The sequence below is a fragment of the Martes martes genome, assembly GCF_963455335.1.
Source record: "Martes martes genome assembly, chromosome: 1".
NCBI classification, from domain to species: domain Eukaryota; kingdom Metazoa; phylum Chordata; class Mammalia; order Carnivora; family Mustelidae; genus Martes; species Martes martes.
The window spans coordinates 25,357,739-25,429,827 of record NC_137888.1 but is presented as its reverse complement, the minus strand read 5'-3'; the positions used below and the strand labels follow the sequence as shown (position 1 = coordinate 25,429,827).

Sequence of the window (72,089 nt, the reverse complement as noted above, 5' to 3'; positions counted from 1 at the left end):
GCCCTTTATCTCCCAAGTTTTGTGCCAGCCTTAGGGGTGGCAAGGGTTGAAAAAGCTCAGAGAAACAGGTTTGATGGGAGACCGACACTCTCAGCCTCCCAGGGAAATGCCGTTCACCCTCCTGCCCCCCATAGTCTTCACACAATTGGGGCAAAGAATGATTTTTGTCTATTTTGTGGCATTGCTCTGTCTTTTTCATTCCCCATCACCTCCCCTCACAAAATTTGAACTCTATGAGCCAAAGATGTTGCTACCCATACTCAGCAGTTTCAGGACAGCTGAGAAGGTTGAGATAATTTGGGTTTGATTCTCTCCCCTGCACCCCCTGCCTATTTATCCATGGATTTAAAAGCAAAATCCTAACAGTTACCGAAACAGGGTTTACTCGGTAACTGTCACAACTGCTAGGGCACCAGTGTTCCCTCAGCGTCCCTTCCCTGCCATCACCCCCCTCCACCGGCTGTGTGGAAACTTTCTTTTAAATATTGCTTCTACTGCTAACCTAAAGACAAAAAAAAAGATGAAGTATGATGACAAATTTTTTTTTTTATGACAAATTTCTAAGAAATGTTTCACAATTCGCTCACTCAGTAAGGTAGAGTCGGCCGTTCACTTGCCAAACACAAACCGTCGTCCTCAGCAGAATTCGCTTTTGTTTTTCTCCCTGTAATTTACTGCCTGGTTAGGGCTTAATAACACAATATACTCTAGTTCACTGCCCCCATAAAACCTGCAGGCGGAGAAGCAGCTACAGTCGGATACGTCCCCATTCCGGGTGAAGAAATGAAATCCCGAAGTTTAATTCTGGTGGCAGCAGAGCTGTGAAATGGTAAGACAAATCACGTTCAGCAGACGTTTTTGCTGAGATCAGATCGCTAGACACTGGAGCACTACAACCCCCGCCCCCCCCCGCCCCGGGGGGCCCTCTCTCATTCTGCAGGCTCCACTGCTCTCACTTGGTTGCATTTCTTTTTTTTTTTTTTTTTAAAGATTTTATTTATTTATTGGATAGACAGAGATCACAAGTAGGCAGAGAGGAGAGGCAGGTAGAGAGAGAGGAGGAAGCAGGCTCCCTACCGAGAGGCAGGCTGAGAGAGAGGGGGAAGCAGGCTCCCTGCCGAGCAGAGAGCCCGATGTGGGGCTCGATCCCGGGACCGTGGGATCATGACCTGAGTTGAAGGCAGAGGCTTAACCCACTGAGCCACCCAGGCGCCCCTACTTGGTTGCATTTCTGAACGGTGATTTGTGTGGATCCTTAGTCTCAAGTGATGCAATGTCGTAAGTGATGACGGAGCCGGGTGTCGCTTCCAGAGCTTCTCCACATGGAGAACGCGCTTGCATACCACAGGGGCTGAATCTAGGGCGGTTTCAACGTGGTCTTTCTATTCTTTAAGAGAAGCACTTTTCACCTCGTGGGTGTTAAAGGGAACGCGGAATGTGATGGGTGGGTGCAGATCGTTGAATTATAGGAGGTGCCTGTGTACGTGTCTGTTACAAAATGGGAGTTTTTATGACCTCGGGATAGATTGATGAGTAGGCATTTGAATGCTGGCTAGAGAAGCAGCACCTTTTATTAGTTGTCACCCAGTTTTTAAACTTAGAGATTGTCTATGATCTGGTCCATTAAATTAATATCACATTAATATTGTATCGCATGAATTAATATCACAATATAATTGAATGTATAATATCTTCTTTCATAGATACTCTTTAGCATGAGGGCTGTTTGCAAGGCAAACTTGCTCGTGCTTAAAAACCCAAACAAATGGGAAGAATAATAACAGGGGAGAAGAGCAGTAGTACATTTTGTACACAGATGCTAGAATTACTAGATGTTGGAGATCACAGCTGAGCCCAGACCCTGTTAGCCAGAATGCCTGGTCTCAAATGCCAGCCTCACCACTTACAACCTCATGAAGTGGTCAACTCAATCTTGTGCCTCAGTTTCCCATCCATAAAGCAATAGTATTCACCCCTTGGTTTTTTGTTTGTTTGTTTGTTTGTATTTTAAGATTTTATTTATTTATTTGAAAAAGAGCACAGAGGAAAAGGGAAGCAGACCCCCTCTGAGCAGGGAGCCCAATGTGGGGCTCAATCCCAGGACCCTGGGATCATGACCTGAGCCAAAAGCAGATACTTAACTGACTGAGCCATCCGGATACCCCAGGACCCACCCATCTCTTAGGTTTGTTAGGAGGACTAATTTAATGTTGTAAACCATTAGAGCAACTTGTGACTCATGTGTTTGTAGTTTCATCATTATTTGCTATTAGCATTTATCCCAAGTTCCTCCTGTCAAATATCTTGCCTTCTAGTTTAGTGCTCTTCTTTTATACTACTGCTAACTAGAAAAGAATCTAAGTTGTAGGTTCAAGTGTGCTACATCATGCTAGTAAACACAGAAACTGGAGGGTGTGTGTGTGTGTTGTAATACATCTGTACTTCCTTTTTTTAAAGATTTTATTTACTTGAGAGAGGGAGAGCATGAGAAGGCGGAGGGGCAGTGGGAGGAGACTCCCTGCTGAGCAGGGAGCCGCATGTGGGACTCGATCCTAGGACTCCACGGTCATGACCTGAGCCAAACGCAGTCATTTAACCAACTTAGCCACCTTGGCGCCCAGCAGTCTGTACTTCCAATCATGATACAGCAGGGTATTTCAAAGAAATGTTTCTGTCTCCTTCCATGGCAGCAGGCCATCTAGAATATTGTAGGAGCTTCCTAAGTGATGTGTTCTTCGCCGTCACTCTCACTGGCCTCCCCTCGAGTGACCTTTCATACAAACATGGAGTCTCATTTGAGTTTGAAGGTCATTAGCGTTGTACTTAGCAGTTGAAAAACCTTCTTAAAGAAACACCTTGGCCGGAGAGCTTGTTCCACGCTCTGTTTGCACAAGTCATCTGAGTGGGACATGGGAATTGGCAACTCGTTAGTAGTCACAGTGGTTGCAAAACCAGGAACATGCCTCCAAAAACCATAGATTTTTGTAAATGATACCAGGTTTTCATTACTGACCACAGTCAGCATTGGATTTACTGTTTTAGTCCTCAAGACTCTTGCTCTTTTCTGAAAACAATAAAGTGCTTTTACCTTAAGGGCAAAATGTAACTGTGTGACAGGCGCTTGTCCCCAGGCAAGTGACTCATTGCAGATGTACTGACAAGCTATCCTTCAGTGTGATAGTTGATCAGTCAACTGGATGTGGAACTGCAGGAAATTTGCAGTGTTAGGAAATTAGATAAGCAAGATTATCTCTAAAATAAACCTCCGCTCATTAAAATTACCACTGCCGCCAAAGTTACTGACTACCAAAATCTGGAAAGAGCATATTCATAGATTCAGTGCAGTCCCTCAGCATTAATTTAATGATCATTTATTACCAGTCTCTGTGCAGGAGTTGAGGGTACAAAGACAAGGAGATACTGTCCTTGCCCTTCAGGCATTTTTTAGTCTTTGGCTGAAACGGATCCTAAATAAAGGCTTTCCAAAGTAGAGCCATAAGCAAAGTGTTAAGAGAGCACAGGAATTTGAAGAAATCTTTTCAGAAGATTAGACACTTTAAATGGGTCTCAAAAGGTAAAAATAATTTCTGGAGAGAGAACGGGGGCAGGACATTCCAGAAACAGCCAGAGAGCTTATATAGAGGCAGAGAGGAGGGGTTGTATGGGATGTGCTTGGGGACTTAGCTGGAGGGAACATTTCATTGAAAAGTGTAGTTAGAAATAAAGTTAGTCAAAGTAATTGGGTCCAAAGGTACAGAGTTTTGGATACCTTCCTGGTGGGTTTAAACCTCACCCTGAGGCAACATATCACACATTTTAAAGTATGAATGTGACTTGGTAAATGTCTCCGAAAGCTGACTTGGGAGATGGTCTGGCCTATGGATAAGGATGGGAAGAGGCTGGGCCTCGGGGAAGAATGTTGGTCAGCTCAGGTCCTACAACAAAAACCACATAGTCGGTGGTTAAACGATAACTATTTTTTTCTCACAGCTCTGGAGGCTGAGAAAGCCAAGATCAAGACAGAGGGTGATTTGGTTCCTGGTGAGGGCTCTTCTCCTGGCTTGCAGATGTCTGCTTTCTTCCTATGTCTTCACAAGGTTGAGGGGGCTGAAGGAGGAAGGGGGTGTCTGTGTTGCGGGAGAGAACATTCTGGTCTCTCTTCTTCTTAGGAGGACACTACTCCCATTGTGCGCCCCCTCCCTCATAACCTCACCTAAACCTAGTTACCCCTCAAAAGCCCCACTTCCTAACACCATCACATTGGGGGTTAAAGTCTTCAACACATGAGTTCTGGAGGCACACAAATATTGAGGGCATAACAGAGTTAGAAGGCCCCTTAATAACCAAGACTTTAAATAGTAGGGTTAGAATTAAGGTTGAGATAGTTACTGGTGGCAAGAGGTAGCTCCTAAACAATGTTAATAGACCTTAGATTGTAAGGGCCTATTTAGCCAGAGTGATTTCATCTCGGTTAAACAGTGATTTTGTTGTTTATGCAGTAAAACTTAAACTAACGGTGACCCCCTCCTCCACTCCCCCCCATGGGAAGTTGCTTAAAAGCAAGTCTGGGAAACCAGTAAAATATGGTCTACCAGTCCCTGATAACAGAGCCCAAATACAAGGCGGGTCCGGTCAGGTGGAGATAACAGAGCCAGAATGCAGGGATGAGTTGGGCCAGATGGAGACATCCAATCAGTGGACCACGCATACTGTCTCCCTAGCTACCAAGGAGTGTGGGCCCCACCTTTTGGGCGCCAGTTCTGACCAAGGTGATAAGCTAGTTCAAATAGTTACTATGGGGTGAATTGTAATTCAATTGGCCACCCATGTGTGACCTAGCACTACGGTGCAGCTTTCTCTGTGTGTTGCAATCTCACTGGCCACCTGTGTGTGGCCAGGCTCAACCACATGGCCTTTGCTCTATAAAAGCTAGTTTGTGAGGCTGGGAGTCTCTCGCTGTCTCTGTAAGAGGCAGTCCCGCATGGTCGGTTTGATGCTCGATGCTTGGCGCGAAATAAAGCTTTGCTTGACCTTTGCTTTGTATCAGTCTCGGTCCTTTGATCATGGACCTAACAAGATGACAGATTAAATGTGAGGGGGGATAGAACTAAGGTTTAGAGTCAAGGGTTAAAACTGCCTGTGTAATGATTAAATTCATAGGCCTAAGACTGAAACTACCCAAGTTCACTCTAACTGTGTGATGTGGGGCTTGGTTCTTAAATTCTCTGCACCTCATCTGTAGAGTGGGGATAATAATTATACCTGCCTCTTACAGAAATTTTCCATAAGATGTAGAAAGCACAGAGAACGACGCTTGCTCTTCAGGAAGACGCTACATGTCAGATAGTATTTTATGACCTACAATAATACATAGTAGTATTCACTTCATTTTTGAATTGATTCTTCCAGATTGGTAACATTTGAAACCCTAAGGGTCAGGATTTGTTTTGAGAGAGCCATTCTATGATTTTTTTCTTTGTAAAAATCTTGTCATTTATTTTTGGGTCAAAGCGCTTCATTATCATGGAATACCCTTAATTCATAAAATTTATTATTTATTTTTCTAGCTTTCCATGAATCAGACCAAAGGATAACAGCCAAGAATTGGAGAATATATTCCCAATTTGATATTTTTATCAGTCTTACACATATATCATTAAAAAAAAATCAAACTGCATGTTCTGATGGAAAATAGCAGTCTGCGCCTCTTCCAACCCCACCTTCACCCTCACTCCCCAGCCTCGCTTTGATTAACTTGATGGGGTAGAGCTGTAGAGTTACTCTTTTCTACTTTGTAAATCATAATTATTCATGGGGAGGTGTTTTGAGATTATGTAACTCTTCCATTTCTCCTGACAAACTCAACTGATTAACTTTTAAAAATCAGTGTGGATACCTATTTTCCCATTTTATTCAATTGATTCACAAATTGTTTTGATATTAATTGGTCTCAGATGTAGCTGATGGGGTCCCTTTAATGGGGCTTCTATGTTTTTTTGACATGTGCACATCAGTTTTTGAGCACTTTTCTACTTTTTGGAACAAAAGGACTCATCATGTTCTTTTCCTGCCCTAGCCCTAAAGTCAATCATTTCCCCCAAGGGACCTGATTCAGTAGAGAATAATCGGTGATATTTGTTGCTTTTGTCCAGGCTTAGTGTCCCAACCCTTTCAGTGGACAAGCATGTATATGTGTGGTTATACCCGTTTGCACCCGTATTCCTCTATCTCCCTACCTATCACCCACCTTGAAAGTTATGAGTTTACTCTATTATCTTCAATTCCAATGAAGCCCACAGAGTTCAGTCTAGAATTTCCCCTTTCCAATTTGTAACTCTTCAGGAAGGAGAGACCAGGTTTCCACTATCCTTAATATATCAGTCTCTGTGTTTGTAACCATCTCTCCCTCTTCTTCCTCCAGATGCCCTCTTTATTTTTATTTATTTTTATTTTTATTATTTTTTTAAAGATTTTATTTATGTATTTGACAGACAGAGATCACAAGTAGGCAGAGAGGCAGGCAGAGAGAGAGGAAGGGTAGCAGGCTCCCTGCTTTGCAGAGAGCCTGATGCGGGGCTCGATCCCAGGACCCCGGGATCATGACCTGAGCCGAAGGCAGAGGCTTTAACCCACTGACCCACCCAGGTGCCCCAGATGCCCTCTTTAACCCACAGAGGCTCTGACAACCCACAGCCAAACCTTTATCTCCCCTGATGCCCTCATGGGTGCTCTCCTTATCTCGCAGGTGGTCCGTCAGCCTGCATCAGGAGGCCCCACCTCCAGCTCTAACACCCCACACCAGCAGGCCCCCCTCCCACCCTCCCACCTCACTTAGTTGTCTCATCTGGTAGTTCTTATACTGAATTGTTCCAGAAGGAAGGGGGCAGAAGCAACACAAACTTCCTGAGTTTTCTTAGGGCATTTCACTCGTGCTATTTCTAGCATCTCCAGGAATGAGATTTCACCTAAATTGATCAGAACAGTCCAGCACACCCAGATGTGTGGCCAACCGCGGCCTGCCTTCAGACACCAACCAGTTCTTGCTTCGCAGTCATCTCTCTTTTTCTTCCTGTCCATTAGCACAACAGGACACCAGGCAGCGTGTAATTGGGTAGGGCCTCCTTCTACTTCTAATGAACATCAAGTTAGTGGTAATGATCAAGAAGAGGGTGACTTACCTCACAGTTTCAGATCTTGTTCTAAAGTTTCTTTGTATCTAACTAGGTTTCCATTTCCAATTCACTTATTTATGGGATTGGAATTTGGCTTAATGAGCTCTGCTTGTCCAACTACCTTAGCTTAGCCTTCTTCTCATTGATCCTAGGGTGTGATTCAGAAACACATCATCTCTGCAAAACAGATTAATATAATATATATGGAATATGGGGCATTTGGATTGTAGACATGCTACTATCATTTCCTTCTGTTGTCAGAGGAAATTCCACCCATGTCGTGCACAGTCCCTTGAACATACAGTTATAGTAATATATGACTTTAACACTTGTTAAAGTTCTTCTGTTTTGAAGAACCAGTTAGGAGCAATGGGGCATATGCTTTCCTCCTCCCCCCCCCCCCCCCCAGGTAATAGCAATGGGTATTTCTAAGCCTTCATTTTTCCTCGGAATAAATCTTGCGGAAACTGGCTTTTGATGTAAGGAAGGCACTTGCTGTCTTCAGGTTCTGCTAGGAACTGTTCCTGGAGCCTATCCTGGTTACCTTCCAGAATGAGGACATCTAGGATACTCTCTGGATTCACTAGCATTTGTCCTGGTTCAGACAAAACCTTGCTTTACTTAGTGGGGAAAACTTGCTCTATTTTTTTCCTTTTCCCTGTGTTTTCCTCTCCTGGTTTTTTCTGTGGTCCATGAGAGTGTGAATAAATATCCTACAGAAATATCCTTGACAGAGATCTTATGTGATAGAAATAAAAAGTAAGAACTGAGCTATAGGTGGTATTTCACAGGAACTCTGGAAATGGTATCAGGAGATTTGGGATTTGGTCCTTGCCTCTGAGGCTAATAAGCTCTGTAGAATGGAATTTTCTTAAGTGAAGGAGGTGAGACTAGATTAGCAGTTTCTTGTAGCGCTTCGTAAGATACCCTGGGCTGTAGTCACTCGAGCGGACCTATAGGGGTGGTGCAGGTGACAGTTTGGGGGAACCAGCAGGATTGTCACGGAGAAGGATGTGAAGGGAGCTTGGCTCCAAGAATCTCCTTTGTCTTCAATGTAGAGAACAGCAGCAACAGCTCTATGTTCATATATGTTACATCTTATGTTCTTAAAGGATCTTTTTGTTTTGAAGGACTCTCCTGCAATAAAATGAAATGAAATCAAATCAAAGCTGTGACACTCTTGAAGGCCCCTTTAGCTCCGCATGTTTAGTGGTTTCCCATGATATTTATGTATCTTGCAGCCTGGGTTTCTTCGTTCTCTGAGATGAGGCCAGTCTGGGTTGATCCTACACCCAAATTCCCTCCATACTTTGATAAAAAGCAGGGTAGCCCAGCAGGATGTGAACTTCTGTTTGCTGGTGCTTTGTTCACACAGGTGTGAAGATAAAAAGAGAGGGAGACAGCAAAGGAAATGTGGTTTTTCGTGTCAGTCCCTTGACTCCCCCTGCATTTTCTTTTCTGTTAAGAGAAACTCCCTCAATCTCTCAGAAGGGCAGTGGAGGTACCCAAGGCCTCCACTTTTTTTTTTTTTTTTTTCCTGGTGCTTTTCTGAGAAGCAGTGTGGCAGCAACTTAGCAGGGGGCCCAGACACTGCATTTTCTAGTCTCAGAGCTATCTGATTAGGACAGAAAGGAAGAAACTCCCCACAGTGAGATAGCCAAAAACTAGTTATTTACCCTGTTAGTTCTGGGGAGCACTAGGGCTCTTCTACCCCATGCCCCCCCCCCAGGACTAAGTAAATTTGTTTCAAGAATATTTGCTTTGGGGTGATTGTGGTTGAGATTTGGTGGTATTTCTCCGAAATAAAATAAATCTCAAAAGAATTATTTGTTTGGTGGATGTAGGAGAGAGCAAAGATACTAAGAGATGTACCAACCAACATTCAACATTCTAAAACCTTCAATAATTTGCCTAAAATTATTGGTTATTGCATCTACTAGAGGTTATATATATATCTTTTACTTTTTGTAGAACACTCAGTTTTCAAATTTAAGACCAACACCGGATTAAGAGGAAACATATCGGTAGATAACCGTCTTTGTTACTCAAAAGCTTTTTTAAGAAATAATGAAAAGTTGGGGCACCTGGGTGGCTCAGTGGGTTAAGGCCTCTGCCTTCGGCTCAGGTCATGATCCCGGGGTCCTGGGATCGAGCCCCTCATCGGGCTCTCTACTCCATGGAGAGCCTGCTTTCTCCTCTCTCTCTCTGCCTGCCTCTCTGCCTACTTGTGATCTCTGTCTGTCAAATAAATAAATAAAATCTTTAAAAAAAAAAAAAAGAAATAATGAAAAGTTGTTCCTCTAAGCCCTCCTAGAACACATGGACACATTCAGAATAGTAGAAGAGCCTACTGAGTACAGTTCCTTCTCTAGTGATCATAACCTAAGCTGAATGTTTTGGAGTAGTGTGGCTTATTGGCATCTGCCTGGATAAGGTAATGTCAGATCCATGGTTTTCAGACTTATCAAATGCAGTGAGTATTGGAATAAAATAAAAAATAGTGACAAAATGTGATGGTTGAATTTATGTGTTAACTGGACTAGGCTATGGTGTGGTGCAGGTGACAGTTTGGGGGAACCAGCAGGATAGTCACAGTTAACACCAGTCTAGGTGTTGCTGTGAAAGGATTTTTTTGATATGGTTAATACTTAAATCGGTAGACTTTGAATAAAACAGATTACACTCCATAGTGTAGGTGGGTCTCATCCAATCAGTTGAAGTCCTTGAAAGAAAAGAATGAGGTTCGCTGAAGGGGAGAGGATTCTGCCTCCAGATTGCTTTTGGGTTCAAGACTGCAACATTAACTCTTTCTGGAATTTCTAGCTTGCCCTGCAAATTTTAGACTTGCCAGCACCCACAACTGTGTGAGCAAATTCCCTAAAATCAATCTCCTTTTCTGTGTGTGTGTACATATATATACACATATATACATATTCATACAAATATGAATATATACATATATATATTAAACACACTGGTTCTGTTTTTCTGGAGAACACTAAGTTAATCACTTACATAAGATTGTGATTTTAACTTTTTACCTACTAAAGACTTAAATAAAAATAAAACCCTACCATCTACTGTGGCTATCACTTTTTGAAGGAAAGAACAATTAATTTTCTACTCCTGTAATAAGAAAGATATAATCTCAGGATACATGGCAGTTCTGCTGATGGAATAAATGATATTCTACTACACAGATTATCACACTGCTTGACATTTTCATTTTCTGTGCACAGGTGCGAATGTCCGAGCCACGTCTCAGGAGGTGAGCTGCAGGTGATCCAACTTCTCATTGTGTGGCAGAATCATCCCACCCTTACTCCTAAGAGAAATACTTTTCCCAGATATAAGATTGTGGGAGAGTAATAAAGTGTAGGACTTAGTCTTTTTTGTTTGTTTGTTTTCCTTTCTCCAGACATTACATAGACAATCGTATAGCTGTTTATGAGCCAGGTTAATTCTGCCATCTTTTCTCTTTTGTCACAGATGACCATAGAAATATCTTGCTGCAAAAACACCTCACAATTTCTTCTTGAATGAAACCACACTTCCTTTATGTTCTTTTCAGCTTAGTTCTGCTGTTCACGCCAGGGGCGGGGGAGATTTTCCATGACAGCCTTCATAAAGTTTATGATCCTTTTAGGGTATGGGCTGGCAGTTCCCCTAAAGAGCACCACGTTCAATGCCACTCTTCACAGCTGAGAGCACAGACGCTAAGAGAAGAGAGGTAGAGCGGTGCCCAGCAGTGACAGAGGAGGGTTAAAACCCAAGTTCTCCAGAATGGATAAGGAAGATGTGGTCCATATACACTATGGAGAATTATGCCTCCATCAGAAAGGATGAATACCCAACTTTTGTAGCAACATGGACGGGACTGGAAGAGATTATGCTGAGTGAAATAAGTCAAGCAGAGAGAGTCAGTTATCATATGGTTTCACTTATTTGTGGAGCATAACAAATAACATGGAGGACAAGGGGAGATGGAGAGGAGAAGGGAGTTGAGGGAAATTGGAAGGGGAGGTGAACCATGAGAGACTATGGACTCTGAAAAACAACCTGAGGGTTTTGAAGGGGCGGGGGGTGGGAGGGTGGGGGAACCAGGTGGTGGGTATTGGGGAGGGCACGTATTGCATGGAGCACTGGGTGTGGTGCAAAAACAATGAATACTTTTACGCTGAAAAGAAATAAAAAACAAAAAACAAAAAAACCCCAAGTTCTCCAACGCAGTGTGGCAATGGCCTTCCTCTTTAGAACTTCCTCTTCTGCCTCCATCACTTCCCATTCTGTTACCTCTTTCCCTTAGAAGTGCCCTCCTCTTTTAACATTGCCTTCTCTTTTCTTCAAAGTTGCAGATCTGAAACTCTGTGTACCTGCGCCTTGGCTTTCTTTCACATTCTGTATACCGACTCACTTCTTATAAACTGCCTTTTATGTGGGTTAGACACGTCCCACTTCCCTCTGCTGACGCTTGATAACCAACTGACCTAGAAGGTCTTGGCCTTCACAAGAGTCTTAGTCTGTTCTTCGAATGAAAAGAATTGCTTGAAAAGCTTGCTTGAGTTAAAGCTCCAGAATTGACTTTTTCCCGCTACACACTATCTGTAGTAGCTCTTCGAATTTCTCATTTTTCCCGTGTTTGAAATTTTATCTCTTGAATAAGGTTTTTGTGAATTTCCTTTTTGAGCCACAAATTTATCTGAGTTTCAGATTCGATTTTCAGTAGCGTTTTCAGTTTAGTTTACTCCAATTGCAAAAACAGTCCTACTCTATATATTTACAGCAACAAAATCTGAATGCAAATGGAGAAACTCAATCAACCGCAAGTCATGGACCACAATCTCTCTCTCTCCTGACAGGCAAGCCTGTCTCTTGGAGCCAGGACCTCTCTCACTTCTCAGAAAGCAGCTATTTAGCATTTTACCACTTTTGAGTCTCTGACCCCACCATCTTTTCCTTTTCTCTCAAAGAAAATTGAATCAACCAGGTAGAGGCTTTCTCACCTTACTCTCCAAAGAATCTCCCTCAAACACCTTCATCTGTAGTTTTGCCTTCTCTCCAATGTGAAAGCCTGAGATGATCCTAAACTTCTTCAAAGACAAACCATTCTAGATGTGCTACCGTGTTCTGCCTCTTCCTACTTTACTGCTTTTATGATGACTACTTCTCCATCTGTAGCCTCTCCACTAGATCTGTCTTCTCAGTATTTACTCATGATCAAGTACTTTTCAACTTAAAAAACATAACCTTGGATCCACATCCTGACTTCAACTTCATTTATGGTTAAAATTCTTAGAGATCACAGCCAGGTCCACTATGTTACCTCTTTACCCACACTTTAATTCATTGTGATCTTTTGCTCCGATAGGTCTGTTAAAACTGTTCTCATTGAATTTTTGGTTGCTAAATCCAGTGGACATTTTTCAGTCCTTATTAACTTAACCATGGACTGGAATCCTTTTCAGTTGACCAAGAAAGTCTTGTTGGCTTTTGTATCCCTTGGCCCAAAGCCTACAGGGCTTGTGAAAGTTCCTGGCACATAACAAAGTCTCAATCTGATGAAAAAATTAAAATCAAAATAGGCAGGAGCCAAATGGTGAAGGCTTTTAACACTAAGCTCTGAGGATTAATTTTCATTTTATTGGCAGTGGTCATCTAGAAAAGTATGAGCAGGGAAGTAATATTATCACATCTTTTGGAAAGTAAACTCTGGGGCAATGGATGATTGGTGTTTGCAAAGTGCCATGTAGACCAGCAGCATCAGCATCACCTGGGAATTTGTCAGTTAAAAATTCATAGGTCCCACCTCTGACCTATTGATTCAGAAACTTTGGTGGTGCAGCCAAGTGACATATGTCCCATGAAATTCAGAAGAACCAGTGTTATAGAAAAGAAACAGAGACAGAACAAGTGTGAGTTACCAAAGGCCTGAAATAGTCATGGAGGTGTTGGGAAGAGTGGGATACATGGAGAAATGTAGTCAACCACTGGATGAAGGCCTTAAGCATTTTTTGGCTAACTACTGGTTTACTTCTAGAGGACATGCAATCCTAGTGCTGCCTCTGAGATCTCATTTGCACATTCGTTCAACAGATGCTTACTGGGCTGAAGGTCATTTAGTATTATCAGGGAGCACACAGGGAAAGCCCTGAGCTAAAGTTATGATCTTCACTGTTTATATTAAATCATCTGTTCCAAGATCCTGGTAGATAAAAACCATGAGCACTTTCAGTAATTAGTGGAGAACGGTGAGAAGTTCTCCAATGTCACCCCAAGTGTGAACAACAAACACGTTTAACAGGAAAATGGATATCCTCATTCCCAAAAGTTTACTTTCTTTTCAGAATTCCCCCATCATTTTCAGTTGACCCAACAGGCAGACCAGGTGGTCCTGAGGGCTTTCAGCAGTTCACTTTTAGAAACCAACTGTGTTAAGATCTCAGAGCAAGAGGGCATTGGACAGGGGTGCCTGGATGGCTCAGTGGGTTAAAGCCTCTGGGCTCAGGTCATGATCTCAGGGTCCTGGGATCAAGCCCCGTGGTGCTCTCTCTGCTCAGCAGGGAGCCTGCTTCCCTTCCTCTCTCTCTGCCTACTTGTGATCTGTCAAATGAATAAATAAAATCTTTAAAAAAAAAAAAAGGGCATTGCACATGGACCCAGTGGATGAAGTGAGGAGTAACTGACTTCTCAGTTACAAGCCAGGGAAAGCAACTAGTTGACTTAGGTGGAAAAGGAATTTATTCAATGGGCAGAGATCACCCAGAAGGCTTGGAAACTAGCGGGAAGAAAACATCCAAGATTCATGGGCAGATTTACACAGAGCAATGGCTACTCAATACTAGGTGCCAGGAGCTTACCTGCTGCCCTCACTGGATATTGGATACCGGGTGTTTCTCCAATTGATGGACACTGCTGTTCTCAAGATGGATCCTCTCCTACCCAGACTCTCTGCTCTGCCAATCAGGGTAAGGTGTCTCAGATGCAAGAGAGGTTGGGATTAAGTTTTTGCTTCTAGAGGTGAAGGTGGTTTGTGCCATTTACTTTTATTTTTTTGGTTTGTGCCATTTGAACAACGGAATGGAATTCAGATGCAGAGCACACACACACACACACACACAAAAAGAGAGAGAGAAAAAAAACCACTAACACAAACTTGCATGTCATGTGTAATTTAAGATAGTAGTGATCTAAGATATCATCTGTATCAGAAACCAGAAAATCTGTAAAACCTTTTACAGTAACTCAGAATACCAATATATGTGATATGAAAAGGACATTATTCTGCCTGCTGCTCTCCCTCCCTTCTATCCAACACATGCACACTTACTTGCTAGGCTCTAAGATACCTGCAAAGAATTCCAGGCCCTATAATGACATTTAAAAAATGAGGGAGAACAAATCATTTTATAAGAATTCCCATGAAGGCTTAGAAAGTGGGCAGGAAAAAAGGTGATAAAGGAGCAGTAGGCTTGCATTTTACCTACTATTTGCTCTAGCTTGGTGAATTCAGGCTTAGAAAAGTGAAGTGACCAACTTCCCTTAACATCACAAAGTAGTTAAAGCTAGACAGGAGAACAATGTCATTTGTGGTCTGGTGCTCTTTCCAGGACGTTCTCCAAACCAGACTCAATTGGTCTTCATTGCCTCCTCTGGAAAACAAAGTGGTGTGACTTAGACCGTTAGACATTCAAAAGAGCTTCAAGGATGGTTCTTGTTCTCTTAGCAACCCATTAAATGTTCCAGTTCTTCATCATCCCTTGTTTTGTATTCTGCCTCTGATCTTTTGTATAACTGTCCTTGTTTCCTAATTTTAAGCTAACCAAAAGGATATACCTTATTTTAAAAATCATTTGTGGGGAATAATAGTTAATTGTAAATAGAGTCATGATGCTAACCATAAGTGACCTTGAATACTTTAATTTCTAATTTTCTTTTCACAGCCAATTTAAACGTATTTGCAACAGCTTTATTCATATTAGCCCCAAACAGGAAATAACTCAAATGTCCATCACAGGTGAATGGATAAACAAATTATAATACATTCATACAATAAAAGAACACTAGTCAGAAAAAAAAAAAATAAAAGAAGTCACAACTAACTAGTGATCTGAGTTACTATGCAAGAATTTCAAAGCATCCAGTTGAGTGAAAAAAGCCAGAGGCAAGTGACTATAGTACATCCTCTGTGATAACATTTATGTGAAGTCCTGAAGCAGCCAAATGCAAGTTATGGGGCTAGATATCAGAACAGTGGAAGGGAAACAGGGAATGCTGACACTAGCAAGGGGCGCAAAGGTTGACGGTTCTCCAGTTACATATATTTGTTAAAACTCAAACACCACACATAAAATCTGTGTATTTATTGTATGGAAAGTACACTCCAATTTAAAAAGTTGCCCAGACATCTAACAAGCCACAGGAATCTTACTTCCTGTTTCTGGGCTCTTGGGACAGAGGCAATAGTTAACTATCAAAAAGAGATTTTCACAAAGCATTAAGATAAACTGTTAGAAAATGATGGTTAAGTAGATGCCCTAAGCCTGCAAAACCAGACCCTTCTTATAGGTCAACAATTTAAGAAGAAAAAAGTACATTTAAAAATATACCCTGAAGCTAACCGATAACAAAATATTATTTTATTGTTGCAAAATTAAAAAAGTAGACAAGCATATGTAGTTACAGTTCCAAGGCAGAACAATACAAATATATAAATTATTGCAGTTTTAAAAGAAAAAAATACAAGGTAATGTCTAAAACGCTTTTAAACGGACTTGTTTTTCACCACTACAGTTTCATTTTCTTTTCCCAAAGACCCTAACACAATTCTGTAAAGTAAATTTCTAACAACAAAGAGAGACCAGGTTCAATGGCCACAGTATAGGTTACTCAGATTTAAAACAGGGTTAACACACGCATACAAACTATAAAAGTAGGGATGATGGCACTTAACAGAAATCGCTATGGAACATTTTCTAAATTGCCACTTTTGGAGGCAGCAGAATGGAAATAAATACATGTTTGAAGAAAAACACATTTACTAAAATTCCCTTTGAGAGGTGTGCAGTTGAGGGGAAGTCCAACTAACACTTTTTGGGAGGGGGCGAGGGCTCAATATTCATCTTCATGATTTTTTGGTTTTCCTTTGGTAAGCTTAAAATTGTGTACCAATTCAATATTGCCAAAACACATTAATAATTTGGGTTCTTTTTAAACTAACAAGAATAGGGAATGTATATGTTACAAACTACGTGCTAAAAAAAAAATCTTAGTGCTAGAGAACTGCTACGATTGCTTCATAGCAAGGTAACCAAGTTGCTGAAGGGGTGAGACTAAATTATAGCAAGAGCAATTAGGAAGGGATGAAGTGAAGGCAAACACTGATGTGTCGGACAAGACCTCGTTATTCCGCAGTATAGAACCCTCCTCCGACACCCCTTTGCTTGTGCCAGAGCCCTAGTACCTTATTATTCTGCTAAATAAACTCTTTCCCACCCTACCAGAAAACTTAATGTGCCAAGAATAACCTGTTGAAGGTTTTATCTCTTACTGATTCTCACCACAAATTTCCTCAAATAATTATTTCCACCAACCTTACGTTAAAAATGCAATTAAACACTGAAATGATAATTAATTGCCCTTGCTTTATAGTTGCATATGAACAACAGATCTTTAAAAAGTTGGTAGGGTACTAAGCTTTTTATTAAGTACTTAAAAATACTCAGATATCTTACTTTAGCATAAGCAATATCCCAGGAAAGCAGGAAAAAAACACTATAAGAACTTTACATTGTACCATTTGAAAATTTTCATGTCACAACCTAATTTTATGGTCACCAACTGAACCTCCTTCTAAGCTACACAAATAATTTATTCTTTAAAAGTTCTTAAGTTTAGAGCATATACATTTTGAATTGTATTTTATAATATTTAATAACACAAGCAGATTTCTTCTAAAACAAAATAAAACCCAAGCTGGTAAACATTAACACAAACACAAATAGATCCTCAAAATTAATTTAAAAAAACTTAGCAAAAATTGACAAGCTTCAACTGTGTAAACACCAAGGTAAAATATATATCAACAAGAAAAGCACTTTAAATCATTTTCAGTGGTAAAGAATGTGATCAGATGAAAAACCCAAGAAATCTCAAGATGCCTGTAGAGATGCCAACAAAATAGAAGACAATTTGATTACATTTTTGAAATCACTTTCCAACATGAACTTGTTATTTTAAAAAATAATTCTCAAGTGTATACAAAAATGGGCACTTTGTGGTGAAATGAGCATAAAACTTGAAGAACTAAGAACATTTCTTTGCTCCAACATCTAAGGAACTACATGATAGAACAAAACACCACTAATCTGCTCTCTGCATCACCTGTTACTGGGTCCTAAGTGCATGCCTTATTTTTTTCCTTAACAAAAAAAAAAAAAGAAAAAAGAAAGAAAAAAAAGACCAATTTGGATATTAAATGCTTTGATCAAAGGATGATAATCTCAAATTAAAATAGATTTTTAACTTAATTAAAAGTCTGAACAAATTTGAAAACTTTAATCTTGGAAGTGAATAGTCTCGCATGATCAAAATTGCTTTTGACTTCAAGTTGATTTTTTTAAACTCAATTTGTCTAATTATGAAATCTAACATGAAAAAACATTAGTCTTATTTCACTCTTCTTAATCATATAAGCTCTGAAAATGTTAGTAACAGCTGATTGGCAATCTTCTTCCTTTTGTTGTTTTTGAACCTGATGGTATATACGAGATTTTCTTCTAAACTTCCTCAAAAATACTAACAACTGCACTGAAGAATAGCCAAGTATGGTAACTAATATTTGTAGAATTTCATGTTCTCTCAAGGTAGAACTTAACTCTGTCCCTTATTTTTATTTTTGCATATACAATAATTGCATATTCAATCAAGAAAACTAGGGGCGCCTGGGTGGCTCAATGGATTAAGCCTCTGCCTTCAGCTCAGGGTCCTGGGATCAAGCCCTGCATCGGGCTCTCTGCTCAGCAGGGAGACTGCTTTCTCCTTTTTCTCTGACTGCCTCTCTGCCTACTTGTGATCTCTCTCTCTCTGTGTCAAATAAATAAATAAAATCTTAAAAAAAAAAGAAAACTAATCTAGGAATCAGTTTACCAAATATGTGGATAAGCTGCTGTACAAAATCCTTCAAGAAAAAATTCTTTTACTACCATATTCATCCAAATAAAGTACTAATGTGAGTACCAGCACCACGGATTTTTTTTTTTTTTTTTTAACAGCACCTTTCCTTTGAAGAGCTTAGGTAGAAATATCTAAATGGAATAAACCCGAATCTCCAATTAAGACCATAAGTACATGCACAATCCCACCCAATTGTTCCAAACTCAATTAGTAAAGCTACATATTTGCCAGAAACAAAGCAAACGCTTTTCTTTGGATTAACACTGTTGCATTTAGGACTGCACTATATGGCTCATACTCCGGAAATACGCTACTACTGGTATCAAATGCAACACATCCCAAACTTTTACGACTGTCCCTAAGTGATATAAGTAGAAGCACAAATGTGTGCAAGCACACTGGCTTGTAACATTCTTGATGAATTATGCCAAATAAGAGTAAAGTCAAATTAAAAAATGTGACCTAACAACTAAGCACTTAATTTACTGGCATCATCAGGAAATGTCTTTATTCAATTTGTAAATTTATAAAGATTTTGATATTGCACACATTCAGTTTAAAGCTTATCAAAACTAAGGCAATGTATCCCCACTCCCTGGATTTTAAATTCATTTTGGATGACTCAAAGAATCGAGAAAAATTGAAAACATTTTTCAAAAGCTCCAAAAACAGTTACATCATACTTAAAACAAAGCAAAATCAACTGCGATATCAATTAATACTCTGAGGCAAATTTAACACATCTTAGCATTACAAAAAGTTGTTTTCTACTAGATTGAGGAGTTTCTTTGCTTAGTCAAATACTGTTTGTGTTCAAGACTAAAATCTGACCCAAGCCAGGGCAGACTGCCAGATTTAAGACAGAAGTCATTCGTATCTTTATGCATGAAGCTGCCAAGCTAATGGGCTTTTCTGCAGATTCTTTCAAGCAAAAATCTTATCTCATAAATACATTCTAAGCACCAACTAAAAACAGAATTTAGAGCCCATTTTAATTCTGCCCTGGTTATAGCTTTTACTACATAATACATTGTTAAAAAAACATATCTAGCTGTTTGAGATGACCAACTAGTTCAGAATTCTTTGGAAACATCACAGGCAACTTACAAGAATATCCTTTCGAAATGGGCTTTTTTTTTTTGAATCAGTTTTATTTTTCTGTGTCAAGCAGTCTTCTCTTCTCCTTTAAATTCTAAAGTTTAGAAAAAAATACCTCACAATGTTTTCTTTGGGCACTAATTTCAGTGAGAATTTGGACAGTTTAAGGATTCTTGAACTGTATCTGCAGTGGCAAACAGAAGAATTTGAAGCTTTTTACAAAGATAGGACAACAATCTTGTAGCACATTCAATTTGACAGATACTACATTTGACTTGGAAGTGAGGCTTGACTTACTCTGTCCAAATTCTAACACATCAAAGTCATTAGAATGGAAATAATAATGAAGTAGAAGACGCTTTTACTTCTATGGAGACAAGGTGACATATGAAAACTAGATTAGCATTTTCTTTCTTAACTAACTCAGAACTGCTTTTATTAGAAAAAAATAACGTCCTTTTTTTTTCTTGGATACTTGCTTTAAAAAGTTATTAATTTCTCTTTCATAAGATTTATCAGAAGTCAAAACAATTCAACTAGATAGATTTCTACTCCAAAATACATTTATCTTTGGAAAACAAGATAATAGTAAAAAGAGTGTATTAAGAGAATAAAATGCAGTGATATGAAATATGCATGAACATATTCACACAGGAAAGTGTAAATATAATATACGGTGGCATCCAAATACACATTTATAAAGAGAATGGAAAGTTACCTAAAATAGCATTTTTATATATAAAATTTTCATATTAAAATATTGCTCATAATAAATAAGAAGTGTATTATGAATTCCATTGCCCTCTTAAAATTATCTTTAGTAGTTCAGACTAAGGAATTTTTAAAAAATTTTCTATTGTTTTGATAGGTGAATTACATTAAAATATGTTTAAGAAAATCACACTGTAACAGTGGTCAATGTGGTAAATTAAGCAGGGCCATTTAGTAATTATGGGAAGAAAGATTCCCAAAACGAACCATAATGATTAATCCTAGAAGACTAAGAGTGAAATGATCTGCTTTATTTGACAAAGATGTTAAATACTGCCTTCAGCTTTGCAAATTTAATGACCATAAAAAAATGGACTGTAACTTTCTTCAACGTCTTCAAAGTTAGCATGCCTGGCAGACCAATAAATGGTAGGGGCATGAGGGCAAAGGAAGTAAGTGTAAGTTTAGTTCAGTTGTTTATGGGTAGGTGTGACTTCATTCCTGTTCGCCCCACTTGCAGACACGGTAACTTGGAATAGTTCTTGAGAAGCTGTTCGATGGCAACGTGGCGGACATGGAGCTCTGAGGCCAAAGAATCTTTTTCTTGAACTTGATGTGTCAACTCTTCAAAAACTTCTGTAAAGATTTAAAAGGTAGTTGAATACATAAATGGGTTCAATTAGTATCTACTATGGCTTATGGATAGGAAGTGCCTATTCATACCCAGGTCTGGAAACCCCTCTAAGAGGCTTTGGAATTAGACTACCTTCATTTCTGAATTCTTGTTCCTATGCTTTTATGAGTCTCAGGCAAGTAACTTAAACCACATTTTCATTTCCTCTTCTGTATAACCTCGATATTAACAGTAAGCACCTCACAGGGCTACTGTGAGAAGTAAATGAGATCACACCTATAAAGTTCTTTCCATAGAATAAACACTTGATAAATAGAAACTGTTACAACTATTTACTATTATTAATTTACTATTATTATTGTGACACTGGCTGTGAAGTTAAGGAAGGAAGGTTATGTAATCCTTAATCTGTTATTAATTGAATGTGTGATCTCTGTAAGCACCTTAATGTCTCTGAAGTGGTTTTCTCACCAAAATGGGAATCAAATATTTAAAAAAAAAAAAAAAGGGAAACAATTGGGGAATTTGAACATTAACTGTTGTTAGTGTTAGCATACTATTTGATTACTAGCTGTTTTTTTCTTTTTTTTAGGGGTGATAATGAGATTACTTTTAAAAAAAAGTTATGTTTTAGAGAAAATCCTGAAGTATTTGTGGAGAAACAATATGTTGTCTGGAACCTGTTTCAGAATAATCCATGCTGGGGGTGGGAGCGGGGCAAAGGAATGGGGTGCAAGTAGAGATGACAGAAAATTAGCTATGCTTTTGATAATAGCTGAAGCTGTTAAAGATGGGTCAAGGGGTTCACTATACCATTCTCACTACTTCTGTGTTTGAAATTGTTTATAATTTGAAAACCTCCACGAAACAGGGCTAATACAACCCGGCAGAACTTAGGGTCAAGGGGTTCACTATACCATCCTCACTACTTCTGTGTTTGAAATTGTTTATAATTTGAAAACCTCCACGAAACAGGGCTAATACAACCCGGCGGAACTTAGGGAGTGCATGCATATGGTGCTGGCACAATAAACTGTTAAGAATGGCAGAGGTTCAGCTCAAAGGTAGAGGTCTCCAGGTCTCCATTTTTACTGAAACAAGAAAAACTTAAGTCCTCTTGATTTCACGAAGAAGTTGTTTTCTTATTCTTTTTGCTCTGGAAACTCCAATAGGTTCTAATCCCATTTCCAAATTTAAATGCAGATAAAGCTAATAGTGTCTTGTCACGGGATTTTCTGTATCAACATTTTCACAAGCATAAAACATTAACACGGATTCTTTACCCTGTATTTCCTGTCGGAGCTTTGCTTTCAGTTGCTTTACCTCACCAAGACTCATCGAGTTCACTGAAACATGAAAATATGTTAATTATTACCACAGTAACATGGGGAAATAAAACGTCTACATCACTAATATAATAGTTTATTTTTAAAAAAAACATTTGCACTTGGGGCACCTGGGTGGCTCAGTGGGTTAAAGCCTCTGCCTTCGGCTCGGGTCATGATCCCAGGGTCCTGGGATCGAGCCCCGCATCGGGCTCTCTGTGAAGCAGCGAGCCTGCTTCCCTTCCTCTTTCTCTGCCTGCCTCTCTGCCTACTTATGATCTCTGTCTGTCAAATAAATAAATAAAATCTTTAAAAAAAAAAAAAAACAACAAAAAAAAACATTTGCACTTATCTGCCACTACAATATTCACTGGTACTTTAGTAGGAGCCATTCATGAACTCCTGAAGTATGGAGAACATTTTCAACCCACAGTAAGAAACATTTTACGTCACTCCCAATATGCCTCCACCACCTGAATCAAAAGTTATGCCAGAGAATACTTCGTATTATATCCATTGGATTCTGTTATTTCCCTTTGTTTCAGTTTTTAAAAAGTGCTAGAAGTCACTACTCCTCAAGTTGATTATACTTAAGCACTACATAGTTCATGACGCACAGCTGGAAAAACACAAAAGTACCACGGAAATAGTTTGAAAAACTGAATTGTCTACCTTGTTATGTAACCTTAGGTAATTCATATGTAGAATCGAGAAATTGCATAAAAATATACCCAAAGTCCTGTCAAGCTCTAAAATCCCTTGACTTAGAGTCAAAAAAATTATCTCTGAGCCAAGCTTTGGGGCGCCTGGGTGGCTCAGACGTTAAGTGTTTGCCTTTGGCTCAGACCATGATCCCAGGGTACTGGTATCGAGCCCTGCGTTGGGATCCCTGCTCAGCAGAGAGCCTGCTTCCTCCTCTCCCACTCCCCCTACTAGTGTTCTCTCACTGTCAAATAAATAAATCTTAAAAAAAAAAAAAAAATTGTCTCAGCTTCTGTGAGTTTTTGCAGAAATAAATACAAACTGAAAGGCTCACTTTTCCCAACTTTAAAATAAGTGCACACACTACCTTTGTCCTTTAGTGAAATGTCAGATTGTGGCTTTTGAAATGCCACCCCCAGTCAGTTAATATTGTAGGGATGAGCAATGGAGACAGTGTGTGTAAGCCAATGCTTGAAGATGTACTTGTAAAACTACAGGAACTCTGAACTTCCTTCTGTTTGTCAATTGCATTTAATTTAATAAATTTAAAATGGCAAAAGATATGAAGGACTGTAGAATTTGAATGCTTTATGACATAATAAGGAGTATTTCAGAGAACTGATGAAGAATCTAAGACATCTCATTTTTGGGGGAATAGATGAGGAAAGGGCAGACGGAGAGAGAGAGAATCTTCTTGGGGGGCAGATGGGGTGGAGAGACAGACTCTTAAGCAGACTCCACGCCCAGCACAGGCCCAACACAGGGTTTCATCTCACAACCCTGAGATCATGACCTGAGCCGAAATCAAAAGTCAGACGCCTAACCGACTGAGGCAACCAGGTGCCCAAGACACCTCATTTTTGCTAGGGTGATCCTGTCATTTAATTAAGCTATAAAAATCTGTAATTCTACAGCCAAATTCTTGAAATACCACATGTATAAAAATGTAAAAAGAAAATAAAGTCACCAAAACTGCAATCATTACCTTTCTCCCCATTTTACTTACATTCCTCTCTGCTGTACCGTGGATGTTGGGTCCGGACATCAGTCTCCGAATTAGAGATTATCTCTTCTTTTTTCTGTGCCTGGTTGTGACTGTGAGGCCACAATACACTGTTGTGGCATAGACTGGCACCCGAATCTTGCAACACTGCAAGCCCAAAGTCTGTACTTGCCCTCTGCTCCAATATTCTTTGTGAACAGTTCAAGAGCCCGCCTGTACTTCCATCTATCCACTTTGCAGAATACTTTGGGACTTGGGAGTCAAACTGTGGGAGTAACTTCTTATCTGGCTTATGCCTGAAATTTAACAAGTGATGCTGGGGATTTTTAGAACATTCAGAATCAGAATCCAGATCCTTATTTTGTGCATACTGTACAATCCAGTTTATCTTCTTACTCAAAATGGTTTTAACTTCTTCATAAGTACTTTTTGAAAGTTTAGATCGAGGACAATCCTGGTTTGCAATCAAATGGTATTTTTCAAAGCAGTCTTTATGGCCCCTTAATGATTTGGTGTGCAGGAGATTTGATTTTGGTACTCCTATAGAAAAACAAAGAAATAGAAGACTTAACATTTTGTTTAAAAGTTGCAATAAGATTATACAAAAATCTTAGTAAAATACAGACGTCAGTTTGTGGTAGTTTGTATATTAAAGGAAAAATGCTAAAGAATATTGTTAATAATATAAAACATGGTCTAATAATTTCTTTTCCAATTGAACTATATATTTAGTAAAACTAAATTCTTATAAATAATAAAGGCCTTTCTAAGGATGTTGGTCCAGAGGTATGCTATTGCATAGAATTATAAAAAAGTACTACCAAGCCATCAATTTACATTTACAAAATGCTGGTCTTTACAGTATGGTGCTTTGTTCACTACTTCTCCTCCAAGTACACACTTGTAAAAATTTCTATTGTAAGGCTCTATAAGAGAAATGTGTGACAATTTTTTCCCAATAAACACACAATCATGTTCTTAGTTATGTTTCACTGGATACACCAGAATCAGAAAAATACACACTAATGAAAGCCTCAAAAAGTCAATGAACTGGTTAGATTATTTTTTTAAGAAAATGAAAGCATCTAAAATGTCTTCACATTTCTGTTTTAGCTTACTAAAACTTTATCAAGATAATTTTACCTTTTAGAAGAAACACATTATACACAATTATTTTTCATACAGCAGTAAAGTCAATCCACTAAGATACAATAACCAGTATAATTCTTTAACTCACAAATGTTTATTATATACCGTAAGTAGCAGAAATAGTCTTATTACACTTTTCTTTCTCGCACCATTTAAAAAAAAGATTTATCTTATTTATTTATTTTAGAGAGAGAGAGAGAGGGAACGTTGAGTGTGGAGAGGGTTAGTGGGAGAGGGACAGGCAGACTGCACTGAGCATAGAACCCAATGCAGGGCTCAATCTCATGACCCTGAGATCACGACCTGAACCAAAATCAAGAGTCAGATGCCAACTGACTGAGCCACCCAGGCACCCTTCTACCTCCCAAGTTTTAAATAGAGCTTAAGTAGGTCATTTCAATTGTTTTTTTTAGATACAGGTTATTGAATACATTTCAAATAACACAATACATTTCTTAACACAGAATATACTCATACATTTTCACAAATTCAAACTGTATTATTAAAGTCAAACAGCAGTGCTTTTATACTGACGGTGAATAAGGGATGGGGAGCTGAAATTTAACACCTGCCAGAATTAACCAGTGTAAATCTGTTTAGTGTTGACAACAGGGTTAAGTAGAGAGCCACTCAGGTGCTAGGTTAAAAAAAAAGAAAAAAGGTTTTAGCTGACTCCTCAGTAATTTTTTTAATTACATTCTGCATTCATCCTTTGCTTTAAAAATTGAAGCTGTAACAACTTTATTAACTGAACTCCAAACTCTGGGCCTAATAGTAAGACAATGAAGTATTTGCACTTTAATGGTATTAAGCCAGGTATAAAAGTGCTTGTATTAATTTATTCTAAAATGCTGTACATCAGCCAACGGTGGGACCTGCTGAGTTTGCCAAAACCAGTGCAAATGGGCTACTGGTTCCTCCATAAGCAAGCTATGTGAGTGCACCTCCTGAGCAGTGATAATGTAATAAGCATATGGGAAATTCAAATATCTCAGACTTGTGTCTTCCACTGAGCACAAAAACTTAACTTAAACTGACTTTCATACCCATTTCATTTACGCCTTTGCTACTTGTATTGCAGTTGTGTGTGTGGGTATGTTTCTTTTTTTTAACCAGTTATTGTCTGATTAGGTCAAATTTCCAGCAAAATTAAGATATTTAAGTGCAAACTCTCAAAGCTCTATTTGATAACATAGTGTACACTCTTGAGATTGCTGTACATTAACACAAAAAGGAAATTTACTTATTGGCTTATTAGAATAAAAACATTAAAGTTTTATTATATATGTTTAAGACCAAAAGTAAGATAAAAAGTAGGTAGTACAAATTATAGACCAAATTAATAGCTCCACTCTGCTATTTGATTCTAATACTACTACTCTGGATAAACAAACAGCAGGTAGGCAGAGAGAACCTGAACTTGCTTATTTTACTAATTGGAAGATTGATTAAAGAGCTGCCTTACTCTGCAGCTTCCCTTCAGTCTCACTGCCAACATATGGCCATAGCCAATTTCTGAAACAGTCAACTGTCTCGTTAGCCCAAGGCCACAGCTTAATCCATGGAGCAATGATTTAGATGAATCTAATAAACATAGTACGTTATAGGTTTCTCCTTCTGTCTAATATGAAAGGAAATTCTTTGGCAAATAAAATGGGTTCTAAATTATGCTACAGAAATTACTTTTTTGCTGTTACTTTTGTGGGCTTTTGGTATTTATGTAGAAACTTCAAAAACTTATTGATAAAAAAAAAATTATACGAAATGATGAATTTTGTGATATACCCAGCACTTTAACAGCAGGTCAGTAGATGTCTATTTGAAGAATAAGGTGGGCTTTTGAAGTTAAAGATTTTTCTTATCCAATGTTCCCTCTTAGTAATTTGTGGAATACAACTTTTCTATTTTTTTTTTAAGATTTTATTTATTTATTTGAGGGAGAGAGAATGAGACCAGGCCAGCATGAGAGGGGGAAGGTCAGAGGGAGAAGCAGACCCCCTGCTGAGCTGGGGGTCTGATGAGGGACTCGATCCCAGGACTCTAGGATCATGACCTGAGCCGAAGGCAGTTGCTCAACCAAATGAGCCACCCAGGTGCATGGAATATAACTTTTCTTTCTTTAAAAATAATTTTTCTTTTAATTTTTACTTAAATTCCCCCAATGAATGCTAGGAACCCAGATAAGAATACGATTATATGCATATAAATAATCTTTTGAGATAAAGAGCAAATCAGAGAACTACAATATTCAATTTGCTGTGCAAATACATAAATGTAACATAAATGTCAGATTCTTTGAGATACTCACAAGAAAAAGTCACCTACAAAAGACATGAAAACAAGTGGTTCCTCAAACAAACGCTGCCTCAAACAAATGTCTTTTTCCCCCACTCTCGGTACCCAAACCCCAAATCCATTTTTCCTCCTCAGTCCGGTACCACAGACTGCTCAAGGAAGAAACCTACGGTCCTTGACAGCTCCTCCCCTTACCCATCCCAAATGTTTTGCCGTCCATTTCGATGGCTTTTCTTCTGCCGTAAAATCTAGCAGTACAGCACCCCAACTTGCTTCACCCACAGATCACCCCTCCCATGACACTGTCAGGTCACCCCCATCTCCTGTCCAGTTCTTATTCCAAGAAGCTTCTTTTAATCAATATACCCAGGTTGGTTGATAGGACTAGATTTTGCAGGTGCCTCTTCTCCAGCTGGAAGTTCTGTGACAAAGGGGACCATATCTGTTTTACATGCATCCTCGGCATCATGCCTAGCACATGGTAAGTACTCAAGAAAAAGTCATTAAACAAATAAGGGAAAATTTAAATTATATTAAAAAACAAACAAACAAAACTTACTACCAATTATCATTCAAAGTCTACACAATGAACTTTTGCCCATCCAAGGAAAGGGAGCCAGGCTGTGCAGTTTTGCCAGGGTACTCAGAGGTTAATGAAAGAGAGGCTTCTTCCAGTGAAGTTACTCCTACATTGAGTTTAATGGGCCATTAGTCTGAAGAACTCATGAGTGGCGCTAATTAAGAGATGGCAATCTTGTGGCATCATTCAATCTGACAGGCAAAATCATGAACTTCTCCGTTGTATAATTTTAATAGAATTTACACACAGTGAATATATAAGGTGGCTGTTTTATGCCGACTGTAGCTCAATACCTTTAATTTTGTTAAACTCTCTAACAATTTAAAACCCGAGTTTTAAGGTTCAATTTGAAAGTGTTTGTTTTATAAACATGGCTTAAAATATCCCACACAGTAGCAGAGTTAACAAAAAATTCAAAAATATAATATAAAAAGTAAAAGTATAACACATTATACTTTTACATTATACTAAATATAAAAAGTAAAAGTATAATACATTATACATATATAATACATTGACTACTTCGTATATTTGAACAGATAGATTACTTTTTAGTCTAGCAAAGAATGCTGAGTAGTACACTTAATTTGTATCCGTGATATACGTGCCATTTTATAAACTCTTGAAGCGATTTTGTTTTTTTCCACTTCATCAGTTCGAATTATTGTAAGCGAAACAACCATTGCTATTATCAGAGATCCCAATGAGTCTGCCTACTGACTTTTCAATTTTAATTGCATTTACAAGTGTAAACAGCTCTGAGCACTAATTTGTTCCCTTAGCAGCTTCTGAGAGGGAATGAATCTAAATACAATTAAATGAGTTGATATTTTTGAGGAGCTGAGTTATATGGAGTTTCCAAACCAGGTCAACAAAAATTGCATTACAACTCCCTTACTAATAAAGAAGTTCAAGGCCAATGTAATTGACATCCTAACTATTATGAAAACTTCTTTAAAACATACTTCAAAAATGTCCTTGTAATTTTTTTTGTCATGGTCATTATTATTAGAGAACCAAGACTTTAATTGGCAACCATAATTGCTTTTTATTAAAGTACTAGTTTCCTTTGGATAGAGGCCAGTTAGAAATTTATATAGGCAGTATATTTCTATATGAACAGTGGTCTTTTAAAAAGTTAAGCTGTTTCTATTCAATAGCTTTCTTTTTTATCTTTTCCCACTTTCAGCTCTGATTTTGTTTTACCATTCTCACATACTTTGAAAACTCTCCCACTAACCCATCTGGCATGCTATCCTCATTTCTATTCTTTAAATTTACTTTTAAGAAAATTTGGTTAAACCCACAGAAGTGCAAAAACCACTCAAATATCCAATTTTTTTTTTTTTTGTCTACCTACCACCGTGGCCCTCTTAAAACAAGGATATCTCCATGCTTATATTTAATCTGCCTTTTGTAGTAACATATTTTTCCCCCGAGTCAGATGATACTCTAAATGGTGCTACAAAATAGGCGCAAACCCCAAACACTTATCAAGTCCTATTACATGTCCCATCACCCTTGGATTTTACCCCCAGCCTCTGGAAGACCTCTCATTTGTGATTTGGTGGTAATGAGGTAGGCTAAGCAATCTTTTCTTAATGTCCACCAGCTGGTCCTGTCAAAGAGCATGCTTCTCAGCCAACTACACTGATGTTACGTGGCTTTATGCTTCACACATTCTTGAATCTTATCATCTGGCTGCCTTATTTGTGCTTACTCTCTGTCAATTAGACTTCATTTTGAATCTGATTACTTATTTCATTTCCCAATCAAAGGAATGGCTGCCTCCACTTTGGTGCTCCCCAGGCACAGCGTGTCTAATACAACCGGTAGTTGGATGTAAAGCAGTAATACACGGCAGGAGCAGACTGGACAGCCTGAAGGGAGGATCCATGAGTTACTTCAGACATAAAACAGAATTACAGAACTGGCAGTATTGGTTTTCCAAACTGTGGGTTTGTGTGTTCTTTCTTAATATTTAAATAAGGCAAGAAAATGGAGTTAGGAATTTGAGTTCCAGGCTGTTAACATGCTGTGAAGAAATTTTAAACACACTGCCTTCCAACATGACCAACATTTGTGCAACATTTCATGCAGTTCCGCTTCAAAATCTTTTATATGGACGCTCACATTTTGCCCAGTTTAAAGAATTTTACGAGTTAAGGTGTTTTTATTTGATGATCTTCTCTTGGTTGCTAAGACAGCAAGGACAAGCAAGAACAAGCACCTGCCAGCCATGTGAAGAAGAATCCTGAGCTTACGTGTTCATTGTAAAAATGGGAGGGGAGCTAAACTTTGTTGTACCAAGAAAGACTGAAGGGATTAAGAGGTTAAGTCTTTGGGAGGAGAATTCCAATTTCGGACCAAAGGAAGAGAGGAAAAGCTCTATAAGCAGGGATAGCACACCCACAACCATATTGCAGACAAGTCTTGGTTAGCCTACAAGTGTTTGAAAAGAAAAAGAAATACACACACACACACACACACACGTGTTTGAAAAGAGAAAGAGTTATATATATATATATATACACATATATATATCCACTTAGAATTTGGTTTCTCTTAAAAGCCAAATCAGAAGTCTGGCAGCAACGGGCTAGTCATGAGAAGCAGCTACTGTCTGAAAATAGGGCAAGTGCTGTTTAATTCGAAACCATTTTATCATTTCCTTCATGACTGTGTAGGGAACATGTGACCCAGCAGGCTATGCAGCCGTGTTCATTAGTGACACTTATACTGTATTGAGACTACGCAGTGATATCAGGTCTGAACTGCTTTGGTATAAAAACTGCTTGTTCTGATGATGCTTTTCTTTTTTTCCCAATGATGCTTTGACACCTAACTTGACCAGGCTATTCTCCACCTGATGAGCAAGCAGGAGCAGCCAAGCTAGGATTCAAGAAGAGTTATTACTATTGCATCTACTGCCCATCAAAGCCACTCACAGTGGAGGATGCTCAGATAGTCTATCCTGTCATGAGACTAAACTTAGGAAATTAGACCAACGGTGGGAAGGCAAGAATAGAAAGTTGGAGCACCTGCTTCCTTCCCACGCCCACGACAAGCTAGGCTTCTATTTTTATTGGTTGTCTTACATGCCTTCATGAGTACGGTGGTTCTTTTTTTTTTTTTTAAAGATTTTATTTATTTATTTGACAGACAGAGATCACAAGTAGGCAGAGAGGCAGGCAGAGAGAGAGGGGGAAGCAGGCTCCCCGCTGAGCAGAAAGCCCAATGCGGGGCTAGATCCCAGGACCCTGGGATCATGACCTGAGCTGAAGGCAGAGGCTTTAATCCCACTGAGGCACCCAGGCACCCCGAGTACTGTGGTTCTAACAGTGTCCTATTCCCTCCTACCCCACGCCTTTAGCTGAGGAGTCACTTAAGAGTGTGTCAAATTCAAGTACCAAACATACTGTTTAAAAGTAATAGGTAATTGCTTATCTCTGCATTTAGCAGATGGAATTGCTGGCAACCACAATAAGCCAATACACAGAGGGTTCAGCAACTTGCTTTTCCACATTTGGAGAATCACTGCCCCAAAGAAAGATATACCAACAGGTGGACTTTAGACAGCAGATTGCAGCTTAGGATGTTTACTCCATTCTAAAGTGTTGTGTGTGCTAAGAGAAGGATTAAGCAGTTAAACAGCTTAATACCGTGAATGAATTATAAGGGCAAATTTCAGTGAGCAGGAGTTCAGAGAGAGAATGTAAAAAGATAAACCGCCATCTCTAATAACCAAGGAACTGAGGTCTGGGATGGAAAGGAGATCTATAAACTGCAAATGACTTGTTAAAAAGAGAACCTCTCAGTGAATTTTACTTTTTCATTGTAACAGTTGGCACCCTTGGGAGACACACCTACGTAACAACTGTTTATCACTAACTGTACAAAAAGCAACAATTCCCTAATTTAGCTACCTGCTTTTTAACTAGCAATGTCCAGTAGAACTTTCTGTGATGATGGACAGGTTCTGTATCTGTGCTAGCCAATACAGTAGCCACTAGCCACCTGGAGCTATTAAGCATTTGAATGTAGCTGATATGACCAAGGAACTAAAGTTTTAACCTTATCTAATTTTAGTTAAGTTTAATTACCACATTGTAGTGAGATTACCAAATTGGACAGGGCAATTTGTCCAGAGGTAATTAAGCAAAAGGGTACTTGGCACAGGAACATGGATGGAAGCTACCCATGTTCTTATTGATGGTTTCATATGGGATACTAAGCTCACAGTAGCATACAATACAAAAAGCTAAATTTGTTTTTCTAGTACATTAAAATATGTCAAATTTAGACTATTTTTTAAGTGGCACAATTAAAGCAGCACTATAAAAAGTTTTAAGTCAATAATCCAACTGACACAAGTAAACCTCTACTTGTTCCATTTTCCCCAAAAGAGCTTTAACTTAGTGTAGACATTTACTCTAAAATTGTTTTTGTGCACAAAGCTGTCATAAAAGACTCCTGAAAAGCTACTCAAATTAACTGTAGTATGATTGTGAGCTATCAGTTTTAAATATATACTTTTATGTGACACAGAAAGACTCTAATTCGCAGAACCCCCCCCCCCCAAACCCCCAGCTTTCCTAAATATGAAGTTAAAAAGATACATTTACTTAAACAAAAGAAAGACTGGAAAAAAAAAAAACCAAACACCTTTATAGTAACACCAGATGAATGGGGGCAAATCATTATAACAAAGTAAAATTACAGGTTCAAAAGCCAGAAATGTGATAGGGGTATGAATTCTTTGCCCTTTATCTCCTGAAACCTGGTTAAAGTTCTGAATGACTGATCTTACAAATAAGAAAAACAAAGTGAAAAGCTGTCCCACAGTTATTTTAAAATCTGTTTTGCATCTCAACCTTGTGCAAACATTGGAATCACAATTCTTAAAACTCTAAGTTCCTAAAATTCTTAAAATTCTATTCCTTAAGTAAATGCTAAATGGCAGAATCTAGTAGAGATATATTAGCTAGTGAATTTGAAAGCATGTATAATTCACTTACTACTATAGGTAGTAAATGGTAAAAATTCAGGCTGATGGGAAACAATCATTACAATTCATTAACCAGTTGATAAGAAAAACTAAAGCTAAAAAAAAGCAATGATAGTTGATAAATCATACTGCAAAATGCTAAAATAGAAAATTGTGACCATGTGTTATAATTGCATCAAAGTAATTCTACAGTAGAAAGAACGAAACAAAGGGGTCAGAGAACTGACATATGATAAAATTTTCCCATCACGAAACAAATAGTTTTTTTTTTTTAATTAGAAGATTACATGGTCTTAATTCAGCAGTAATGGAAGCCATTAAAACAAATGATAGGACTGCAAATTGGGACATGCCTCTGATCTAAAAGTCTACCTCTGGGAATTTAAGCTACAATGGAATGGGGATTTAATCAGACAAGCATAAAAGATGTACATATAAAGATTAGTACTGGTAAACTGCAAGGAAGCTAAACATTCATCAATAGGATAGTGGTTAAATAAATTAGGGTACAATGGGATGCAACCTTAAAGAAAAAGTGGTAGAATTTTATCTAACATAGAAAAGATGTTCCTAATATAGTAAATGAAAAGGCTGCTTATTAATTGGTACCTATAGTTTGATTTCATTTTTTAAATACAATATACTGGGGCGCCTGGGTGGCACAGTCGTTAAGCATCTGCCTTTAGCTTAGGTCAGGATCCCAGGGTCCTGGGATCCAGCCCCCCATTGGGCTCCCTGCTCAGCAGGAAGCCTGCTTTCTCCCTCTCCCACTTCCCTGCTTGTGTTCTCTCTATCTCTCTCTGTCAAATAAATAAAATCTTAAATACAATATACTCTACCTGTGTGCACATGCACATACATAATCTACGGCAGAAAATCATTTAGAACATACCAAAAGTATCAAGAGATTGATGGTAGACAGGTGGGCCTATGAATCTTAACATTTCTGTTGCATCCTGTATTTTGATTTTTCCATAATAAGCATAATTTTCTTTTTCAATGAAAAACATCTGAAAAATGCCTGTGAAGAAATACATTTTGGTTTGGGAAAGAACACAGTATTCCTTAGTCCAAGACATATTATGCTTTAAGTATTGTACTGTATGTTCCAATGGACTAAGTGAAACAATAAAGACTGAGCTACTGAAATTGTAAAAGACACACACATGCCTAAAATTCTCAAGTTTTATCAAGACTGTGAGAATTTTCTTAGACTAAAAATGTATGTAGCAAGGAAAAGGATCTACCTTCAAATGAAAACAGTTCTCCTGCCCCAAAGAAAATCAGCAGCTGCTACATGAGGGAAATGATGAAAGCTAGAGCAGAAAAACCTAGTGAAATCAAATCACAGAAAGGTAAACTCAGGGGCACCTGGGTGGCTCAGTAGGTTAAGCATCCAACTCTTGATTTCAGCTCAGATATCTTAAATGTCATGTTAGGGAGGGGTGCCTGGGTGGCTCAGTGGGTTAAGCCTCTGCTTTCAGCTCAGGTCATGATCTCAGGGTCCTGGGATCGAGCCCTGCATCGGGCTCTCTGCTAAGTGGGGAGCCTGCTTCCCCCTCCCTCTCTCTCTGCCTGCTTCTCTGCCTACTTGTGATCTCTCTCTCTGTCAAATAAATAAAATCTTAAAAAAAAAAAAAAGTCATGTTAGGGAGCTAATAACTTAACCTGAAGAAAATGGCAAGGAGTCAGTGGATAGTTAGTTCTATGACAATGAATGACACGAAGAGATCTGTACTTTAAAGACCTTTCTTGATACTGAGAGAGAACTGGGGGTGCAGGGCAGTGATGGGGACAAAGAGATTAAATTTATGAAATGAACTAAGTGGTCTTGAGGAAATACTGGTTAAGGAGGAAAAAGGGCCTGGACAAAATTATAACAGTGGGAATGAAAAGTAGGGAACAAATGGGAGAGAACCAATAGGACTCAAAGACAGACTGCAAAAAGAGGGTGGGTGGAAGGAGCAGGGTAGCAGATAGGACCTGTTGCTAACTAACAGGCCAATTCGCCTTTGTATATCAGAAAATCATCCCGGCCAGAGCACACAGCTTGAACAGCAGAGCCTAGGTAAGATTTCTGCTTTACACATCCCTGCACCTACAGAACTCTACATGGAAAGTCCTGAAGAACCTGCAACTCTTCATTCACTAATGGTGCCTTTTCAAAGCTTGCTCCTGAGACCACCTGCCGAAGAGTTAGCTGGGATTCTTGTTAAAATGCAAATTTCTAGACTCAACTCTAGACCTACTGAACCAAAATCTCTGCATATGGAGCCCACAGTTTCATGTGAACAAAAGATGAATGAAATATAAATTACATATGTATATGGAAGGAGAGATACATTTAGTTCAAGAAACGAATTCAAGACACGTTCAGAATATCTAACTGGAGGGGTCTAGCAAGCAATTGAATGTACAGATCTGGCACTTAGAAGAAAGATTTGGTTTGGCCTGGCACTGTGTCTGTGGTAAAGGAGAGGTATGGTTGAAGACACTGCAGTGAAAGAAATCGAGGAGTGCAATATGAGAAGACAAGAACAAAATTCAATGAAACACTAGTATTTCAGGGACCTGTAACAGTCAATGAACCTGGAAAGACAGAAAATTGGATAGAAATAAGAAGACATATATTTTATCATAGAATCCAGGGAGTCAAGTATTTCAAGAAAGTGGGAAATGTTAAATGTCAGATTTTGAAAATGGTGGCCAATTATAGGGTGCTGAAGAGTGAGATGGGAGGACAGAGGAGACCTTGAATGAACACTACTGTTTTAAGAACTATGGTTTAAAGGAAAGAAAGTGTTTTCACTTGATTTTTCCTTTTAAATATGGGACACAAGAGCATTTCTGCCCTTCTAATCATCCTTTTGGTCAATCTGGCAGGGTATAGAGATGATAACTGTAGGTAGGTAAGATAATGAGTAAGCCCAAGTTAAAACAAATGGAGGACAGGGTAAATAAATGAATTAAGAAGAGTGGGAGGAAGAAGACAGTCTGTAAAAAGCATGAAATTTTTCTATATCCACACTTAACTGGATTAATTAAGATCTTAATTTCTTTCTCAAGACACTCATGGCTAGTATTCATCAGACACAGTTAATAAATACACTGGTAACCTAAAAGTTTTCTGGAGAACTTTCTGATACAGTATGTAGGAATTGTATTTTATCTATATTGTATTTATTCTACATTGTAGTAGAAATACAGCCAGAATGTTGCTTGACATTGAGTTAAAAATTGTTGATATCCTGAAAATATTCTGAGAAGCCAAAGTAACATATTCAAGATTATAAAGGAGACTTTTTAATAATAATAAGCAGAAATGTTCTCAGGGTAAATATTAATAGTGTTAATGAGGAAGTAGAAAGAATACAAAAACTAACATATTTTACACTGTTCCCAATACTTAAAGATCGGTAAGTATCTTATGTTAATTTTGAGATATTCCCCAATGCCACTAAACTTCCTCAACATGTGGGCTGTTTTCAAATCAGACTGGCAATTTTTGTTCCTTGAATTCATTGTAGATATTATTCCACCAGTTATCCTAAGTTTTAGATATTAAAAATGTCATTTAAATATATTTGTAGAATACTTTATAGAGACAGGAAGGTGCTTTTAGTGTCTACTAAAATCTCCAAATTACTACATAGGAAATGAACATTAAGTGTGAATTTTAAGTAAGATAATATATGGAAAAATATATTAGTGACTGAATTTATACCTCATAAAGGGAAATAATCCCTATCCTCTTCTACTTTTTTTTTTTTTAATATTTATTTATTTATTTGACAGAGATCACAAGTAGGCAGAGAGGCAGGCAGAGAGAGGAGGAAACAGGCTCCCCGCGGAGCAGAAAGCCCGATGTGGGGCTCGATCCCAGGACCCTGGGACCATGACCTGAGCCGAAGGCAGAGGCTTTAACCCCACTGAGCCACCCAGGAGCCCCCCTTATCCTCTTCTAACATGATATATAATTCCTTTATTCTACTGTCTTTTACCTTCTCTCAAGTAAATTTTGCAATGGTGGGATTTATGTTTGTTTTGTTCAATGTCTTATCCTCAGCTACTGGAATAATTTCTGGCAGTTGCTTAATTAATATTTACTAAATAACTGAGCTTAAAAAATTGCCATGGGCCCAACCACATAGCTTTAATTATGAGATTCAGATTTTAATGGGTACGCACAAATCATTATTCTGCCTTACTGGTATACAACTGAGAAAGCAAAAATGGCAAAAAACAACCAAAAATAGATAAACTAATTTAAAATTATTTGTAAATAAATGATGTTCCCTTATCACAAACTATAAATCCAAGGCTGTGTTTAATGGGTTTATTCCCTTTATCAAAAGCCTAACAGATGGTGTGCCAAATTGGATTAGCATAATTTAAATCCACTCTAACTAGAACTATAGTTAATAACACATTTTGACAATTTTTCTGTGTTAGCCACTTTGGTTTCAATCACATACATTTTTCATATATTTGAAAATATTTGAAATTCAACTATATTTGAAACTCACAATGTTAATTTCCTATATAATGTGGAGATTAAATTTAAGGTGCTGTAAAAGTACCTTCTAATTTCCAAAGTGCTATACAAATATAAAGATATGTTGTTTTTATATTATATTTAGTAATAAACCCTTGAAAATTACAAGTTTTATTATTACAACGTCAACAGAGGTACAATATTTCTATGTATGTCCTAAATATTTCTAAAATGTTCTATTGATGCAGTTAAGTTCATTGCTCATTATCTTCTAAACTCAGAAAACTAGAAAACTCACCTCATAAACTACCCATTTATCTCTCTCACAGCATCCCCAGGCACTTATTGGGGCTGATGAGCAAAAGGAACATCGTGTGCAATTCCAGAAATGGTGCTAACATTTTCACTTGTGTTTGCACTGACTGCCTCCTTTACTCAGAACCCTAGTTCTTCGTGAGAGTAAGACTAATCAAGGCATATGAGCCTCCATGACCTGGATGGTTAAGAGGAAGAGAACAGCATTAGAGCCACTACCCTCATTACCAGCTGACATCTGCATGATTCTAGCAAATGTCAGCCTACGCTCCACTAGCTAATCTCTTCTGGGCAGGAATGACAAGACAGCCACATGTGTGTGTCCCTTCTCTCTGATCATTACCAGTCCAACCCAAGAGTTCTAAAAACTATTTTCTTGACAGATTGTTTGTTGAGATTATAATCTATATGGAGACAACATCACTCCACTCTCTTCGGTCAATAGAAATGTACATTTTCAGATATACTAATGAACATAGATGAATCAAATAATATATGGGTAGAAATAATTTTTAAAAATTACATGTCTCTTGAGACCCTCATTTCGTTCCTTGCCTCAATACTCACATTTGTACAATTCATCTCTAACTCTGCCTAAAAGTTAGTTAGTATCTACTAAATTTTAATAGTTCACATAGTTTTCTTTGGAGGCAGAAATGATTTAGGCCCTTGGTTTTTAGAATTGGAGGCACTGGGTTTGAACATGTAAGCTGTGCAATTTTGGACTAGTTACCTAAACACTCTGCTCACTTTCCTTATTAATCAAATTGGGATAACACAGTACTTCATACAGTTATCTTAAGAAATAAAACAATGCATGTAAAGGTCATAATACTTGACAAACAATACCTATTATTTAGATAAGTCCCTTATCTAAAGTCCAAGTGCCTTAAGTATCTACTGACAGTTGAACTAGCTTTTCCCAACTTGAGAGTGATATTTCACTTCTTCCAGACAATAGAGAAACCTATCTTTGTCTTCTTTCTTTACAGGCCAATATTACTTTGCATGCAATGGAAAAATTACTCTTATTTTTGGGTAGCTGATTTCTCTTTATCAACTTTCCAGTAACAGTTTTAAATTATTTTAATCACAAAAATTATATCCCTTTACTGAGAATAACTTTGACCTATATATTAAAGATTTTCAATCTAGAATTATTTCCGTATCTCATAAAACATTTTTCATCTTTGACCACAGGATGGGATGAAATAACTATGAAGTTGAACCAGAATGCCATTTTAAAATATTCTAACTAATCCTTTTTCTATAAATAATTATATAATTATAAAATTATGATGCTATTTCTAAGATATTCTGGGTTGTATATTCTGCTTCCTTGTTTTCAACTTTAAATTACTGATTTAAGGAATATGCTTTTATCACTGATTTAAAAAGGACTCAGGATCATCCTATGCCTTGGGGTCATCATTATGAGCACAAATTGCTCTGCTAGGGTGTCCAGAATAAGAGAAATGCAACATATCAAATGAATCTAGAAATCCTCTTTCTAAACATAGCCCTGTTAAAAGTCTTCGGGGAAAAATACTGTTTATCCTCCTGATTGAAAAAGAGCCAATTATCATCAGTTAGTATTATTGGCTACATTTTATTTTTTTGAATGTGGTACAAAGTTCTACTAGTAAGATTCATAAAACCTTTAGTAGACTCCTGAAAGATCTCATGAAATTCTGTAAATGGGCAGAAAAACAGCAGAGAAGTTTCACTGTAAGCAAGTTTAAAGGGAAAGAAATGTAAAGAAAAGCAGTACTCTGAAGTCTCCTTTAGACTGATTCTCTCATCAGCCAAATATTCATTATTCCTTGACAGTCCTTGTGCTGCTGCTGATTAGGTACTAGCAAATAAAAGAGATTCTAAAAGAAATCCATGCCCTTATGGAATTACAAATGGGGGAAGGAAGCACATCAAACAAACAAACAAACAAACACACAAACAACTACAGTAAATAATTATAATAAGTACCATGAAGAAAAGGGTGCTGTAAGGAAAAGAACACTGGGGAGAGTAGTGGTGGTGGGGGGAAGGGGCAGTGAAAGGCAGGGAAGGCTGCTTTGAGAAGGAACTTTTTAAGAATTAAGATACAGCTAGGGGGGCACCTGGGTGGCTCAGTGGGTTAAGCCTCTGCTTTCGGCTCAGGTCATGATCCCAGGGTCCGCATTGGGCTCTCTGCTCAGCAGGGAGCCTGCTTCTCCCTTCCTATCTGCCTGCCTCTCTGCCTACTTGTGATTTCTCTCTCTGTCAAATAAAAAATTTAAAAAAAAAAAAAAAAAAGATACAGCTAGGTTCTCTTTGTGGAGCCACCTTGCCTATCTTTTAGCTAGGCTTGTGAAGTCTTCACCTTCTCCACGCTTGACTTCCAGCCCTGATGTTTTTGGTTAAAGGGATGGAGGGAGAATTAGCTTATTTATTCATTCACTCATTCTGAAAAGATATGGATAGGGTAGGAATAATAGCTTAGATCTGGACATTTAATTTGAAGGGTTATACAGATAAAAATGTCTAAAAATTAGTTGCATATTTTGATGTGTAGCTTGGGGAAGAAGAGGAAAGGAGGCAGGAATTATTTTGCTAGTTTTCATTATATAAAAGGTTAGGAAAGCCCAAAGATTGAGGATAAAAAGCCTAGGACAGAGTATGCTAACACTGAAAAAACAGAAAAACAAAAACCTATATAGATTATCAGGACTAATCAGAAACATCAGGAAAACCACTGAGTGAATGGCATCATTATACAGGCTCTGGTCTCTAATTTAAGCTCTTAAAATATGACAAAGGGCAAACAGAAATGTTCATTCCCTACAGTGGTACAACTCTGACATGAGAGACCTGACCTGAATCCCTTGTGTCCAATGTGACTTTAAGGCAACTGTACTTGACCTCAGAGCCTTCATTTTGTCATATACAAATGGAACTACTACCACTTACCTCTTAGTCCTGATGGGAGAGCTCTGTTAGCTATAATAAACGCTTGATTCTGCTTAAAAATCGTTGGCAAAGTGAGGGTTTCCCACCTTCCTAGTCATTTCTACTGGCACTTTAGCTATATACTGTGTCACTAAATGGAAGAAAATAAATATGAATCATTTCCTATTTAAAACTTAAATGGGCAGGATGCCTGGGTGGCTCAGTTGGTTAAGTATCTGCCTTCAGCTCAGGTCATGATCCCAGGGTCCTGGGATCAAGTCCTGCATTGGGCTCCTTGCTCATCCAGGAGCTTGCTTCTCCCCCTGGTGCTCTGCCTGCTCTCCCCATTTGTGCTCTCTGATGAATAAATGAATGGAATCTTTAAAAATAAATAAATAAATAAAAAATAAAAGTTAGATGGGCGTATACCTCTTGCTGAATGGACAGAGTAATGATACCCATAAGTAACTTGTCCAAGTTCTCCCAGTTAATAAACGGGAATTTGAATGCCGACAGTCTGCTCTGGAATGTCTGCCCGACCTGGCATTTCTGGACCTTTGGAGCATGGTCTCAGGAGCCTGTGCTCCTGATCACTACGCTTCAATTACTGTGCAGCCCCAGCCTGAGCATCAGGAACAAACCAATCTGTGCTCCAATGGTTACTCTGCCAAGTACTCTTCTTGGAACAAATGGCAACAACTGGGTTCGGCCTTCTGAAATAGATTCTGGCACAATAATCTCAAGATTAAGAAATACAAATATGAAACTGTTCTTCCTGGTTACATGTGAGAACCAGTGTGACACAGAAACTTAGGGATCTGGCTAAGAAAAGCCAACTAGGATATGGCAGGACAAAGACGCAAGGCCAAGTCTGAGTCCAAGGCCCACATGCTTCATCAGCAGAGCAGAAGTGGAGCAGTGGCATATGTGTCCAGCTGTAGAAAAGCAATCTTCCTTGTAAAGGTATGAGGGAGGTGGAATTACCATGTTGGTCTATCATCAACAGAGTCAGGGAGAAGGTAGGAACAGTTTTTCCAAGATTCTAATCTCTAACTTGCTTCATCACACAAGTTTCTAACAGAGTAAAATATCGGGAGAGGGTGTCTCTTAAGAGCAGTAGCATTAATCATTACATGTTATATACTGAGATAGGTCAGGAACTTGAAAATTCTTACAGCTTTCTGGCAACAAGTCCACGTGTGATCTGGCTGCACGCCCATCCTCAGAATACAATCCTTCATTTTGCTAAAATCCCTTCTAGTTCTAACTCCACGATTAGAAGAATCATTAGAGCATGACTTGTTGGTATGAGCTGGAGCTCAAATAGTTTGTCCTCAATGTGGAATAACCTTTAATTACTAGAAAGGCCTCTCTATGGCTGCTTTTGCCTGTTGCCTACTCAATATTCTTTGTCCCTTTCTTGGAAAAACACTGATTTTACTTGGAGCAGCTTCTCTTAAAGGGCAATGAAATGTCTAAGAAACTACGAGGTGGAAATTCAGGAAAAACTCCTTTTTAGATGCAGGAGACTACTAACAGATGACCTTGAAGGTGGTTAAGTATGTGGTAAAGAAGGTGGGATAGAGAAACAGAAACAGCTCGAGACCTTCTAATCATGGAGCTACCATACCAAGTTCAGACTCAACTTCTTTTTATATGGGAGATATAAATATCCATTCTATTTTATTTCACCATTATTACCTGGATTTCCTGTAATGTACAGTCAGATCTCATTCCTAAGATAAAACTTCCCAACCAAAATTTGTGTACAATCTAAGTTTTAAGTTTATCCTAGACTTTAGAATTAGAAAATGTAACAAAGTTCAAAGGGAGGGAAAGTTGGGAGTAACTACAAAGCAGCCAGGGATAAGACTGTGGAACCTGGCTCCTCATAAATGGTTTACCAGTTAAGTCCCAAGTCTTCACTAGATGTTGTTAGCCTAGATTCAATTATTTTTCTTTAAAAATATTCTACAATTTAAACTTATCACCAGCCAAACCCACTTGCCACTTCCATCCTTCCTATTTCTGACCATATAATGAGGTTTTACTGTTACTGCCACTAAAAAGTATTCAGTTTATTTAAAGTGTCACAGGCACTTTAAAGGCATCAAAAAGGCAGTTAAGAAAAAAAATAATAACCTCGTGGCAGTATTTCTAAGTATATCAAAGATAACCCAGTTAAAGTTCAAGTCACAGTACGTTTTATGTTTAAAAGTGCTCTCTTTATTTAATACCAATGTAAGATATCTGCAATTACGTGACACAAGTGAAAGAGGCTAACTGCAGATTCAGTTAGCTACTTAACACAGTTTCCCTATCACAAGGGGTGGGTCCTTTTACTGAAGCGTTTCGAAAGATGCTGGAATGTCAGAAGCAGGACACTGGAAGAACTAATGACAGACTCAGTAGTAAATAACCAGTTTTCACATCCAAACTGAATCAGGGCTTGATGAGATTCAAACTGTTCCCTGACTACTAACCATGTGAACACTGTTTTGGTCAAAGATACAGAATCAAGAAAGAACGAGATTAGTAGTAATCACTAAGTTCACCAGTGCCTTAACCAAGAAAAAACACCTAGGATTTTTCTTGCTAGTAAGATTACTGAGGATCTGAATTTGGATTGACTTCTAGAAAATTTCCTAGAAAGTTCAACAAATTAGGGGGAGAATGCCGAGATGCACTAGTAAGCATTAGTGATGCTTACTAACCAGCCATCAAGTTAGCCTAGAACCTTGCTTGGCATAAGAGGAACTGATCTAGTCTTAGGAAAAAAAAAAAAAATCTCCATAGAAAAGAAAGGAAGTCAATTCTTAGAGGAAGGTAGGGATGCTCTAAGAATTATTTGCACAGCTTTTTGGCACAAAATGAAAACAGACAGCATGAAGTAACATCAGAATTCTGGATCCTTCTCCCTTCTAGTTTCATTTCTGACTCTGTTACCCTGTACAACTGAGTCTCATTACCGGCTCCTGACCGTCCTGGGCTAACTTTCTCCCAGTCTCAATAGTTTAGGGAAAGGTAGTAATTTCATCACTAACTGTAGAGATTTTAGCATAATGGACTATGAGGCATATTAGAGTATCTGGTCATATACACACAAACAAGTTTATAGTGTTTTAAGAGCCATGGATATAGGCCACAAGTATTACGAAGTTTATGCATCTGTCTTCTAATCCATAGGCAGATTATTCTAATGGTGAATTACAGGTACAAAGAAAAATCAATCTTATGAGCACTTTAAAAGAGTTGAATTCTCAAATACACTTCTTAGGTCCTTGAAGTATACAAGGAAGTATTCAACATTTGGTACTATTTCCTTTTAATTACTATAAAGTCACAGAAAAAAAGGCAAATTAAAGCCATGCTCAGAATACAGAATCTAGTAAGATTTAACTGTCTTGTTATTTCTCTTTCTCCTTTTGTTTTCATTTTATAAATATATGCATGCACACAACTTTTAAACAAGAGGCCATTTGATTAGGCCAGTTTTGATGTGACCTAATCAGCAATCCCAAAGCCATAAAATATTTTTGTTTACTACAAATGTATGGACTCAAAATTAGGTAAATTGTTACTATTCCTCAAGAAAATTTTTAACTGGTCTCTTAGCAGAGAAAATAGCATGCTTTAGAGCAAATTTAGCCATTCATAAACTAAGAAACCAGGTGAGATCAAAATTACCATACTGCAAAATATTACACCAAACTAGTAAAGTTAAATGTCATGTTTTTACAAGTTCTCTTACATTCATTAATTGGCATTGTGCTAACAGCTTTGAAGGGGAAAGAAACCTTAAAAGACTTTAACAGATTTACATATAATAAACAAAAATATACGTATTTGTTATTAAATATTATATAATATTATATAAAATATATATTTATTATATACAATTTACATATAATAGACAAGAATATACCTTGTTATTTTTCAGGTATATGATTTTCAGGTATATGACTACTTTATTATCACATTTTTAAACTGACTTTTAAAAACCTGTATACTGATATGAAAACCAAAATTTTGTGTAATTCAGAGTTCTCATTTCCCTCCCTTTTCTCTCATAATAATCTTATGACATTAAGTTAAAGTGGTTATAACAGAACTAGCTTGTCACTGGGACACCTGGGTGGCTAAATCGGTTAAGCTGCAGCCTTCAGCTGAGGTCATGATCCCGAGGTCCTGGGATTGAGTCCTGCATCGGGCTCCTTGTTTGGCAGGGAGCCTGATTCTCTCTATGCCTCTGCCTGCCTCTCTACCTGCTTGTGTCCCTGTGCGCGCGCGCTCGCTGGCGCGTGCTCTCTCTCTTGCTGACAAATAAATAAATAAATAAATAAAATCTTTAAAAAAAAAAAAACGCAAAAAAAACAACTAGCTTGTCACCGCAGTAAATATAAAAATGTGTATATTTGGGAGAACTCACATCAAATAAATTGAGATGAAAGTTTAATTCTAAAATAATGTTTTCTCATGAAGGTTTAATTGACATTTTAAAATATAAAATCTTGAGTCTACGTAGTAGAGTACAAAATGGAACAGTTGTAATTCAAATTGAGAACTGTCTTTTAAGTTAAATGTAACTATTATTTCAACAACATATAACTTCTACTTACATATTAAGGTAAATATTATCAGGGGGCAGGGTGCCTGGGTGGCTCAGTCTGTTTAATCATCTGCCTTTGGCTTCGGTCACGATCTCAGGGTCCTGGGATCAACCCCTACATTGCCCCATATTGGGCTCCCTGCTCAGCAGGGTGTCTCCCTCTCCCTCTGCCCCTCCCCCATCGTTCATGCTCTCTCTCAAATACACAGAATCTTACTAAAATAAAAATTAAATTAAAAGAAATATATTATCACAGGGCACCTGGGTGGCTTGGTTGGTTAAGTGTCAGACTGGATTTTGGCTCAGGTCATGATCGCAGGCTCCTGAAATACAGCCTATGCTCAGTGATAGGTCTGCTCGAGATTCTCTCTCCCTTTCCTTCTGCTCCTTCTGCCCTCCAACCCCCATGCTCTCAGAAAGTGTGCTACCTCTCTGAAATAAATAAATCCTTTAAAGAAAAAAGATATTATCAGAAATGAAATATTTACAAAAGTGGTACCTGAGGAGTATTTGTATATTCCCTATATAATGACAAAAAAACAGTTAAAAGGCATATTTTAAAAAGGCTAGAAAAGCAACTTATGGAAGTTTAGGTTTCTGTGGAAATAGTCTATCACAGCACAATCACCACTAATGATTTAGTCAGAAGCACTGGTTAGGAAAAGCTGGCTGCCGGAGTAGCAAGGATAGCTAATTAGGATTCAGGAAAAGGGGTTTCTAATATTAGCCCTATCAATTAAAATAACTACTGACAATAGATCAATGGAATTAAGATCATATATACTGGAAACAGATCACCAGGCTTCAAACCCCAGCATGTCAATTACTGCTGTGTGACTTCAAAGGGCACTTCTTAGGTCTCAAAGGTTAGGATCCATCACCTTTAAAATGGATGACAGAAGCCATCTCAGAGCTATTCCGAGTTAAATAAGGTAATCCATGTAAGGTGTTTTATTATAGTGTCTGGCCCTAACAACAGCTGGTATCACCACTACAGCAACCCTGAACCGTCCTATTTGGCCCTCAGTTTCCTTCCATGTAAAATACAGGTTTGAGCTGGATCATTTCTAATGCCTTTGCCACCCCAAATCAAAATCGACAATGTGAAAGAATATACAGGGCCAACTCTATTTTCAAAGAACATAAAATTAGATCTTTCACAGTAGTATTATTAAGGACATAGTAATTCAGATGCTATACAAGAATCATATTTCTAAGTGAGCCCTTTTAAATCGGTTATAATTACTACAGTTATTAAAGCCAAAGTTGTATGTATTCTATTTACCCCCAAGAAATTCAAGATCTTCCATCGGTGATCATGTTCAGCAACTATAATTCTTCCAGAGAGTAAAATGGCAAAACTATTATAACCCATATGATTTTAAATGGAAAATGAGTATAATATAATTATATGCTTTTATTATAAAAATATTAAGATTCTTTTTAGAGTCATAAATGTTTTTTAAAAATCAAGGTCTATAACATTAAGATTAAAGAAACATATCCCACATGTTTCTTGAGGGCAAACTATTCATGTCCATACATACACCAACTGTACGCCAATCCAAACAAATAATACATGATAACATTTTTATTAATATTTGGAGAATTCTTTTTCATATGTTTTCAGAGATAATATTAAGAAATGTAAAAAAAAAACCTTTTTAATTTTTAAAAATTATTAAAATGTGTGTGACTACTGAAAAGAGGTTATCTAAAAATTTAAAAAAGTCAGGTACCAGCATGGAAGGCCAAAGGAATTCAATTACATTTGCCCATCAAGGTAAAGAACAAAACCATCCACACAGGTCAGTTTTAAACGACAACTTAATAAGGTCTCAACCCAGAAAACATGTTTACTAGTCAATACTCATACTTTGTTTTTAGATTAGCAAAAACGGGAATAGTACTGTGGGACTTAAAAAAAAAAAGAATTTTAAGATCACAGCTGTGAGAACTTCAGCTTCCTTTCCAAAAATCCTCATCTTTAACAGATCTTCACACACCATACTTGGCACAATTTCCAATCATTCAAGAAATTTTATTTTACCTTATAAAGTAGCTCAGCAAAAGTAAAGTTCATAAAATGAATCTACGCCGTGTCCTTACCCTCAATATTTAGTTCAAAACAAACGTGGCAGAAGGAGAGGGTTTCTTTGTCTGTTCCCAGTTTACAAACACTGCAAATGTTGTCATCATTCAGATCAATGTTTACAAACTGCTCCTCTTCGTTCATAGTGCCCCTGTTAAAAAAACAGAAAGGGAGAGTTACCCAATTTCTAGAACTTGCCAGTACGGTGGTATTAGGAACTTCTAGGAGAAGGATGCCGTTTATCTAATGCAACAGACTCATCAAACAAGCATCGCCATACTTGCGCTTCAGTATCACTCTCTGTGTAATGACACAAAGCTAGTAAAACTTAAAGGCTTGCCATAGGTGTCACTATGCCCAAGTGCCTTTTTCTGATTCCTGTATTTCATTCGGCTGAGGAGGAGATCTGAAGGAAAGCAGTTGCGGGGGCGGGGGGGGTTTCTGCTCTGCCCCATCCCCGGCCCAGTAACAGAGAGCTTAGCGGCGCCGCCAAGGGGTCTTTCAACCTACTGAACGCTGTTAAATGCAGGAAAAACGACCTGTTCGGGACACTGCTTTGCTAACTTCATTGTGGGAACCCTTGGATGCGTTTCGCTAACTCGACATAGCGAGGCTTCCTATCGGAGATGCGCGGCAGGAAAATACACGTGGAGGCGCGAACACCGGAGGACGTCCCGGCAGCGTCTCAAGCACCGGCACGGAAGGCCGGGCAGCGGCTCCCCCGTGCGGGTCCGGCACAGCCGGAGCCGGGGTGTCCAAGCCGGGCTGGGAGGTGCCTTGCGGTCCCCTCGCCCCGGACTTTCTCCCACCCGGGAAGAAGGTTTCCAAGGGCCAAGTCAGCCCTGGACTCAGCGCCTCGGGGAGCCGGGCCCCCACTCCACATCCGGCGTTGGGGGCGCGCGCCCGGCGCTCAGGATGCAGCGGACCGGAGTCCGTCCCTCCTTCCGTCGGGGCGCCCCGCGCGGACCAGTGCGAAGGGCCGCGGGGTTCGGAGCGCGAAGGCGGCGGGACCGCCGGGCTGAGGCACGGGCGGGTCGGGAACCGGGGCGCGAGGTCTTTACCGTCGGCTCCGCGCGCCGCAGGAGCAGTTCGGCGAGGTTCGGGCTCCTCCACTATTGTTTCCGGCCACAGCGCAGGCGGCCGCGGCGGAGGCGGCAGCCGCGCGTCCGGCCCCGCCCCCTCCCGCCGAGGCCATCCCGCGAAGGCTTCTGGGGGGAGGCGCGGGGAGGTACCGTCAACGGTAAAGCTGCGCGCCAGCGCGGCGGCTGCGGACTCTCCTTCTCTCCGCCTGCACCGACGCCGCGTCCTGGGCTAGGACTTTCTCGTGACTCCGCCTCTCTCGGCCGTATCTCTCAGGGCTCTCCGGCGCCGGGCGACTCATAGGGCCCCTCTTCGAGGCGAATAGATAGAGGAGTCCGTTGCCTCCTCCCCCTTGTGCGTAGTGGAAACTACTGCCCCGGGGCGGGGGCCGAAAAGTGACGGTTGGATGGGAGAAGGGGACAGAGATGCGTGGGTAGGATTTTGTTTGAGATAAGTAGACTGAAGCAGTAGTATCACTGAACGTCGAGTTAGGTTCCAGTTGAAATATGTCATAAGGGAAAAGTTCGTATTTCAGGTTTCGTAATTTAGGGACAATTTCAAATACAGAACCTTACTTTTTAGATGGGGCTCCCCTCCCCTCTAATATGGTCCATTCCTTGCACGCCCACGGGGAAAATCCTAGGACACCCGGTCCCCATTACTTTTAGGTCAGGCCCAGTTCTCAGACTCTGGTACTTAAATTCCTTTGTCCACTTTGCTTGAGGTTTTAAGTCTTTTTTTTTTTTTCCCCCCTTTAGGTTATAGCTCATGCAGTACTTTCACTTACATTTTCTATTGTAATCTTTACGACGGCATAGAGAGGAGAAACAGGAACCATTCTCTTATTTTGCAGCCTAGGAAGGACTAACTCAGATTATAGTTGGTTGGGAACAGACCTGGGACTTGAACCCTAGGCTGCTGATGGAAAAATCACTGTTATTTTCAACAGCATCGTAAGCACCTGGACTGGTTACATTCCTAAATAGGAAGCGGGCTGGGCTGTCAGTCTGCACCTAACTGATAGTAGAAATGGATTCCATAATTTCGAGAAACTTCTAGACCAAACTGGTGCCTGATACAAACCATCGATGCCTCAGAAAAATGATGTGTTCTTGCTGCTCAAAGTGCAGTAAATGAACCAGTGACATCATCATCACCTGGTGTTCTGTTAGAAATGTAGAATCTCAGCCCTTACCCAAGATTTCCTGAATCAGAACCTGTATTTTAGTAAGATCTTTGGTGATTCCTATACTCCCTAAATTTGAGAAGCATTAACTGAAATAGAATAATCTGTGCTTTTTCTATTTGAATTTCTCAGTCTAGGTAGTTATTACTAAAATGTCTTGTATCATGGATTCTATACATCTTTTCAATGAAAGTGCTTTATAAAATCACCAAGACTTTCCTTATAGTGATACAAGTTCTTTTCAATTTTCAGAGTTAATCTCTTTTTTTTCTATGACATTTTGCCCTGTTAAATCTTCCTAAAACTCCCAACCCTTGTTGTTGTTTTTTAAGTCAACAAATCCAGGCCTAATTTACAGAAATAAGATTTTCACACTTTAAAGGTAGGAATTTTGACAAATGTATACACTGTGTATCCACCACCCCAATCAATTTATTCAACATTTCCACAACCCCCGAATTCCCTTGTGCCTCTCCCCAGTCAAGCACCCCCAACCTCTGATGTAATTTATATCACTAAAGGCAAGTTTTGCCTCTTCTAGAACTTCGTGTACATGGAATTAAATGGTATATATTCTTTTGTGATTGGCTACTTTGAGATTCATGATGATGTTTTGTAGTAGTTCCTTTTTATTATTAATATTGCACAATTTGTTACCCCCTGAGTTGTTTTTAGTTTATGAATATTCATTTAAAGATCTTTTTGTGTGTTCATGTTTTCTTTCTTGCAGTAAATACCTAGGAGTGGAATTGTGGAATCATATGGTAAGTACATATTTACTTTTAAAAGAAATTGCCAAAATGCTTTCCCAAGGAGTTATGCCATTTTATGCAATTAGTACTGTTATGTCTCCTTGATGAATTAACCCTTTTCCTTTTCTCTGTGGTAATAGTTCTTCTGAAATCTTCTTTCTCTGAGGTTGATACAGCCACTCCTGCTTTCTCATGATGAATATTTCCATATGTATCTTTTCTTCTCTTTTTATTTTTCCCTCTCCTGTCCTCCATTTTTTTAGACAAACATAGCTGTGTCTTGCTTTTTAAATTCAGTCTGACAATCTCTGTCTTTTAATTGGTGTGTCCAATCCATTTACATTTAATGTAATTATTGATATATTGGGTTAATCTACCATCTTGCTTTTTGTTTTCTATTTGTCCTATATGTCCTTTGTTACTTTTACCTTTTTGCCAGGCTTCTTTGGATTAGTTTTTTGTTTTGTTTTGTTTTTCTGTTTAGTATTTTGTCTCTATTTTATCTCCTCTACTATCTACATTTCATGTGTGTGTAGATGGATATATGTATGTATTTGGGGGCTGGAATATAGGCATGGTTTAGTGGATTCATCTTTAACTAATCACAACCCACCTGGAATAAAATTATAACATGTGATGTAAAATGTAAGAAGCTTACAATAATATATTTCTCTACTCTGATCATATATTGCTATATATCTTATTTCAAATGTGTTATGTACTCCAAATGCATTATTTCCTTAATAAGCTATACTGTAAAGAAATTGAATAAGAGAATAAAATAACTTTTATATTTATCCACATATTTACCAATTTCAATGTTCTTCCTTCTTCTGGTTTATCCATATTGTAGCTCGTATCATTTTCTTTTACTTGGAGAACTTCCTTTGTTATTTTTTTGTAGTGTTGCTCTGTTGGTAACAGTTTCTTTCAGCTGTCATTTGTCTGACAGTGTCTTTATTTCACTTTCAGTTTTGTTTTTTTTTTTTTAAAGATTTTATTGATTTATTTGTCAGAGAGAGAGAGAGAGAGAGAGCGCGCACAGGCAGATGGAGTGGCAGAGGGAGAAGCAGGCTCTGTGCGGAGCAAGAAGCCTGATGTGGGACTCAATCCCGGGACTCTGGGATCTTGACCTGAGCCGAAGGCAGCCGCTTAACCAACTGAGCCACCCAGGTGTCCCTTTCACTTTCAGTTTTGAAGGAATCATTCTGTATATATAGAATTCTAGGAAGATGAAGATAGCTTTTTTGTCTTTCAGCCTTTTAATGATGTTGTTCCATGTTCCCTCAGATTGTATTGTTTCTTAGGAGAAGTCATTCTCCATATCTAGTAGTGGATCAGCTTGATCTTTTGTTTTTAAACTTTCCGAGGATCTCGATTATCCTTTTGTTTTAAGGATTTTCTTGTCCTTTCCTGAAGAATTTGGCTAAGGCTTTCTGTTGTATGTAACAGGTCTTCAACGAAGTTTCTATACCCTCATTGGATATAACTCAAATGACTCCTTTCCTCTGTGAGTTCCAGTTGTTCAGATTGTAGTTCCCTAGTATTTTTTTTCTCCCCCGGTAGTTAATTTTTGTCCAGTCTCAGAGCCCCTCGCCCTATGCATGCATAGCTTAGTATCCAGGTACAGACTTAAAGGGTATTGTGAAATTCTTTCTGTATAGTTCTTCCTTTCGAACACTACTTATTGCAAATTCCAGACATCTCATTCTCCCCAAACTCATTGTTTGTCTCCTCAGCCCAGTTTTGCATCTCTCATTGTTGACCATGGTCCAAAAGTACCTCTGGGCATTAAACTGGGGTAAATTGTAGGAGTAAACTGTAGGGCTCATCTTATTTTTTTCTTTAGCATTTGTGAACACATCTTTTGCTTTCTTGTGTTTTAGTATTTGAAAATAAAGATATCATCTATTTTGCCCAGTTTTCTAACTTTTAACAGCTATTCTGGTACTCCTTACTCCAACCTGGCTAGAATCCCTTATTTTGTCAGTAGGTCCTTCATTCACCAGACAAGTGCTTCTTCACAGGGTCTCTCTGCTTCTGATCCTATTCTTTCAATTCACCCATCACAATCCATCCTGAAACAAACACAGATGAAGTCTTCTTCCCCAAAACTTGTCATGACTTTCTCACTTTCTCATAACCGTGATACATAAATCTGTTTACCATTTAGATGGCTACAGTGGGCTTCCCAGTTTACCATCTCATTTGATAAAACCTGACTTCTTGGACAGTGAAGGATTTTGTCTTCAACTGCAATCCTTTCAACTCTGGTAACTCAAGAGAGTGTGCAAAAATGTGTTATAAGCTGTGAAATAACGTATAAAGACCAGGTGTATGATTGGTTCTTGACCTGAAACAGATATTAACTCAACTTCAGGCCTATGGCAGGTAGGAATTCTTTCCAATACAAGTAAGAGAAAACCTGATTAACAGTATCTGAATCATTTATTTCACAGAACAAAGTCAGAGGAATCCACTGCTGGCTGTTGTTCATTGGTTCATTTTTATCAAGCCTATCCCTTCTGGAACTATTCTGGGTGTCCTCTGAAGAGTAGAGAATGTACCCTACAACTAGGTAACCTATTTTCTAACAGGCAAGAAGATAGTGATGGAAGGGTAGGGACTTTGGAGGGAAAGCTGCCTCTTTCATTTTTGCAAGAAAGGAAAAGCTTTCCTGAGAAACCCTGGTGGATTTCTGATTGTATCTGATCCCCAGAACTTAGATGACAACAGTGGATTCCAGGAAAGTGAGTATTTAGATTTTCCAGCCTCTATGACAGAAGGCAAGGAAGAGAGATTGATAAACCAACAATGACTGCTAGAGAGTTTACATACTTTTCTAAAAGTCACTTTTGTATGTGGAACAATGAAAATAATGCTTACTTATCATTCCATGAATGTCTGCTATAAGGAATTCTCTTGTCTTCTCACTTTTCTGAATCCCCACAACTCTTGCTCATGCCACTACTCTTTTTGGTAGTTTTTCATGCATTGTTCCATTTTAAAGTAAAGCATTCGGTATACTTAGTGTATCTGTCCCTTCATCTCTCACCCTCTGTCTTCAGTTCTCGTCACATTATCTCGTTCTCTGCTGTTGGCGATGTGCCTCCATTGAGCCTGGAAGATGGGGTGCGTGCTGCCACTGGTTTAGAGCCTTTTAATACCATGACTCTGAAGGTACTGGGAACTCAAGATGTGGCACAATTTATTACGTTGTCTTTTCTACTTCTTCATACGCTCCCTCTACCACGTGACCTTACAGTTCACTACATTGGGCAGAATATATTTTCCCACTCTAATGGAATGTTAACAAACATGACAGTGAGCCGAGACCTTAAATGTGCTTGTGTGGTTTAGCTGGGCTTCCTGTGCCTCTGCCACAGGGCCAAGAATTTCACCCAGATGGTTGCTGGTCCAAGGAGTAGGAGAGATGTGGAGCAGACCTGGGCTTAATCTGCAGCCTAAAGCTAGGTAGGCCCAGCTGACCTGGAGACACTGGGTAGATGTTGGTTGCTATAAGCACTGAATTGTGGTTTGTTTTGTTATGCAATACATTGCAGTGATAGCTGTTAATGCAGTGGGACTCTAAATGGCCAAGTTCAATCCATGGGCTCATTCCTGAATTTGTTACAATGGCTGGTACTTTAATTGGCCAGGCTTGGCTTCCCTTCCACTTCTTCCTCCTCCTCCACCTTCCGGAAAAACTGAGGCTGGCTCAGGAATGGGGTTACAGGTATTAAAATTTGATCCTGTGATATGGGAGAAGAGTTACTCCAAAGGAAAGTGGTTGCTGTTATCAGAGGAGGAGAGTTAGTTTGGAAACGTAATAAACAGGCAAAAACTGTCATAATCTACCCTGGTGCTCTTTATACTCCGTATTCACTGCTTAATTTTAAGCCGATTGTGTGCAGGAATTCTGCCTTACTCGTTTCGTGTTTATTCCAACACTCGAAGTATCTTACAAATGTCTTATATCAGTTAAGATTCGGTTTCACCACAAGTACCGTAAGACCGGCAAACAACAGTGACTTTAACTTTTTTTTTTTTTTTTTAAGATTTTTATTTATTTAATTGACAGACAGAGATCACAAGTAGGCAGAGAGGCAGGCAGAGAGAGAGGAGAAAGCAGGCTCTCCACGGAGCAGAGAGCCTGATGTGGGGCTCGATCCCAGGACCCTGGGATCATGACCTGAGCCGAAGGCAGAGGCTTTAAACCACTGAGCCACCCAGGTGCCCCCAACAGTGACTTTAAACGATAGGAATGTTTTCTTTTGCCTTCAAGTCTTGAGGTGGGCAGTCTAGGGTGGGTGTGGTGGCTCTGAGTCACCAAGTCCTTAGGCATCCCTGCAGCTTCCAGCTTTCTTCTCAGTCATCCTGCGAGGTGAGGCTCCTCTTGGTGCGCAGACATAGGTTCTTTCATCAGCACCGCGTTCCGAACAGCAGGGTGGAGGAAGGGGAGAGGGCAGAGCAAGAATGCCTGCCAGCTGCTATTTAGGAGCATCTCTCAGAAGCGGCCACATAACATTTCTGCTCACTCCTCACTCTTGTGGTGGGAAGAGCCTTGCTGAAAGGGAAGCTCAGGGAACAGGTCTTTCCTCCAGCATCCGTGTGCCCACCTGAAAGCCAGGGCTTCTGAAAGAGGGGGTGGGGATTTTGGAGTCGACAACAAGCCATCTCTGCTGCAGTGCTCAATAAATATTTGTATTTGTATCAGAGTGTGAGTGGCTGAATCACATATTAAAAATTAAAATTGGGGGGCCCCTGGGTGGCTCAGAGGGTTAAAGCCTCTGCCTTCGGCTCAGGTCATGATCCCAAGGTCCTGGGATCGAGCCCCACATCTGGCTCTCTGCTCGGCGGGGAGCCTGCTTCCTCCTCTCTCTCTCTGTCTGCCTCTCTGCCTACCTGTGATCTCTCTCTGTTGAAAAAATAAATAAAATCTTAACAAAAATTAAAATTGGTTAATAAACCCCGAAGAGTAAACTTCCGTCCTTAGATGCAAGGCAGGCTTAAAGAAGATGCTTGAGGTTTTGATGCCTATTTAAACAGTTTCTCATTTTTAAAAAGCAAGAAAGCAAAAGTGGATGATTTGTTTTAGAATTCTTTTTGCTCTGAGTTCAAATTGAACAGCGTTGGCAGGCTTCTTTCAGTTTTCTTGATCCGTTTTCTGAAAGTCTAACCCTCACAGTATTCCAGACAGAGTCTAGTGCTGCCATATTGGAATCCTTAACTGTAAAGAAAATGTCTGTCTTAACATTATGTCTCTTCTTATGCTTAGACAAGCATCCCTTTGAAAGTTTGGGAAACAGATATTTGCATTAAAGGGATTTACCACCTATAGTTTCAGTGATGCTGACATTATGGGTTAGCTGTCTGCTGATCCATTGTCCTGTTGTGCAGGCAGAACAAACCAAACCTATTTTCCAGGCTGTGGATAAATTCACTGTTGGCATTGCTGGGAGGAGATCGGAAGTTAACTACGAATCTATTGATTCCTTTTTCACTGTGGGCCAAATCCAGTCTTTAGTAATGTGCACAGTTCCCACTGTTAAATTCAAGGTGATAAAAGGAACGTTGGGGATTGATGTCTGAAGTTAGAGAAGAGTCTGTTTCATAAAATTTTATTAGATGTTTATTTTTATATTTCATTGTCTAAATATCAGATGTCTGGGTGTGGAATACTCCAGCTAGAAATTGAAATCCAGACATATTTCTGAGTTAACTGTTGGTGTGCCTGTTGAGTTAGATATACTTTAAAATTTCAGAATTTTACATTTCTAATTTTCATAATTTCCTTTACGAAATAATCCTTTAGCATTAAGGGTAAGTGAGAAAGAATACAACTTTTTGTGTCTTGGATTTCTGGTAAATGTGGTACTTTTTCATAAAAGCTAAAACTAATTAAACATTTTATTTTTAAAAAGATTTCATTTATTTGAGAGAGAGCTGGGGGGTGGGGCAGAGGGGAAGCAGACTCCCTGCTGAGCAGGGAGCCCAGTAAGGGTCTAGATCCCAGGACCCTGAGATCATAACTTGAGCAGGAGGCAGGCACTTAACCCACTGAGCCACCCAGGCACTTCAACTAATCAAACATTTTAAATATTTTTTCAGTCATTCATTGAACACATTTTTATTAAGTGCTCATTATATGTGAGATAATATGGCAGGTATTAGTTATACAGTAGAAAGCAAAACAGTCCCTCCTCTTGAGAAATTTATTACCTAGTGGAAGAGACAGGCATTAAGTGATTGCTTTTGGACTGGTTTTTCTGTTTTTTTTTTTTTTTAAGATTTTATTTATTTATTTGACAGAGAGACAGACAGTGAGGGAACACACGTGAGGGAGAAGCAGGCTTCCCACTGAGCAGGGAGCCCTCTGCGGGGCTCGATCCCAGGACCCCAGGATCCTGACGTAGGCCAAAGGTAGATGCTTAATGGCTGAGCCACCCAGGCGCCCAGTGAACTGGAGTTTTTAATGATATTGAAATATACTTGCATTTTAAATGTTGTAGCACAATAAAGATGTCTGGGTACCACGTCGACAAATAATATTTGTCTGTCTTCTGTTATTCTTCTAAATTTTACATGTTTAGGAAGTATTCACTTATCTATAATCTTGTAGGAAATGAAGGGTTCCACCATAGTTTTTTTTTTTCCCCAAAATAACTGGAAAATAATGGTTTCAAAAATTAAAAAAAATTTGGCTATTTTGAAAGGAAGCTACAATAGACTGAATGTTTATGTCCTCCCAAAGTTCATATGTTGACATCCAAACCACCAATGTGATAGTTTTAGAAGAAGCCTTTGGTGAGGTGAGGCGAGGTGAGGCCTCATGAACGGAGCCAGTGTCCTTATAAAAGAGATCCTAGAGAGCTCCCTTTCCCTTCTGCCACATGAGGACATAGCAAAATATGTCTGTCTATGAACCAGGAAGTGGGCTCTAACCAGACACCAAATCTACCAGCCCCTTAGCCTTGGCTTACAGCCTGCAGAACCCTGAGAAGTAAGTCTGGGTTTTTTATAACCATCCTAGTCTAGTAGTCCGTAACAGCAGCCCAAACTGACAAAGACAAAAGGTTTCTGAAGTGAATTATATTCTTTTTTGCCATCTTAAAATAGATAGAAGATAACTTTTGTGTTAGCCAGGGAGTTAAATTTCTGTGTTAGAGTACACTAAGTTGTTGTAAAAACAGACTTGGAACTTCAGTGACCTAAGGAAGAAATAATAGTCGAGGGTGCTGCAGATGGGTAGCGGCTCTCGTCCACTCTCTTGAATGTAGCCAAGGAGCAGGATTCTTCCGTCTTGTGACTCTTTCATCCATCACGACCTTGTCATCAGGTGCGTGGTCAAGGCTTGTTCGCATCCAGGTTTCAGCCGTTGGAAAGGGGAACAGTGTGAAGGGACATACCTCTCTTACAGGCCCCAGTCCTGAAGAGGCAGGCACATACCACATTTACTCACGCATCATTGCTGAGAATTTAGTCTCCCAGTTGCGTCAATCTTCAAGGGAGACTGGGAGGTAACTAATTATGTGCCTCGGAAGAAGGGGTGGATGACTATTGGTGGGCTACTGTCTCTCCCACAGCCTGCACTCCTGGCTGCCAAGTCTGTGGGATCCTTCTCACATTCATCCTTTCTGCAAGCAAAACACATTGGACACACTCACTTCCTCTCAAAGGAGACAACTCTGAGGACCATCCAGCTGCTGTATTCAGCTCAAATCCCACGCTTCCCGGGTGATGCTCAGCCCTTTCATTCAGGTCCAGATGTAGCTCAAATGGATCAAAAAATTAAAGTTTCTATTCAGAAGAGAGAAGAATGAGAAACAGTAGTCACTGGTTCCTAGCACTGATGGAGATCAGCAGGGCAGGATTCTCAAAGACCTCTGCTCTGGTCATGGATGAGGCCCTTGTTTGGATCCTTTTTCTGCTCTCTGGAAGGGAATTCTTGTCCATTGCTGCCTGTGGTCCCCTGCTCTGTTCTCGGGAAGGACTTAAACCTTGTCTATTATTTTTCTTGGTCACATCTGAAATTGACTTTGGGAATCTGTTCTCCCTGGGGGGAGATATATTTGCAGGTGTTTATAGGCCCGTAGGTTGCCCTAAGCTTCAAAGAGTCACATTCCTCCTTGGTTCTTAGGCTCATAGATTCTTTAACAACAAAATTTCCTTGATTTTAGTAAGCGCCTACTTTATTTGCTTCCAATATGTCTGTTAAGTACCATGCCAAATATTCCTTTTTTTTTTAAAACAGGTTTTTTTTTGTTGTTGTTGTTAAAGTAGGCCCCACACCCAGTGTGGAGCCTAACTCAGGGCTTGAACTCAAGACCCTGAGATCCAGAGAGTTAGGTATGTAACTGACTGAGTCACCCAGGTCACCTCCCCAATTTTTCTGAATATATTCTGCACAGTGCTTCAGTTTCTGCTCTACCTCCGATATGGTCTTTCATTTTAATGGCAGTTATCTTGAAGACATCTGAAAAATTCGGTGAGCATGGGAAGGCCACAATTGGAATTTCGGCCATTTAGGATCCAGAATCAGTCAGTGATTCAGGCCAGGGGTCTTAATCTTTTCTTTTTCACCTTTAAATCATTGTCTCTTTCTCAAATGGACTTCTCTGATCACTCTATGTAAATATTCTACCCAGTCCCACTTTACCCTGTTCTTAAAAAAGACAAACACACCTTTTCACAATGTAAGGGCCTATATAGCCAGAGCGATTTCATCTCGGTTAAACAGTGATTTTGTTGTTTATGCAGTAAAACTTAAACTGACGGTGACCCCCTCCCCCACTCCCCCCCATGGGAACTTGCTTAAAAGCAAGTCTGGGAAACCAGTAAAATATTGTCGACCAGTCCCTGATAACAGAGCCCAAAATCAAGGGCGGGTCAGGTCAGGTGGAGATAGCAGAGCCAGAATGCAGGGATGAGTCAGGCCAGATGGAGACATCCAATCAGTGGACCACGCATACTGTCTCCCTAGCTACCACGAAGTGTGGGCCCCACCTTTTGGGCACCAGTTCTGACCAAGGTGATAGGCTAGTTCAAATAGCTACTATGGGGTGAATTGTAATTCAATTGGCCACCCGTGTGTGACCTAGCATGACTGTGCAGCTTTCTCTGTGTGTTTCAATCTCGTTGGCCACCTGTGTGTGGCCAGGCCCAACCACATGGTCTTTGCTCTATAAAAGTTAGTCTGTGAGGCTGGGAGTCGCTCAGTCTCTCTGGAAGAGGCGGCCCTGAAGAGTCAGTTTGATTCTCGATGCTTGGCGTGAAATAAAGCTTTGCTTGACCTTTGCTTTGTATCAGTCTCGGTCCTTTGATCACGGACCTAACACACATATATGTACACACACACATATATATATACACACACATATATATGAAATAGGTATATATGAGATACATATTTTATTAATTGTCATACCTATTGTTTATTGTCTGTTTTCCTCCTCTATAATGTAAATGCCATGAAGTTAGGAATTTATATTTTTTCTATGATATACTCCATGGATTGAGAATAGTGTCTCTCTGGCACATAGTAGGTGCTCAGCAAATATTCATTGAATGAATGAATGAATGGATGATTTGAGAGTATGCAGACTCTTTAAGATCTTCTACATATCATGCCATTAGTGAGCTCTGCAAATAGCGGTTTATAGTCATTTCTCCCCCTTCCATGTAAACAGAATCCTTTTTTTGTTTATTTGGTTGAGTAGGGTAGGGAGGATGCATCTTTGTTCTCTGTTCTCTAATCATAGACCTTCTATGCCATTGTGGAAATTCCATTCTTCTTTGTTCAGCCTAACAATAGACAAGTGACCCAGTCTTGGCTTCGTGAGAGGTAAGCAAAAGTGTTTTAAGATGGAGAACATCTGGAAGAAGAAAGTTGTTTTTTTCCTGCTCACTCCCTTCTTGCTTTGGCTGCTGTTTATTCTTGTGATAGTGTGATGTTGAGGCTTTAGCAGCCATCTTGTGACCATGAAGGCAGATATCGCTGACGTACTGAGGTTGGAAGATGGAAAGATAAAAAGAATCGGGACTCATGACATAACTGAATCACTTCTGTTTAAAGTGAGATAATAAGTATCTACTTTATTTAATCCACTTTTCGTCTGCTGTTCTGTTACTTATTTATTGCAGCTGAAAACATCCTGAGTAGCAGTGTTATTAGTAGCTGCTCAAACTAATTGGCCACCATACTGCTACTCATTTAACCATTTGTCCATTCACTCATTAAGTGTATGATGTACCAGGATATATGCAAAACTCAGAGTAAGAAGGTTAATAAGATACAGTTCATGCATATCCTCAAGGAACTGACAGTGAGGGTACAAACAAAGAGTCATATAAACAGCCTCTGAGTTACAAAGGTATGAAAGCGATATGGCATTCAGTAGAAGCCATACTTTGAATTCTGAATTTTGATCTTTTCCTGAGCTAGTGATGTGTGGTGCCATACTGTGTCATGACACTGGGCAATAACAGTCACCATGGCTCCTGGTCAGCCACACGATCACCAGGTAAACAACAGGTACACTTACAACCACTTCGTACTCATATAATCATTCCGTTTTTCACTTTCAGTATAGTAGTCAATAAATTTCACAAGACACTCTTTATTATTACTTTATTGCAAAATAAATATACTTTCTTATAAAATTGGCTTTGTGTTAGATGATTTTGTCCAACTGTAGACCAATTTAAGTGTTTTGAGCATGTTTAAGGTAGGCTAGGGTAAGCTAGGTAATGGTGTTTGATGGGTTCATTTTATTAAAAGCAATTTTAACTTAAGATATTCTTAATTTATATTGAATGTGTTTATAAGGATATAACCCCATTTTAAGTAGATGACCCTTATCTAGAATATTGTTATCACAGAGCACATGTTTATTAACATCCAGATTCAGTATAACTAGTAGTTGGTTAATCTTCTGGGTAGACCAACATGGGTAGAGGTGGTCCATCCTGTCATCTCTGCAATGGGTCCATGTGGAGTTTACTCTCAGTCACCATTTGAGGGAGGCTTTTTTCTATTGTCAAAGAAGGAGTAGCACCGATGTAGGCAATTTTGACCATATTATTTATTTCCTGTTTATTCAGGAATTAACTCATGGGTGGAGAAGATAATAGAGTTAAGGAATCAGCTGGGATAGTGGGAATCAGGGATAGTTTGCCTCTTTCTCCTCTACATCCCTCAATGGGTCCTTCTTAAAAACCAGGAGAATGGAACTGACTATGGTTAGAATGTGTTGATTAATTTGTGGCAGCTTAAGAATGCTGCTTGCTACATGCTATTGATAAAATTTTCATGTGTGCCTAGAGAATAAATTAGAATTACAGAGTGTTAAATATTTCAGTTTAATCATCTGGAAAACTAGTGTTTTTGTTTGTTTGTTTGTCTGAAAAACAACAAAACAAGAAAGCTTTGCAGCTCTATCATCCAAAGGTAGCTGTCTAGTCATTGATATATTGAACCTTTGTTTCTTTTTTCTTTCTTTCCTTTTTTTTTTTTTTTTGCAAAGCCATTCAGTGTGCGAATGATAATGTTAACTGCCAAATGAGGATGTGGGCTCTACACATAGTGCTCAGTAAGGGAAGTTGACTGTATCCCGCTCTTTTTCATGATTAAATTTCAAATGACAAATGCGTGTAACCTTAGGATGAGTCTTAATCTCTCGAAAGTGCATTACATAATATTTGGTTCACTGACTTACATTTTATGTTAGGCTCATTAAATGTTTATGTAGGAAAAAACCTTATATAGCAAACTCAAGAAAAGGTACTGACTTCTGACAGATTTAATAGGTAGATTAATTTCTGTGCCCACAGAAACTATTCAGGAGGTACTCTTGGTTTGCTTTATTTATTTAAAGTTTACGCTAAGTACCTTTAAATCGAAGAATCCTTAACTTTTTCATTTCTGTTTTGGAATATTTTCAGGATTTCCATTCTTTATTCCTGTCTACTTGGGGGTCCCTGACTTCTCTAATGGTATTTGATTGTTTTCCTTGTTTGCTTTTGCTTTGTGAAGTATAATAGCTAGCTGCATTTAGCCAAATGTAGAAGAGAGATTATAATTTTCATTTGTGATACATGTAAACTTGTTATTTTAAAGAGAGGAACCACTTATATATGTACCTGTGAAGAAAATAAAAAAATGGAGGATATAAAAAAATGTCAGAGGTAGTAAAGTTAGCAACTATGCCTGAACCAAAAGTGTATTTTGATTTTTATAATGATTTTCTTGTAAGGAGGTTGAAGTATTTCAGGTATTATTTTATGTTTATGACACTCCTACTATTGTATAGAAGCAAATGCCATCTCTCTATTGTGGCATTGAAGAATGATTTATCCATAGGAGAGAGGTGAGGGTGTTTCCACCAACAATGAATTTTCCGTACTCATGAAAGACCTATTTATTCCATAGATGGTATCCTGTATTGTGAACTGACTTATTGCCATGCCCACCAGAGTTGTCTCTAAAAATTCTCACTCACAAGCCTTCCATAGAGTATACCTGGCATCAGATTCATTGAGAGGAATACAGGCTAGGAAATGGAACTTGCTAGAAGTGCGGCATTTAGCACCCCTCTTCAGTAAGACCTCTTGCAGCACTCCTCACACCAATCAAGGGGCATAAATTCCTAAGTCCCTGCAAGGGGCCTGTCAAATTAGGAGAATCATCACGCTCAGGGAACCTAAAGCTATGATTCCCACAAGGTATTTATGGTTCATATATAGTTTCTCTCCCACTAGATGCAATTTGTCCGTTTTTATCATAAGAAGTGTTGCTTAGTAGTACCACTTCCATTCTACTTTTTTCAGGTTTCCAGAGAGACAGTGTCATAAAGTTAACCCAAGGTCAGATTTGTTCATAAAGAACAAAAGGTTTTGTTAATGCTTTACCCACAGTTATGCTGCCTCTTTTGTGCCATTAAGACTAGGTTGGAAGCGTAGCAGATATCCCTCACTCATCGAGTGATACGCTTTCTCTGGTCCTTGAGAAGATGGAGTGGATTACATTTAATTTTATAGCACAGGAGATATTTTTCAACTTTGTTATTTTACAAATAAAATCTTATTAAGCCATGTTCTGTATTTACAACAATAGTTAGAATTATCTTTTGACGAGCCAGTAGTACAGATCTAACGGGGAGAACACAGCCCCACTGTTGAGATTTCCACATTACAAAATGTTGTAATCCAGAATGTAACCACTTCCAGAACATCAACTGACTCTCTACTTGTATCTTAAAGGGCACAGTCAAGGACAGATCTTTCCAGGCATACAGGAAAAATATGAGAGAACTTCTCTCAGTTTAACATTTTCCAGCAGAATGCTTGTGACTTGTAATACCAAAATGCCATTAAATGCATGTATCTCTCTCCGCTCTGCACATTTAGGACAAATTTATACTGATCCTTCTAAAATGCAGTATGGTATACATTTTGTGAGGCATAGTTTACATGTGGTGAAATGCACACATCTTAAGTGCACAATTCATTAATGAATCAGTATGTCCATGTAATTCCCACCATTGTCAGGGTGTAAAGCATCTATTACCTTAGAAAATTCCCTTGTACACCTTCCTGGTCAATCTCTTTCCTTTCCCTCCACCGTAAGGCAACTATTATTCTAATTTCTATCTACATCAAATTGTTTTTACCTGTTTTGAATTTTGTCTACATGGGACATGAAGCAAATGCTGTCTTGTGTCTGGCTTCTTTTGTTCACCATGTTTTTAGCTTCATCTATGTTATTAGATGCAGCACTAGTTCAAGTAAATACTTGGAGTGGAATTGCTACGTCATAGACTTGAAGTATGAGTACCATCATAACAACCTCCCAAGCAAGTGTCCAAAGTGCTTGTACTATTTTGCACGTTCAGCAGGAGTTCATGAGAGATCTGGTTGCTCCATGTTCTTTCTTGCATTTGATGTCATCAGCCTTTATTTGTAGCGGTGCCAGTGTGTGTAAAGCTCCCGGAAGAAAGAAACCCAGGGCTGTCTTTGTGACCTTGAGGTAGATAAAGATTTCTTCTAGAAATCACTAACCATAAAAGAAACAATTGAATAATTAGATTTATCAAAATTCAAAGTTTCTGCTCTTTGAAAGACACTTTAGGAGGTTGTTGGGATCCTGCAAGTGGTTAAACTTCTAATTCACCTCTAGAGCAGGTTTTTTGACCATAGCATTATTGACACTTTGGGCTGTTGACTGCTGTTACTGAGGACTGTCTGTCCATTGCAGGACATTTAGCAGCATCTCTGGCTTCTACCAGAGGTGGTGCCAGTAGCACCACCTTCAGACGTGACAATCTAGACCATCTCCAGACAGTGTCAACTTTCCCATGGGGAGCAGACCCCCATCGCCAACGACTGGCTGCTTCTCTCCACTTTACCCACTGAGAACCAGTGCTCTAGGGTTTGTCTTAACTATCAGGCCAGTTTTGATACCGAATGCACCTTTTTGGAGTCCTCTGGACTTCAACTCACCCACGAGTGGACTGGAAATCTTTGGAATACCCTGTACTGAAGAATATCGCTTAGAAACTGTTATCACTTTGGTGACCTCCACCCAGCATTAAATTAGAATCAGAGCATGCCTCAGAGAGAAAGCCAGGCTTTAAGAAAATAGCAATTGATTTTGTTACTTTCAAGTTAGTGTTGAAACACTTCAGTCAATGATTTATTATTTTTTAAATAAAATACAGTGTAGTTCCCCCCAGAGAGCTCTTAATCCTCTTAAGAATACAGTAAACAGCTTTATACCTATTGTAAATATAATTTTCATAAGCCCTAAAGTCATACAAGTGGAGCAGGTAACATTTTATTTTCTTACAATTGAGCTCAGTTTCGACTGTATACTCCGTTTTTCCTGATGCTATAAAACTATATGTCTGCATTTCTAGGTGAACTTAGTCTCTGTCATGCTTTTTCAGTCAGTTCAAGTTTAAGATCATGTGATTCCTGGAATTTACCTTTTCCTCCTCTTCTTAAGGGTGCCAGTCCTGCCCCAAGGTTTATTTATGGTAATGACAGAGTGGAAGTTGGGAGAGAAGGTCAGGGAGGGAGGGTGTCAGCTTTCTAGTGGTCCTGGTATTTGGCTGTCTTCCAAAGGCCACCTTGTGAAATCTCTGCAATTTAAAGGTCTCAGTTGCATGGTTCACACTGGCCTTTGGGTTACAAATTCAAGTAATTTGGCCCTTGTCCTTCTCCTTTAACTAACATCTGAACCCTGCTTGGGGAAGCGGGGAAAGTGTATTGTCCACTGCTCACTGATGAACTTAAGGTAGAATCAGAGCTGTTGTAGGAGCCTCTTTTTTCATTCCCCGATGTCACACCCAGCCATGTCTAATTGTTGGCCTGGTGGCTTTTGGTGCAGAGACCCACACTACCATTTCTTCCCTGATGCTAGATACCAACTTGATGTAACACACTAGAACACCATGCTTTACTCCATTCTTCTCTCTCCCCAGGCTACACACCTGGAAGGGAGGGTCATATTCAAATCCTCCCTTTTTATTTAGCTAGGGTGGGGAAAGAGGGTGGGGGGAAGTCAGAGATTTCCCAGGGCAGAGGAAGAGGAATTATTCATATAGAAAAGGATAAAGATATGTTTCAAGCCTGAGTTTCAGCCTCCGTAAGGCAGTGGAGTTGAGAAATATTATGTATGGTACATATGATAGCATCTGTTTTCTGTTTTGATGATCTAGCATCTGAACACACTTCCTACATTGGAGAATTTTTTATTTAATTAAATAGAACCCATAGCCAGTTGTAGAGGCTGGATGTTTAGCAGTGGGCACGTGACTTAGGTTCTATCAGTGCTTTCTACAGGCTTTGAGTTGAAGGTAGTGATACCAGAAAACACTGAGACACAGAATCCATTCTGGTGGGCCCCAGCAGTGGTGGTATCAGCTGCATCTCCCTCCCTTCCTCCCTCCCTTCTTTGCTTCTTCCCACTCCCCCCATTCCTTCCTTCCTTTTTAAAGATATACTTATTTATTTTAGAGAGGGAGAGTGAATGTGAGCAGGGGGAAGGGGCAGAGGGAGAGGGAGAGAGAGTCTCAAGCGGACTCCATACTGAGCGCGGAGCCTAACGTGGGGCTCCGTCTCATGACCTTGAGGTCATGACCTGAGCTGAAATCAAAAGGTGGCCACTTGACTGCATGCTCTTTTCATGGGCACTAGGGGCAATGCTTGTGATCAGCGCAGTACAGGCTGCAGTTTCTAGGTCTGGAGGAGGAGGTCGTAGAATTTCTACTGGACCAGTCCCATAGCTTCCATTTTATATTATTTAGATTTTGTTATATAAGAGACCACCCTAAAACTAAGTGACAAGTAACAGAGACTCTCTTCTTGATTAACGTTTAAGCAGGCTCCTCTGAGTTCCTTTTTCCTCTAGGCCTCAACTTTGGCCTATAAAAACAGCAGACGGTAGGGACAGATGATGTTGTCTACTTCCTCTCCCCCTGCTACCATGCACACTAAAAGACTTGAACAAACACTAACATTTTTACCTCAAGGCCACATCCCTGGGATGACCCCACCCCCTTGGTGTGCCTGCCTGAGATAGTCAAGACTGCCTGACAAATTACTGTTTGTTCCAGCCCAAACCTGGTAACAAGTAGATAGCTTTCTGAACCACCTCTCATAGAGCACTTCCTTCAGAAAGCTTGTAGTCGTAAATCCTTTCTTTTCCCCCTGAGCCTTAGCTCTTCTGCCACCAAGAAGACAGTTCTCCGACCAGATGATAGTCATCTCTTTGAAATGCAGACAGTCAGGAAAACAACTCATCTCCCTGCCAGGTTGGAGGGTGCTCCGCTCTAACTTACAGTACTGCCTCCTGGCATAAAGCTACAAGAAATTTCCTTCTCCTCCAAATAGGCTCCAGTTAACAAACCTGATCTTTGCTTGTTCCTCCGGTTTCCTCCCTCATTTCCCTTTAAAATTCCTAGTCCACTCTGCGCAGATCAGAGTTCAGTTCACACTGGACCCTCTTCCTCACTGCTGCAGTTCCTACTGAATAAAGTCCTTCCTTCCCTCTTCAGCTAGTCTCCAGGTCGATCTTTGAACAAGCTGTCTCAAAACTTGATAGGCTACTGAGTTCCAGAGTCTATGGAATCGTCAGTTTGGAATGGGTTTAACTGGCTAGCTCTGAGCCCACTCATGTCTGCAGGCAGCTTCTGGTCAGTGAGACAGCTCTGTTTCTGTGATGTGGGTGACAGTCAGCTGAGGCTATGGAGACACCTGGACTCTATATGTCCCCGTCACCCAGGAGGCCAGCCTAGGCTTATTTCCATGACTGCACAGCACAGCTCTAAGAAGGAGTGGCCTCGCGAAGCCTATATTTAGAACTGATGTAAATTACTTCTGCTGCTTCTGTTGGCCAGCCCAGAATCAAGAGGTTAAGACATACACTCTCTTAAAGGGAGGAGCTCCAAAGTGCCATTATCAAAGGGACAAGGATATAGGGACGGGAATGTTGGAGCCATTTTTGTGGACCATCCGCAGACATGCTATGTAATTGTGCAGAATCTAAGTGTGGTTCTTTGAACCAGGTTTTGGAGCCTCCTTTATTTTTCAGTGAAAACTTTTTTTGCTTGTATCAGTCTAAATTGTTTCTGTGACATATAATTAAACATCTTGTTGAATATACTTAGTCACACCCACATTCCTCCCTGAGCACCCTCCATCCTGAGGTAGAAAAGGTGAGAGGTGAGACAGACACTTGGAATGGAGTCTTGCCACAACGTGGGAATCGTCTACCACTAGTTGGAATTGAATTGGAATCAGTGATGGACTGGCACATGGCAGCGCCCGTACTATGTGTATATTAATAGAACTTGTGAAATAAACATTAAGTAACACTGGTCCTAAGTGATAAAGTTTTTCTATACAAATGTGACTCACAACAAGGCCTATGAAAGTCATGTTGTGGGGAATTTTTATTTTTCTAAGGGAGCACTGTAGAGACTTTTCCCCCTTTTATTGCATATTAATTATTATTTCAGAAATTTAGACAAATCTACAAGGTAGATTTTGATTGAGCTATCTTTAATCAGTTCTTTTGAAGGGTTAGCACCATAAATTTTATATTAGAATCTCATAAGAATATGGTATACTGTTTAAAAAAATATACATTTGGTATTGTGTTTATTATATCCTCTGACCTTCAGAAAGAAGTTTCTAATAGACTTTGTAAGTTCATTTATTTCTGTCATTCCCTGCTGAATTTCTCGTGCAGAGTTCATTTTCAAGTCATTTATTAGTACAGCAGATCCTCCGTGAATGGTAGAGACTGAGCACATCACAGACTGGACAGCTCCCATTATCTGAAATAGCTGTAAGCTGCTTTAATGTTAGAGATTTGCTTTAAAGGATTGTCCTTTGGAAGGCTGGCTGTGTTGGTTGTGAGGCAGAACAAATTATAAAATGATTATGGCTTCAGAGATGTATGTTTCTCTAAATGATTGCTTCACCAGTCTATAAAATGTCTGTTTTCAAAAAACAGGTGAAATATGAGAGCCTTAAGAGATAAGATCATTGGGATACTATTAAAAATGCCTTTATAGGGCCTGGATGCAGGGCAACTGGGGTATATAACTTATCATGAACACTGGCAGGAAGTCATCAGCCTTATGAAAGAAAGGCACATTTAGCAATGAGGAAAAAAAAAAAAAGGCCTTAAGAACAAAATAACAAATAAAACTAACTTAGAAAAAGAATGGAAAGGGTAGAGTCCAAACTGTTAAGTGTGTTTTCCTCTGTAAAGTCCCATGGATTTGGGGGTACCTGGGGGTGACAGAGGCAAGACCAAAGAAGCTTTCTTTCCCCCTATATGCTTTGGTATGTACTTGAATTTTAAAGTACACAAATGTGTATTATTTTCAGTTGGTGCAACTGAAAATAATCTTTAAAGGGAATGTCACTAATAGACTTACTTTTCAGTTTTATCCTGCTGTTTTTACCTCCCATCTAACTTTCAGGTCTAATAACATGCAAGAAATATTCCCTAGGCATTTACTGAAGAAGGGAGGGACTCTTAAGAATGTTTTATATTGTCAGCAGCTCCATTTTGCAGTTAGGGATACATTTTACCTTCTCAACGTTTTCTTCAAAAATGTAAATTTTACTGTTAAATATGATTTTATGCCTGTCAGACTCATTCTGTGCAGTGAAGGCCATGGTGCCTTGTGCATTTAATAGACACTCAACAGAAGCTTTTTAGAAATTGCCATGATGAAACATCTACCTGAAACAGCAGGAATATTTGACAAGCAAGGGGAAACTAAGTTTTATTTATTTATTTATCTTTTTAAACATTTTGCTATTTTCCCCTTTTGTCTCTTCTTTATCAATATTTAAAAGTTATTTATTTTTAAAAAGTATAAAAGTACTTGTTTTTATTACAAAAGTGATACCTGCTTTTTTAAAAAGTTCCGTTTGGGGTCCTGCTTGGCTGGTTTCATTGGATTTGCCTCTCTCCATAGCATTTGCCTGAAGGAAAGGAGTTAGAGGGTTGCTGTATTTTGACCTTTTGGCCTTTCCATTCCTGATTCCAGCTGACTGAACCAAACAAAGAGCCCTGATTCAAGCTGAGCCAATCAGCTTGCCTCTTGTAAATTGTGTCTGAGAAAGATGAAGACGTAGTGAGGTGATGTGGTTTCCGGAACTGTGAGCCAGAACAAGAGCAGCCATGTTGGGGTCTTGTGCACTGATCTACAAACAAGTCAAGGGAATCGTGCAGATACCCAGAAGGAAACAGACCTAAGAGATGATGTTCTCAGAGAGAGAAGGGACAAAGGGAATTATCTTGTCTTATTGCTTTCAGATTTAAATTTCTTGTCAGACCTGTCCCTCATTCCTGCCTTTGGTTATATGGGACAGTCTTGAATACTAGCTTACTTAAGTTAGATGGGGTGAACATTGATTTTTGCAAAAAACCTTAGAGAATATCTAAGAAAATAAAAATTGCTGGGAAAACTATACCCATTTATACATTTCCTTTCCATGTTTTTTTTTTTTTCTTTTTTTTTTCTCCCTATGTAAATGTTATACTTATGCTCTCTGGATGGCTCAGTTAAGTGTCTGCCTTCGGCTCTGGTCATGATCCCAGGGTCCTGGGATCCAGCCCCTCATCGGGCTCCTTGGCTGGCAGGAAGCCTCCTTCTCCCTCTCCCGCTCCCCTGCTTGTGTTCCCTCTCTTGCGGTGTCTCTTAAAAACCTTAAAAAAAAATATTTTGTCTGTCTTTTTCAAAAAATTGAGAGAGTTTTCACATTTTCTTAATCCCAGCACTGGTTAAAGGCAACTGTAAGTCTATCAGAGTCTTTCCTTGTATGGTTAAACAGATACGGAGAAAGAAAAACACCCTTTTGCTGACAGGTCTCACTTTTAATTCACACTGATACTCTCCGGCAACCACACTGCATTTCACTATTCCTCTACTCCTCTAGTCCTCCCCTCACTCAATTCCCAGGCACTATTTTCTTCTTCCTTCTTTCTCCTCAGTTTCTTCCCCTGGCCCCGCCCCCAGTCTCACTCTGCTAAGACATTTTTTCCTATTTTACTGGAATATTAAAAGCCCCCAGAAGATATTTCAGCGTGTTTCTGCCACCGTATCCGTCCATCTCCTGCTTGCTCTGTGCCCACATACTCTGTTTTTCATTATTTTTTTTTAAGCTTTATTTACTTATTTTAGAGAGACAGTGAGAGAGAACAGGGAGGGGGCAAAGAGAGGGGGAGAGAGAGAATCTTAAGCAGACTCCCCACTCTCAGAACCGAGATCCGAACCTGAGCCAAACAAAGAATCAGATACTTAACTAACTGAGCTGTACAGGCAACCCGTTTTTCATTATTATGAGTGAACTTTCCACGTCCTAGTTAAAGCCCATCCCTTCCACTCGCTCATGATTTTCCATCCTCTCTCATGTGTTCAAGGATATCACATCTTCAATTGGCTTCTCTCCTCTGTATAATCATGTTTCCTTTGTTGCTTGCTCATTTTCATGAGCTTATGCAATTCTATTATTTCTCCTATCTTAGGGAGGCAGAATTTTCCAGACTCTTTAACTGCCTTCGGTTACTGGATCGCTTCTCTGCTATTGTGAAAAGCAAATCTTCTCAGTAGTTATAGCTACTTGATATCTGCAATTTACTTGTCTCCCATTTTCTAATCAGGCATTCATTCTCATGGCTTCTACCGAACTGCTTTTGTAAAATTGCCATTGACTCTTCCACATGGTTAAAACCAGTGCTTGATCTTAGTTTTCGTCTTACTTGAGCTCTCGGCAGCATTTGACAGGGTTGATCACTTTTCCCTTAACTGTTTTCTTGACATTTGGGACTTCATTACCCCTCCTTTTCAAGTCTCCTTTGCTCTGTGCCCCATTCTCTGGGCCTTGTTATACATCCCCACCCTCAACATTGACATACCCCAGACTCAGTCTCAAATCACTCCTAAGCCCAAACCTTTTTTCTCTTCTCCAAATTCACATACCCACACCCCTACACAGAATTTCCTCTTTGATGTCTAATAAGCATCACAAATCCCCAAATGTCTAGTGACTCCAGAGCTCAAGCCTTACAAGCTCAAACCCTACAAATTTCCCCTCCTCCCTCCTTCCTTTTCCCCACTCTTCTCCCTCCCTCCCTCCCTTTCCTTTTTCTCTTTCTTTCTTTCTTCCTTCCTTCCTTCCTTCCTTTCTTCATTTTTGAGATATAACTCATATAGTATACAACTCAGCCAACTCAAGTATGCAATTCATTGGATTTTAGTA

The 72,089-nt window shown here is 39.2% G+C and overlaps 1 protein-coding gene across 2 annotated transcripts; it reads right to left on the bottom strand.

Annotated features, from left to right (window-relative positions):
* Positions 1-17,594: 17,594 nt before the first annotated feature.
* Positions 17,595-48,743, bottom strand: LOC308358126 (protein EURL homolog). 2 transcript variants are annotated; one of them, XM_080828171.1, is made up of 5 exons: positions 48,347-48,743; positions 47,303-47,436; positions 23,821-24,357; positions 22,071-22,133; positions 17,595-20,789 (listed from the first exon to the last, which is right to left on the bottom strand). In XM_080828171.1, the coding sequence occupies exons 1-5, from the start codon at positions 48,478-48,480 to the stop codon at positions 20,623-20,625; spliced, it is 1,035 nt and encodes a 344-aa protein (XP_080684297.1). In that variant the 5' UTR covers positions 48,481-48,743; the 3' UTR covers positions 17,595-20,622. The 2 variants fall into 2 exon arrangements, with proteins under 2 accessions (XP_080684297.1, XP_080684298.1); XM_080828172.1 differs by having other exon boundaries at positions 48,518-48,719.
* Between the last annotated feature and the right edge of the window lie 23,346 nt (positions 48,744-72,089).

Excerpts from the sequence above, each read along its gene's own strand:
- LOC308358126 (XM_080828171.1), bottom strand. The coding sequence starts at position 48,480 with ATGGCCTCGGCGGGAGGGGGCGGGGCCGGACGCGCGGCTGCCGCCTCC. Across the intron at positions 24,358-47,302 it reads TTTTGAACTAAATATTGAGG|GAGTACCAAAATCAAATCTC; the intron begins GTAAGGACACGG and ends GTTTTTCTATAG. Across the intron at positions 22,134-23,820 it reads ACGGTACAGCAGAGAGGAAT|TGAACTCGATGAGTCTTGGT; the intron begins GTAAGTAAAATG and ends TTCATGTTTCAG.